Here is a 72,089-nt window from a genome sequence, read left to right as displayed (position 1 = left end):
AACTCTGACCTAATTTGGAGTAGCCTTTCAAATGTGACAAGACTTTCTGGTCCATTATGACAGATTTGATCAAGAAATGCTGAGTTCAGTTGGTCCAGCTAATGTTGCAAGTACGGCCTTCACCATTACCATGAGGCACTTCACAGGTCACTAGTGATAGTCACAAAAAAACAAACAAAAACACAGGTTATCATAAAAGTTCAAGGTCTACCTAGGTTATGTTTGTTTTTTCCAGTTTTACAGCCCTACAATTTCACCCTGCGCAGATCACAACTTTGACTCTGCCCTGTGGACCTACTAGTGTTGATACCTCTATATTGATGCATGGACTGACAATCACACATATACACTATTAGCATTAACACAGAGACATAATCCTTCTATCACTGCACAGACTCACACTTAAGTGAGCTGCTGCTCCGATGTAAATTTCTTTGCAACATCATGTTGACATGATGGAGTTACTGAGTTTATATATTACTTCCTGACATACATACTCCCACTGGATTCACAGTGTAGAAGTGTAGAAAAGTATCTTGCTTCAGTAGCTGCTTTCCCTTCATTTTTTTCCCTTCAGCGATTAATAGAAAAGAAAAAAAACAAATAAAAAAAGAATACAGAATACTGGCATACCAATACAGGCTCAAAAACACATGCACACACACCTCGAGTTAAACTATCTTTGTCCTTCAGTGCCTCTTAAAGAACAGCCTTGGGTTGTTCTTCAACATGACGAGTAAACAATTAACTGAAAGATTATTGAGCGACCACGTGTGAAAGCAGAGCCTGGTATGTCTGATGCTTTTAGGAGTTATCATTAGTCACAAGACACTGCCTCTGGATTTAGGTCCTCCTTTCTTCAGTGTTTTACTTCCAAATATAGGATTTGTCTTGAGGTTGATTAAACGTGTAGTCAGAAGGCTGTTTGTGATTCTTGGCTTGTCTCTACTTGAGACTGGGTGACTGTGAGATGAGGTGATTGATGGATATCGACCAAAATAGGGAGAGTACACAGCAGTAAGTAAACTACAGTGCAGTGTGAGAAAATAAGACCACCTAAGGCAGAGGCATGTGTGATAATTTGGCCACAGATTCAATCCTTCAGAATAATGTCCTCCAACAACTATATGGCCATTAATGAGACTCACCTGCTCAGTCACTAATTCTTACATTGGTCTAGTCTTCACCAGCATCTAACATTGTCTCACCTTGCAGCCCTCGCAGGCGTGGACTCCATAGTGATAGCCCGAGGCGCGGTCAGCACAAACTCGACACTCCAGGCTGAGCAATGAGGAGGAAGATGAGAAGTCGTCTTGGCCTGCTGCCACACCATAAACAACTGACGACGGGCTGGATGCTGGTGTTAGGGCATCTACAAAACCCAAGAACGTGGGTGATTAAACATTTCCCCAGACTAATACACATACATCTTGGTCTACAAATACCATGAAAAGACCAAAACCAGTAATTAATTGATCCTACTAACAAATATCTTCTGTGTAGCCAAAGCCTGATAAAGCGTATTCCACTGTTCCATAGACACTAATGTTCAAAAACTATTAAAAACACAAACAAAATAAGCCACAGTGATATGCACTATTTACTCATTTAATCAATTTAAAATATTGCCAGCCTTTTCTTTTAAATGATCCACTTCTGTGCACCAGGCAGATTCAATGGAGAACAGACTTTCTGAACTAGTTTGGTGTTCATAGTGTTGACACCAAGTGTTGACACCTTTGAGGAGAGACTGTCTGAAAGCGTACCCTCTTTTCCTCATTTGTACAATTCATCAAGTCTCGCCCCTCTCTATGATAACAGAACAGCTATAAACTCTTTTGCCTTCAGATATGAATGGACTACACTTTGTATGAACTAGTTAATTCCAAACATTCCCCCGCCTTAATTCCCACTTCTGGTGAAGCTTAGTAAATGTTTTGCTGTGTTGAATTTCATTCATCAGACAATGTAATAGTTACACAAAGGTATAAATAAATAAAACCATATAATGCCTTGTTATAGCCTGCAGTACATAGGATACAAGTTGAACAATTCAAATTAAGCCATTATCTTGAGTCTCATCTCCCTGCGGCAAAGAACTGGTGAAGTGCAGTTTGACCTCTTTGCCCTGTTTGTTGCCTGTCACAAGCATCACAGCACTGGAGTAGTATTACTGATCTTCGTCATGGATTCTTTCCACCTTGTAAAGGGAACATGGTTGGTAGAACTTTCTTGGTATACAAATAGCAAAATAGTGGCACTAAATCAAGCCACATGAGTTGGTCGACAGACGCCAGAACGGGGATAAGCAGCATTTGGCAGTGGACCTGGAGCTGTGTTCCTGCTTGTGCAAGTGCACACATTTCAGTGGAGTGTAGACAAGAAAAGCATGTCAGTGTTTCTTCTGCTCCTGTCTCTTACTGCACTCCCAAACATGAATAAATCCTAAGCACCCTCTCACTGACTTTTCCATGACATCATCAATTCTTTCTGAGATGCCTTATCCCTATTCCTTCCACTCTTTTCTGCTTTCCTTCCTTCTCCTTCATTTACATCCACTATTCTTTCATTAAACGCTCTTCTTCTTCTTCCTGAACCATTCATTGATTCTTCACTTGCTGCATAATTTGGTAGTAGCATAAATTTCCCAGATGTCCATGTGACATTTATTCAGGAGGAAACACAGCAGCAAAATGAATGTTTCCTAAGAGGTGGTGCATAGTGGCTGAGGAATGTGCAAATTCCTCATTGGATATGGTGTGAAGAGAAGGGCTAGAGGAGGACAGAGAGGTAAAACAAGGAAATACAGAAAATAAGTAGATAAGGCAAGAAAAAAGAAGAAATAAGGAGGACACATGGAAGCAATTGATGGGAAATGGGGCAAGAAAATGCATCAAGGCTCTCACAATTCACTGATTTACACAGTAAATCAGAGAAAAGGACAAACCAATTAAGATCAAGGATTATTGGCCAAAGAGGTGTGTGAATCAGACAATATGAGTAAAGAAAGGGGTGCTAAAGGATTGTAGAGCAGCTTTGTTGTGGGTTAAGTCAAGTATTTCTATGTATGTGAGTATGTCCTCTCTGAACATTCAGTTGGATAAAATTAAAATAATAAATTGGTGGGCTAAACTGAGAGGACCTTTGCTCTTGAAAATAACAACAACACTGGCAAGGCAATTACACTGAGCTGCTGGGGACACTTGGAAACTGGGGATTGGGAGCAAACCCCACATTGCTATCTTCTCATATTGTTAATTAAATGAAAATGAGACTTCACCTAGAACAGTGGAACCTTCAGAACCATTACTAGAGGACTGATATTCGGGGACATCAAAGGAGCTGAGGGCGCTGCTGTTGATGGACTGGGAAATGTCCTGGAGCTCCTCCATGCTGCCTATGAAGTCGTCATCGGCGCACAGGGGGCTGCCCATCACAGAGTCCTCCAGGGGCGAAGGGGGATGGTAGTGGCTCTCCATATCGACCATTGCGGTGGAGAAGCGGGCTGCTGGCACTCTCACACATCAGACTGGAGTTAGAAGGGAGTTACAGGGGAAAAAGACAAAGAGGTCAAAGAGGTGATATGAAAAGAAAGACAGAGCTGCTAGCATGGATGTAGACTTATAAGACAAGTCTACATCCATGCTAGCAGCTCTGTCAGGCTTAGATACAGCAGTGCTTGCTAACATGCTCACAATGACAATGCTAACATGCTGATATTTATTATGCATAAAATTGACCATGGTCAACTCCATAATTTAGCGTGTTACCATGCTAACATTTGCTAGATAGCGATAAACAAAAAGTACACGTCATTCAGCTTGCAGGTATTCGGTCATAAACCAAAGTTTATGACAAAGTTTAAGGTATCGGACGGATGAAAACCTTGACATGATGATGCCACACAATGCAAACTCAGGGGATCTTTATTCATCCCGAGGAGGACGTGAACGTCTGTACAAAATGTCACTGCAAGCCATCCAATAGTTGTTCAGACATTTCAGTGAAAACCACAAATAACATCGTGATATCAAAGGAAAAGTAAAGGGATCTACACAATCAATAAGATTCGTCTTGTTTTGCTCATGAATAAAAGGTAGGCGATCACCAAAGTGGTTAGGATCCATCCTCTAGGCACCATGAATGTACACAATTTTCATTATCAATTTTAGTGCACATGATTTAACACAGCAATGGCTAAATACATTTAGGCCTAATGAGTATTGCTGATGCGACAAGTAGCCATTCACACCAACAGGTGCTGCACGTTGCTGTAGTGGGTCAGCAGGCAGTAAGGGAATGACACGGAGTATCTAATGACACAACACTGGCCCCTCCTCTCCACTGAGCTATTCACTCCAAATACAGCACAGTATCCTTACAAACCTCATACTGCTGCAGAAAGAGAAAGACAGGGGACAGAGTGTGAGGCACAGAGACATGTCGAGGGATGTAGGTCATTGCTCTGGTTTAGGCTTTGTTGTGACAAGGCGACTAGGTCTGGGGCGAGGGCGAAGAGACATGACAGACTGGCTTGTAGAGTAGGTGGGTGAGATTATGCTGAATTGCACAGTGGGAACTGGGAGGAGCTTTGCGATGCACATAAAAGTACACTAAGAAGTGGGCTTGTCTCGTTGGCTAAGCTTAAGACTGGCAGAGGGAATGGACCTTATATTGCATATTAGATCGTCATACATCTGCATGTAAACTAGGTCGATCTTAAGTAAGCTGTTTCCATCAGACCCCGCTAAGAACATCAAAGAGGGGGGGAGGTGGGCAGTGGTGGTCAGGGTGGCTATACAGCTATAGGACACCAGCTGCTGATTGTTCTCTGCCAAGTTTATTATTAATATTATCATTATTATTACTACTACTACTACTACTACTACTACTACTACTACACACCTTTACACATGACCGCCTTTAGTTTAACCTTAACTGGTCCCGTACTGTGTAATGTATGGTAGGCTGTTTGAGAAGAGAGACTGACTACATGCTCAAAATGTTTTACCCTTAGTGCTCCCTGTGAGTCTATTAATAAGATCTAATGACAGAAATGAAAGGTATGCCATTGAAGCAGCTACTGAGAGTATAGATTTTTTGGATATTTCGCCTTGAGTGCACAGGGCAAATAAAATAGATTAATTTAAACGTCATTCAATGTGTTATGTGACTGTTAATGATAAAATTAATGTTTCTTTGCATTTAACCCTTCAAGATGAAGAAAGAAAGTAGGAAGAAAATAATGGAAGAAACTTGGGAAGGTCCCTACTACATCCAGGGCTGGTGACTAGCTGGCAACATGGCCAAAAGCAGATCAGTGATATAATGGAAACTAACTACTAACTGAAAAAGTTTTTAATAACAACAACAGTAAGACAAAAAGACCTGGCCCAAAGTCCACAACAACACGGTTGGATAGATGTGGCTGTGGATGAGTAGTGAGCCCTCTTAAAATTATGGAGCACATTGGCTAATACAACTCTGTGTTGTTAAGAGGCAAAATGCTGAGTTAGTGTTACACACAAATCACTTGTTTGTCGCTCAGTTTAGAGCTACCTTGATTGCTTATGGCATCATCAGCCTAGCTGTTCCTGCACTGAAAGTAAATATCTCAGCACACTTCAGCTTTTGCAAACATATTTAAAAGGGAAACCCGATGGTAACTTGGTAATTACATTCTGCCACATGGAAGTTGGGAATTTTGGAAATATGAAATCCTAATAGCAAATGGATGAATATGATTATAAATATTTTAGGGCCAGAGTCATTGGGAAAGACAGCACGGCATGGCAGCATTTTAGTGAACTTTCTTCATGCATTTTTTGGATTAATCCAGGGTCAAGAAGCAAAGAAAAATAAATAAAATCAAGAATCACAGCCTTGAAGAACTCAACTTAATTTAATAGTAAAGACCCTGAATATTTCCACCCATTAAAAACACTACTCTAAATGAAAAGAAGCCAAGGATGTGAGGTGGACCACTTCACAGAGCTACTCTCTACAATATACTAGCAATTCTGAATGGAGGCAGTGTTAGCTCTGCTAGGATAAAGCAAACCTCTTTAGCATTCTGCCTCCTCTAGCTCCTGGCCCTCAGTTCTTCCTTTAGAACACATCCTGTTTCATACACTCACTTCACTCAGCACTGTCTCATTATAATACTGCTTCAAGGGGAAAAATAAAAAAGCTTCTTGGCTACAGCTTGACTAACATCCATGGTGTCTGTTTAGATAACCCTCCAGTAACCCGGGCAAGTTATTATATAATGGTAAAATGAGACATGTTTGGGACTATTAAAAATCTATTTTCAGTATAAACTAAACTGAGTTTATAGATATTCGTTGACAGAGTCCACAAACAGGTCAATATATAGTGGACTATATATTGAGTCTGTGTCAACACACGCACACTGCATGTATGCCTTTCCATTTAAATAACACACCTGCACAAGTCCTTTTCTGAACTTATGACCCCCCTACCAGCAGCTATGAAGTGGTGGACCAAGCTAACCTTGTGTTGCCACCAACATACAACATGAGAATATAAACAGACAGAGCAGCTTAGTTGCAGATAGCAGAGGTCTCGTGGATTGAGACAGAAAAAGACGCAAAGAATCATGGAGAGTGGAGAGGAGTGTCCACTACGTATAAAGCCCAATATCACAAACCATAATTTGCTTAATGGGGCTTTACACTCTGTACAGCATACAACATCCTCTGTCCTTAGACCCTCGGGTTAAGCTACATTACAGGGTCTTTATCAGCAATGTGTGAGAGAGAGTGAGCAAGTGAGACACACAGAGAGAAAAAAAAACAGTAGTTCCTATAGAAATAGCAAGCCTTTGTCCTTTAGGTCAAGACCTCTCTTGTGCTCACTCAACCAAGCCCACTGAGGGCACTGTGCACACTGAGAGGAAGATGAGCAAGGTCATTCGTGTTTGTGTGGGTTAGGGATGGGATTGGGTCCAAAAGGGGAGGACAGGGGGGTTACACTGACAAAAGACGAGGAGAGCCACCGAGGTCGCCATGACGATGCCATGGCAATGCCGTCAAATGGATCACGCTTTGAAATCAGCGGCAGAGAGCGGGCAGCAGGAATGTGAAAACAGCTACAACCTCCTACCAGTGGAATTCAGTCTCTAATTAAAATCAATAAATCCCATTACAGACTTGTGCAATTCTGTGCCAGATGTAGCAGGGCCGGATGTAGCCTACTGCAGCATACAGAATCCATACAGACCGATGGATTTCTCACAGTCTCTTAGTATGTTCACCCAGCCCCCCATGTTATGCTCATACATCGCAGTCCCACATTAGACAGACAGGCCATGAAGCGGTTAGAAAGCTCTGGCTGAGGCAGTAAAACATGCTCAGAACATGACCAAGGCAAGGACACAGCCTTAGTCTCCCAACAGGAAAGAACATAGAACAGCATGATGTTAGTTTACAGGGCTGTCTGAGATCTTTAGGAAAATGATCTACAAATCACCTGCTCTGTTGAGATTGACAGTGTCAGTAGTGGTATCCATCACTCAACAAGTAGTGTAGGCTACTTAAAGGGAATCATGTTATCTGATCCTGTGCCATGTTTACATCCACATAGATCCACACAGTCTTCAGCTGGAAACTACAGTCTCTGGGGCATTCAATAAAGCTCTACGCTTCTCAAAACCATCAAACATGAGGACAAGAACTGGAAAGAGTAGCCTATGAAAACCCAGATTATGCTTAAATGAATATCATTTTCAAATAGGATATTGTCTCCCAAGGATTATGAAAACAAGCTATATTAATATTATTTATTTTTATTATAAATTTTAATCCATAAATCACAGCCACGGCCTGCACAGGCTACTATACACTATTTTTTATATATATATATATATACATATACATACATACACACACACACACACACATACACACACACACACACACACACATACATACACACACACACACACACACACGTAATGTAGCGTAAGAAGTTGCTTTCACCTGACACAGGTCTGTCTGTCCTCGACTCCGCTCCGTGTGTGCTTAATAATGTTGGATAATGATGTCTTATGTAATGGGCTAAAAAACCCTCGAGGCATTTGAATGGGCTACTGATTTGGACGTCAATTACAATGGAAACGGTAGATGCTTTGAAGCATGTGGATCAGTCCTTTAACTCATGTGGAATACTCATGATCTCAATATTGTCCAAATAGTGATTATGATTTTTGCCATAATAGAGCAGCCCTAGATAACGCTGGCAGCAGGCCAAGACATTAGAGGTATGTATGGGCCTGTCTCGCCCAGGCATGAAAAAAAACTATAGTCCTTCCAAGTACAGGAGAACATACCTTGGCAATGAGAAGAGATAAAGGAGAATGCTCCTGTAGCCTACTTGTCTGTTGTGTTAGAATAAAACAAGTATAGGCTATTGCTGTACAACAATTGTTTTGTCAAAGAGTGTTGGTAAGTTAGGTATAGCCTATTTATAGAACATAAAAAAACAATAATTTGTCAACAAAACAACATCTTCCTACCTTCCTCATTCAAAAACTTGAAATCTTCCATGCGAATTTGGTCCCTGACAACATTACATCCACCTCTCTCCAAGAATTTGTATGATCATTCAGTGTGTGTGGGTTTCTGTTTGTGTGTGTGACCGAGAGCTGACCACAGGTTAATGTTTAATCCACCCATCATGTGGTGTGAGTGCTGACAGACATGTAAGAAGAAGAGCCCCAGGGGGCATAAAGGTGGTCTTGGAGCAGGAATATGGGCTGATGGGGCTGTCCCACCAGCTCCGCCTGTCAGTTTGTTTTAAGAGTTCACTCTATGAGCTCAGCCTGGACCGTGCCCACAGTGTAAACACTCAAGTGAACCCTTATCACCCAGGGCTGATATGCTGGCCGGCGCCCTCTTATCGTTATGGAGACTGACCAAAGTACAGGTCGGGAAGTGATTGACATTGGACTTTATCTGTAGTCTGTGACAGATGAGCCATATGACAGCTAACAGTTCAATCATCCTTTTATCAGGTTGCTTACCTTGTCGATTCAGGGTCATTGACAGTTAATTGTACAGTAGAGAGCACATTTTGTCTGCTGTGTGTACACTTGAAGGTCCAAACTGCTGTCTTTGCAAATTTAAGCTCCTCAATTATAAATTATGTATACTTGAGCTTTACTATATATACTTTATACTATACATTTTTAGAAATAATTTAAAATGCATGCTATAAAGGCTTATATTTTCAGGTGTATTATGCTCTCATTTCCAGACATGCTTTAGTTTCCATTCATTTTTGTACAATATGAAAATCTATTAGCAAACTTGCTCGAGTTGCTTAATTCATCATCATGAACATTAAGCCTGCATTAGGCTCTGGCAACATTACATTATTGTTATGAGGTAATGCAGTTTAAGTGGCGATTATATCATATGATCTTCATCAGCAGATGATTGAGCAACAAGATAAGCAGATGTCAATTAATTGTAGATGCTTAAATGTCCATTTTTTTTCTTTTAAGAACTATTCATCCATGTTGCCATACAAGATGAGGTTTAGTTACATACTTGGACAATATAAATATATTTTGTACCATCCTGTTTTTTATTATATTTTTGTATCCCCATGAGTGTATAACAGTTCCTATAGAAAACATGACTAATAAAATAAATCTTACAAGTATTTTTGCTCACTCAACTAAACCATTGGGACACCCCTGCAGGAGCTACTTCACTGAATACTTCACTGAATATATGTAGTTTTCCACTACTGGAGTTATCTATTCCACTCATTGAGGAAACTTGCATGTTTCTCAAATATTCCATTTCTAAATGCACAGGACTTTCTATGAAGACAAATGTTACTCAAGATGAGCTCTTGCTTTGGCTGTTGGCTTGTTAAACAACCACTGCTGCATTGAGTTTAGACATAAAACTGTGGATTAGATAAACCCCAGTGGACTCTCTGTATTGACAGCATGTTCAGTGTCTAAAATAATAATTAAATATTCACACTCAATCACAAGACAGAGCCAATACAATTTGACCATAAAACACTACAGAAGGTGCAATCTGACAGTGTAACATGTTACCTCAAAAGGGCTACGGAAACCTATCCCTCCACACTGGCTGTTTATGGCACATTATTACATGGCGGAAAGTGTGCCTGCATGTGTGTATGTGTTGTGGAGCCATAAGTACATGAAATTGTATGGGTACATTCTCCATATAAATAAAAACCTTGGTAAATGATAGCAATCATTACCTGTAATTGTCAGTTTTGGAGAAACAGAAAATCTGAATCTGAAATCTGAATTCAGACACATGGATTTGGGTGTGGTTACTGCCATGACATACTGATTTACTGTTGTCCTGTTGACCTTTGATAAAGCTATTGGTGGTAATGTTTAGTTTGAGCAAATTTAGTTTATACCTGCCATTATCCCCTAATGATTTGTTTCTCATAAAGCTGTGAGGGGAGGGATGAAGCTAGGCTGAAACATTTACCAATTTACATCATAAGTATTAGATACATATTAGTTTCCAATAACCTGTTAAACACTGAAGGGCAATAAGATTGTATGCTAAAGCATTGAGCAATGCATTTATGGTGCAATTCTGTTTAAAGATATATGATATATAATAATAAACCTGATTGCATGGGACATCTTTTTCTGGCTCAGAAGAATATAACAAAGAGAGTAAAAGATGGTGAATTTGGGCAAGTGGTCATGATATACTGCCAGTTATTAATAAGGCTTTAATCTGACATGTCAGCATCAGGTCATATGGAGAAATGACACAGCTGCTGTGTAACCTTGACCTGCAGTATAGCCACAGTTTGTCCCCAGTGTGTTAGATGTATTTGCAGCAGAACGATTGGCAGGCTTAATTCTCGCTGTTCCCAAAATCATCATCGCTAATGACACTGTCCTTAAGCAACACCTCCATTCTGTGCCAAATGCTGGCTCCTGGCTGCCACTTTGTGCTTATTTCCAAATCAGTTACAAGGATCAAGCAGGCCAGCCATTACAAAACCTCCCTGCAGTACATTCAAACTGTAAATCTCAGAGTAAGGAAACTCCTGCAATCTTTTCCAGCTGTTTTTATCACTAGACAGATGCAGGGCTGGGGTAACAAGACAGCAAGACGCACATGCATATATTAAACTGGGTCAACATCACCAAGTGCCTGAGTCTGTTTTTCCTGTCCGAGTTTTGCACTTTTTTGTTTATTCAATTGAACTGGTTTTCCTTTCATTACATACTCATATACTGATATACAGCAACTGTGCTGGACGGCAGAACTGTACAGCATTGTACAAAAATATCAAAAATATTGCAGTATTTAGCTTTTTCTTCTGAACATGAAATGCAATAAATGTGGGCATGGCTTTGTTGCCATATGTGCTTGTAAACAAATTTGAAGTGGAGGAAATCAAATTCTATTGCTCAGAAATTTCTAGGCTTGAAAACAGAGACAGGCAAGTTTGAACACTATGTACAAGTACGCTCTACAAGTAAGTACATACTCATATTTATGAAGTGCTCTAGGCCACATTCCCCTCCAAAAATAAAAATATTACACATGTGATTAGCACAATGTACATATCATGGCAAGTGCCAAAAGAAGGGAATGTTCAAGTGAGTCTGTACTGTGAGTTGCTCTGTTTCCCCTGAGGCTCTGCCAAGATACAATACACTGATCCCCTGGCAGCACAGCACAGGGACACCAAGACAGCAGAGAAAGCTCACAGTCTGTAGACCTGTGAACTTTGACTGACCACCTGCCAAGAAATATACAGTGTAACATTTTACATGCTGTGGCTTGATTAACAACATTACAGGTGGAACTTAAATTCTTAGTATTATGTTAGATGTGCAGGAATCACTCTTGGAGAAATCGTGTGCAATAGTTAAGGGCTGAAATGAATTCATCAATCAATTAATCAATCAATGGATCAGCAAAATATTAACAAAAAAAAAGAAAATAACAACTTGAATAGCTTTGGGTTTAGGACTTAATTTTGAAATCTGGCAACTTGTGATGGGAGTTTCCTTTATAGAATAAACAATTGACCATAACAATAATCTACAGATTAATCAACAATGAAAATAATCAGTAGTTGCATCTCCACTTTAATAAGGCAACAGAAAGGGCGGTCTTGAACCCTCTCTCATTCTATGCCCAAAACTATCTTTTCTCTGAGGTATGCTCAAAAACATTCCAAAATTGTTTAAGGGAGTTTCTGCATTACTGAAAAACAATAGAGTGGGGACTGCCAGACTGCAGAAATCACCAAAACTGAGATGAGAACAAGATTTCTTTCTGCTCAGACAGCTGTGTGTATCTCATTACATTTTCCAGCATGACACTGGAGTCCTGAGTTCCCCCATTCTAGCTGCCAAACCAGCCTACATGTTTGTGAGTAAGCATGCAGCACTCTGGTGACAGAACAACACTAATTTGCTACTGTATTGGGATCGCTGAGTAAGGCAAAAACACAAAATGTTGTTTTGGCTTCCTACATGCAGCAAGTAAGCAGTAAGTTGCAGTAAGTTGCAATCAGCAAATCTTGAAAAGAATGTTTGTTCATTGATTTCGTATATGCACACACTCCACTATCGCCTTATAAATTATAGTCAATATTTTACCAATGTAAGGTACACAGCTGACACACAGTATCTTATTATCGATCTTAATCCAAAACAATCGTTGCCCTGCCTCAAACTTTGGCATGGTCACCTGTCATGTTATTAAACACTGTCAATTTCCATGCTAGTGTCAAAGATTTCTGTTACACCGAAACAAGCATAACTAGCATCTGATGAATACAGTAGAGGCCTTGTTCCTTGTTCTACCACTAAATGGTAGTAAAATGAGGTTAAAACCGATGAAGATATTTTTGTCTGAGCGGATCAGTGGAGGTGAAAGAGAGCGGGATACATCAGTAACAGAATTAGAGTGAGAGATAGGTCATTGGTTTCTAAAGGCCTTTGCTCACATGGATATGGGGATCAGACCCCAATGCCTCAACAAACAGACAAACAGGGTGACAAACAGGATGTTAAAGAGAGATGTGACTCTCACATAAGCAGACCAGAAAGACAGGACTGGGAGAGACAAAGAATTTGTGGTGAGAAAGACATTTCTTTCGAGAGACCTGTCAAATCCTCCTTCCAAGTCCCCTCATTGTTCAACATACAAATAGCTTAGGCTACATACAGCATCCTTCCCCAATCATTAGCACAGCCAATCTCCTGTCCAGAGCTGCTTAGTGTTAAGTCTGGTTGGAGGGCCTCAATCCTTTTCAACCCGGAGGGACTTTACCATAAGGAAGGCTCAAAGGGGAATAGACCTGGCTCAGATGAAGGTCAAACCTTCAGGATAGAGGACACAAGTTGCAAAACAAATAGAGCATAGAACTGGCTAAAAAAAAACCCAGAGAGACCACGCTTGGAATAAAAATAGCACTGTGTAAAGGAAAACTGTGTGGGTGTGTTACTACAGTCAAGTCATCTACGAATATGTGTTGTATCTGTATCTGAGTGACAACTATGCCAGATGTTATTGCATTGCATTGTGACTAGAGCTGCAATGATTAATTGATTGGTTATCAACTATTAAATTAATTGATCGGTTTGAATATCTTTGGATTGTCGACGAAACAAGACATTTCAGAACGTCATCTTGGGCTTTGTTAACACTGTGTCATTTCTCCCCATTTCCTGACATTTTATAGACCAAAAAATTTGTAGATTATGGAACAATGAAAATAATTGCTAGATGCAGCCCTATGTAGCATAAGTTGAGCAAAGTTTAACTCTGTTAGCCCTCTAAGAACCCCTGTTGTGACAAATCAATGGCCTCAATGACATGACTAAGAAAGTGGCATTTTGTGAGTGCTACTGTCAGTGTGAATGCAGCCTCGGACCCTTCAACAGTGTCTGAAACTCACACTATGCACACCTTTGCCAATGTCTGAATTTTTGCCACTTTTCTGGTTTTAAGATGAGTGCAATTTCTTTGAGGGGAGAGTGCCTGGAAGTGTACCCCATTATTCCCATTTGAATGATTACTGCCTCTTAGTACTGTATGTTGGCAAGTTTAGAAGTACGTCTTTGAGTGTAGCCATCTGGAACAGCTGTATGTTTGCCTTTAAATGTGGTTGGAAGACACTTGGCATGAACTATTTTGTTTAAAGCATACCCCAGCCTACAGTTCTCAACACAAGACCCACTACCTGCAGACGCTAATTTCTTTGGGTTTGCTCACACAGGTAAGAAATAGCAGAAGCACCCTCAAACCTGAAGAATGGATAACAAGCCAGTGGTACCATTTATCCTTGCCAGTGAGTGTCTATAAGAGCTAGAAGAGCTTTCTGGAATTACTACCTGGAACTAATCTAAGACAGTAACTAATCTTAGCTATCTTAACTATCCCCAATGCTAACATTTTCCCACTGCTCCCCTGCATGTATCAGTGATACAGCAACATGAAAAATAGGTCAGTGGAACTAGGTTCTTGTTGCAAAACATCCTTACAATGCATCTCTTTATGAACCCACAACAGAGACAAATGATAAACTCTTGGGACTGTGCAGTTGAGAACAGAACCAGAAAGTCCTGTTTGAGGAGTAGAGAGGAGAAATCTCAGCCTTTCACCTTTCACTGTTTTTGTTGCTGCGTCAGAGAGTCTGTCACTACAGGTTGTGAATGCAACCAGGCAGAAGCTGATTACAGGTCTCAGGTTCCTGGAGAAAAAACTGTCAGCACAGCTGGACAGAAACTAGCTATGATAAAAGGATGGCATGGCAAGTTCCCTTAAGGATGATTCAAAGAAGCACAAACAATTGCTTGAGTATGGACAGAGTTCAGACACTTGCAAAAAGTTCTAAGTGAGATCCTCCTGATCCACAGTGTCTAGTGAAATCTGCATGGAATAAAGAAGGTGTTTCTTTAATATGTTTGAGTACCCCAGGAACAATATTTTTAATTTACATTTTTTAAATAACTGTAACCCCACCCACTTGCTACTCACCAGTAAGTTAAAAAAAAGTTTTTTGCAATTACTATTTGATCAGGGTTTGGTATATTTAGATATTATCTCTTGGAACATTTTTGGCCTAAGCAGTGACCGAGACCGGTCTTAAGACCACTTTTTGATGGTCTTGGTCTCGTCTCGTCCTCGACCGCTTTTGTACTCGGTCTTGTCTTGGTCTCAGACATTAAGACTCTGGATTTTATTTCAAGACCATAACTTTGGGAATATCAATAAATGTATTTATTAACATCCTAACTTTGATTGGATGTAAAACATATTGCTTCAAATGCAGCCAATAACCCTAATTAAAAATGTGTTGTTACTGTTAACAACTATCATCCCTCCCCGCGATGGTAAGCATGGAAAAGGAGTGCTGAATAAAGATGCTTATGTTGATTTCAGCTTTTAGTATTTGTATGTGGGTGTTTTAATGGGAATGTGGATTTTCTAGATCAATTTGAGCAGTACCTATGATCTCGTTCCACATTTCTTGTGTGTCATGTGATGTAGGGAACTAATTATGGTCTCGACTTGGTCTTATCCCCTAAAAGTCTTAGTCTTGTTTCGGTCTCGATAAACTCTGGTCTTGGTCTTGATTTGGACGGTCTTGACTACAACACTACTTTACTCCATCAACACAAATAAAAGACACTTCTTAATCATTGCATAATTATTAGTGGACTTTAACCACATTACCAGAAAGTTAAGGTGCATAAAAATAGTTCTGAGTGAAGACCTTTGATCCCAAGGTAAAGGCCACGTAAATGTAGAGACTTGCTTAAAGAGTTAGCAAAGGGGGGATTATGTAAAAGCCTGGTACACAGAGGACTGAGTTGTGTATTTAATATGTATTTAGAACTGGGCAGCAGAATGGAGCATCTGTCTTCAGATCACCTTTAAGAAACATGTCAGCAAAGAGCTACACCTCCAGATGCAACTTTTCAATAACTAACTAAAAATGTACGTCCCTTCTAATCATGTGCATTTAAATAAATCAAAAATAAAACCTGATTTAAACAAAGGGAGAAGTTAGATTTTGGTGTTTGAACAACAGTAAACGAGCAAAAAAAAAACGCACTGTCAAGAGCTTTAACTTTGGGACCCTTCTATTGCAGGCATTTTTGATCTAAAGAGTTAACAACTGGAATTACACATTGGACTCTGCTACTTGTCGATAAATAAAAGATGCATTCCTAAACTGCTTAGGATGGGACAGGTACAACAGCAGGATTTGGGTCAAATTTCACTTTCACAGAAGAGAGTCTTATTAAGAAATGAGCGCATGAGAGGTGGCCAATTTTCTAAAGAAAGACTGAGTCATTAGTTGAGGTGCAGAATGTCATGCTCATTGAAGTCACACCATCACTCAAATCATGTTTGCTAATCTAAATATGGAGACCTGTTTATGAATTTATTCCTATACTACAGTGTAGAGGTAAATAACCTGATAACGGTGATAAACAACTACAGTTACATTTTTGTGAGGCATTCATTAAAAACAATGAATGATGTAACTGGATATTTGTAACACTATGAGCTATGCATTTCAGAAGCCACTGAGACGGAGAGAGAGATTCCCCAAGGTTATCTAAACATTGACTTCACAGCACCTGCAGCTACACATTAACCACTGTTTCACACTGATCACAGCCATTGATCAGTCACTTCAACACTGTGAAGGTGTGTGCTAAGTACTGAACACCAATCCAAAGTAATAATAAAAATGGAAAATGATTTCCAGGCAATATGTCAAGCATCCCAGGTTCAAGTCCAGCCAGGGACCTTTGTTGCATGCCATCATCCCCTGTCTGTCTCCCCTCATTTCCTGTCACATTTCTGCAGTGCTCAAAAAGACAGTTTAAACTGGAAAAAAAGCTCCTTGCAAGAATACCAAACTCCATCTCTAATATTTAGGCTCTTTGCGTTGCTTCTTGCAATTACAGCACCATGTCTGGAGTGCTTAAGCCCTGACTAAAACAGTATTTGCATCAAGTCTAGACTTTTGCTGTGCTTAATTTAACTCATAGCATTGACCTTTTGACATTGTCACTGTCACCCTGCATCAAATATGCTGACCAGAGGCCTTCATAACAAACAATATTAATAAGCAAGTCACAGCTTCTTCATAACCGCTAAAATAGGGCGTACCAACGAGGAAATATAAATAAATCACATCTGTGTTGAACGCATTGCTTACTAATGGATACAGAAATATTGCCTGTTGATGAGCACGCGCCACTTCAGCGGCAAAGGCGTCCAAACTGAAAGCAGATTTGCCTGCCTCCAATAACAATGGACCTGTGGAAGAATTTATTAATGTGTCCAAGTTGCCTGTAAACAAAAGGTTTTGGTCTGAAAACTGGATAAATTCAAAACTGGAGAACATGCACTATTTCAAGGCTGTAACCATCTCTGTGCATTCAACTAAATTCCCTTACATATTTCTCTTAGCCGCTGCAGGAGGGGTCATGGGTGAGAGGCTAAATTAATATATCTACCTTTCAATAGCCAGCCCAATCCGAAGCCGCCATATCCTCGGAAATCTCGCTGGGTTGAGAAGAGGTCGGTACAAGTTCGACAGAGCCTCGAGGAGGGAAAAAATAGTCCTCGACCCCAACCACGTCCTTGTTTGTTTCCCAACAGCGCTGCCGCTGTCAAAAATCCCCCACCATCCATACAAAGCAGATTCATGAGCTCACACCCGCCGGAAGTGACCTCATGACTGACAGCTGGCGGAGAGAAAGCGCACACCCCCTGACACACCTATAGTTTTAGCGAATAGAAACAGCGCAGCCGTTTCCCTTGAGACGGTCGCCCCCTAACCACGGTGACAGCAGAAACTGGAAAAAGACCCTTTCCTGCAGTGCGATGCTAAAACCAATACAAAACAAAGAAAGCATTGAGGCCCTAACTTCTTAAATGGAGGATTAGAACTGCTAATCGACTACAGTGTGATAATGCAACATAATGATGCTGACCTGAATGAATACAGGCTGGCAAAATTTGCATATCCAGGGCACTGTCCCCACATGACCTTCCCAGGGTCATCCAATGTTTCCTCCTCTCCTGCTCACATTTTTAGTTCAATGAAGCTTCAATGGCACAAAGTTCCGATTACACAACATGTTGCCAAAATACATAGACACAGAAAACTTAGAATTAGAAAAACCTGATTTAAATATGTTTTGCTTAAAGAAAAGCAGTTATTTAATCATACATGTAATTGGCCAAGTAGCTTCTAAGGAATCTGACTCCAGATTCCAGTAGCTCTAATTCACATGTACAGGGAGATACACATATGGACAAAAAGCTCCACAAAGACAACAAAAGATAAGCAAAGATAAACAACTTGTAATTTTTAAGAACAGGTGAGTGGGTACAGTACTGGAGAGGTACATATTCAGATACTTTACTTAGTAGCTAGCAGTACCACACTATAAAAATATTGCATTACAAGTAAAAGTCCTGCATTCAGAATTACCAGAAGTATTATCATAAGTACTGCAGAATGCCCCTTATCAGTATTACATTATTAGATCATTATTATTTATTCAATAACATGTAAGCACATATATTAATGTACATTAATATTACATCATATATTGGTGGGTAGTTTTATTAACAACAATGCATCATATTTTTTTACTAATTATATGCATATAATCTGATTATATGTATAATTATATTATATAATCTTCTCCTGAAAAGTAAATAATAACTACAGCTGTAAAATGAATGTAGTAAAAGTATTCCCCGTGATATGTTGTGGTGTAGTATGATGTAACATAAGGTGGAAAGTACAAGAACCCTATTTTGTTCTTAAGTATAGAGTATTTGAGTAAATGTACTTAGTTACTTTCCACCACAGACAGTGTCTATTTAGTATTCAAATTGTCACTGTAAACTGGCTTTGCAGGGTTGTCCATGGTAGTGCAAATAATTGATAAGTTTAATACGGTACTCTTTGAGGTTATCGATGGACAGAAATCCAGTCTACTTCAACTAACTGTCAAAAAATATGTTATGTGCAATAATATATATTATCCAGCCAGTTTCTCCACAACAAGAGGAGGGTTTGAAAAGCACTTCACTTTGAAAAGTAGAAAAGAGTAAATTTAAATTCTAGTTTGTTCATATTTTGTCCAGAAATTGGCTGCTGTCTCATCACAAACCTGCTTTTGCTGATGATCCATCACAACATTTTTATTTAAATTAAAGATGCCCTCACACATATTTTAAGACATATAAAAATATTTGCTTTGAAGAACAATTTGAGTCTGATATGTTTTTCCACAAACTGTTTAAATTCAGTACATCTCTCTCATTGAAAAATACAAGTGCCTTTCTTTTGTTGCAGAATTTTAACGTCTGGACAAAAGATGTCTCCACCTTCACTGACTCAGTATATGTATACTGGAGGCTTCAAGTTTCCACATCACACTTCTGTCAGTTGCATTTAGGACCAAGATTCCAAACTGGTGGTGACGTCACAAAGTCATGCTTGTATGTTTACTTAAAATGAGATTTAAAGTGAGCACAGAGAAGCTTCACCTTCAGCAGATTGTGAAAACAGCCTTATAGTGTCAAACTCTGCACCGGATGTTGATCAGTGCAAGGTCCCGCTAACTGTGCACAAGAAAACCTCTGCAACTTTCAGCAGAATCACATGGCAGCTGGAGAAAACATTGTCTTGCACACTGACACCAGGCCAAGTTGTGAGTGTTTCCAGACAAGCTGTTGCAAAAAAACAGCCCATTAATGGAGCAGATCTGTTTTCCCAACTCACGCCAGATGCTGAGTGTGTGACCCTGTTTGCCAATTTCATCTCTCTGCTCTCTTGTTTCCTCATCCTGTTGTCCAACAGCTCCCCATCACATTTTTTCCCCGTCTTTAGCAAAGCAATGTGGGCGTCACTCTACAGCTTGGCTCAAGGCCTGGAAGCAGATACTGGCTGTTCTGTATGAGTTCTAGGATCACAAGACCTCAAGACCTCCATGCATACTCAGCACTTACATACAGTGGTTGAAGAAGGATTCAGATCCTCAACTTAAGTGGAAGAAATACTACTCTTTTGAAATGTTACCTATGCCTTATCTGATGCCTTATTATGTAAGCAGCACTTTTAGTTGGTTGAGGTGAAGCTAATTTAACCAATTTACTGTATAACATGTGCAAAATATGCATATTTTATAAACTCATCCTCTGTTTTGCATAGAAAGTGAAATATTTCTCTCTAAACAGTAAATTAGAAGTTAAAAATATTAAATTACACAACAAAAACACATCAGATTAAATGTTTTATTAAACTGTACTTAAGTACAGTACGTCAGTAAATGTACGTACTGCATGAAGACGACTCTCTTCAGATGTACTGCAAAGAGAGAATAAAAAAGGTCTGCTACCCTGCTAAAGTGCCCTTAAACCTCACACTTAGTTAAGCTCTGTATGGAATTAGAGTTAGGCAAAAAGAGAATGTACCTACCCTATCAGTAGTACATCCTCTTGACTCAGAGTGAGGATCTTAATGTTAAATCCTGGTGATTGAAATTAGTATACTGCAGTGCAATGTGTTTCAAACATCACAAAGTATACATCTTAGATTCACTTCACTGAGCCCCTGAGTGGTCTACAGTCTGATCTCTAACAATTTCACCATGTGACATGAACATGAAGAAACATTAGACTAAATATATACAGTAGTGTAGTGGAGGATCCGTAAAAGTAGCAAGACCACATTACAGAAATACTCCAAGAATTTAAGCAGGAATACTCATTATATAGAACAAACAACCTGTGAGTGTTACAATATTGCTTGTTTATTACTGATGCGTTAGTGTGAGAGCAGCATTTTAAGGTTGTAGTTGGTCAAGGCGGTTTTATGTACTAAACCAGAAGGTTCATTCTTGACCTTGGAAACAGTAGCTTGACAAAACAATCCAAAGTCAAGATAGACTTACTTGCCTTCTGTGGAACTTTCTACCATATTCCATGATTTTCATTAGTGGATGAAGATTGCTTTGTTGTCATGGAGAGGGATCTGTACAGTATTTAATAATAACAACAACAACATTAATAACAATAATAATAATAACAACAACAATAATAATACATTTTAAAGCTAATCTAAAGAGGAAGGTTTTGATAATTGATCTACATGTGTCCAGGTCAGTACAGTCACGGATGTGTATGGGAGAGGGGCTGCGATGCTATAAACTTTGTCACCCCAGGTACGGTGCTGAGTCCCTGAGTGGTGTCGGAAGAGCAGAGGTTTCAGGGGGGATTGTGGTGGCGAAGCAGGTCTATGAAGTAGGAAGGGGCCTGGTTATGGAGGGCTTTGTGGATGAGGAGGAGGTTTTTGTACTGAATGCCTTGGGGAACAGGGAGCCAGTGGAGATTCTGGAGGAATTTGGGATGATGTGGTCATGGGTGTGGGTGAGGAGGCGGATGGCAGAGTTTTGGATGGATATTTGTGTAAATGTACTTAGTTATATTACACTACTGTAGTAGAGCTACGCGTAACTGCTACCAGAGAATCAGGGAGAAACACAGTACACCTCTACAGTAAATATAAATCAGGCAATACAAATTCTTTTTGAAAGAGATGAATCTGAAACATAAGCAAACACAGATGTCAGCTTCAAAACTTCTCCATGGCCACTTGTGATTTCTCCATGTGAGGAGGACATGGAGAAACATTAGAATCAGAAGCTACAGCTCGTTGCAACATGACTCAAGAGAGCAGACAAAGTCTGCACAGTCCGCAGCCTATGGTCAAGACATTCTGTCTGGACAACAGCTGGTTTCCCAATTAAGGGGAGACAGATTTCCACATCTAGATATTATAATGACAGCTGCCCCATTTGCTTTCAACATGTCTGTCCCTGAACTGAACCTAGCTGTAATAAAACAGACTATGAAGAAGCAAAAAGAAATGTATGGTTATTGAATGGCACTAATCCTTAGAAATGAATATTAGGGGAAGACTTAGTGCTGCTCCACTGTCCTGCCAAACTTCATGGATTTGTTCTGTTTTAGAAATTGATTCTTCAAATTGAATAATACAGTAACATAGACCTATATATATTTTTGGTTGATATGAAATGAACAAGAATTACACTAGTGTTTATAGTTATTTTGTGTGCTACTGCTATCCACTGGTAACAGTATGAATGTAAATGTGTAGTGTACTATTCAGCCAAAAGGGGTAAAATCAAACATTTAAACTGCATGGCCTTGATTTTCTATTTTCAACAAAAGTAATTGTCTATGTTTTCAGTAACATATAAAGTTGTAGCTTTTTAAAGAGTATGTTTGAGGTGTGTTTTAGCATGATCTTGGTTTGTCAAGGGTTAATATGATGACCCACTGTCGTACAGTAAATGGGTTAATGTTGAGTTTTGACAGCAGCGAGACCTCTGCTGCCACCTGCTGCTGAGAAACTGCAGATGGTGACTTCAGAGTTTTGATCCAGTTTTTAAGCACACTGTAACTTCATGATTCATGATCTATCTATCTATCTATCTATCTATCTATCTATCTATCTATGTAAATATATATTTTCTCTCTCTATATATATATATAAATGGTACATATAGAGTTGCAATGACTAGTCAACTACACAATTAGTCAATTAATTACAAACAGAAAATAATTGCCAACTATTTTGATTATCGATTAATTGTTTTGTAAAAAAATCACTTTTTAAGCAGACATGCCATACTTCAGTCACTTCCAGGTTCTCAGATGTAAGAATTTGCTACTCCCATGTTCTTAAATTATAGCAAATTGAATATCTTTGGATTTTCGACTGTTGGTGGAATAAACAAGACATTTGATGACATCACTTTGGTTTTCAGGTAATTTTGATGGACATTTTTTACTGTTTTATAGAACAAAGAAAAAGAAAGAAAGAAAATGATCGATACTGAAAATAATCCTTTGTGGCAGCCCTAGTATAAGCATGGAGACGAAGAGTGCAGTGGAGAATAATAAATAAGGGGCAAATATGCTGTACATGAAGAATATTAACGACCATCCACTAGGTGGAGCCTTTGTCACATCTATAGGTGAGCGAGGCCTTGTAACGCCTGTTATTGCATTTATATTGGTGATTCATTATGTCACAAAGAAATTCTATGCGCAGAGAATCTAAATATGAATATGCTTCAGACACAAATTATTACATTTCCTTGTCCTACATTTCAGACTGAATATTACATTTCATAATCACCATGGCACAGATTAATGTGGCTGAATCTATTTACATACAGGCTTAGCTTTTCTTCATTTAAGTAAATGCACTGTGCTCAATGGTTTGTTTAAGGGGCCTACCCACACAGAGCCTTCAATTCTATCCACTTACATTCGATCAATAACACTATTCCATTTATACAGCCATGACATCATATGAAGGCTTAGAAACGCAGTGCTGTGCGTTGTTCTTCTTCAAATTCCTGGCAACTTTGTATATTATTGAATTCTGACTCATATGTTTCTGACTCAGAGTCTCAAAAGCTTTTCATTAGTTCCTTATTGCATGGGAAAAGAATATCCCTGGGTATATCTCAAAGCCTTTTGCAATGTTTTTGGGGAAGCAATGGGGCAGGAGGATACGAAGGATGGAAGATGGCCTTTTGAGATGCAACCCCAGAGACATGATGCACACAGAGCCATTGTCTCATTAGGCTTAGTATTCAGCTCACTTTGCTCTACCACCATGGCCAAGGCTCAAATCAATTCAATATGGTGGCTGGCGGGGGACAGCTACACAGTGGGTGTAGCCCAAATACAAATACATCCCACACTGGTCTAGATACATGGGATACAGTACCGTGGTGGATTTTTTCCCACGCTGCAATGTTACCACTGTGTGCTGTGCTACTCCAGTAATGTACAGTCACATAATCCTTCTCATTGTGTCATTGTGTGTGACATTTAGTGAAAGTGTCAGCACATTTGGTATGACTGAAATGTGTGAAACCATGACATGCAAAGTTAAGTACAAAACCAAGGCAGGGAATGTGTGTACAGTATAATTATGTGTCTGTACAGACATACTTATAATAAAATACATTTGAATAAGAAGTTACCTCGGACACAAAGATGACCACTGGTTATGTGACCGTTGACTGAAGAAACAGGAGTGAGTGGGGGCTCTTACTGCGAATGACAACCCCAACACTGACATTGATATGAGATACAGGGCTGCAGTCTCAGACAGTGAGGCATGTCTGTGTACAAGTTGGCCTGATACCGGTTGACACTCTCCTCATTATCTGTGTGTTTATGTGTGTGTGTGTTTATGTGTGCTGTTTGCCAGAGAGGGAGAATACTGTAACCATCATCTGTTGTCATATGAATCATGTCGTAGGCCAGGAGGTGATTGTGCCGTGGCTCTTCTCTCCATATGTTCGATACAGCAACACAGGCTAGTAGACAAGATAAACTGATCAGAACCAACCAAAGATTTATTAGAATTTGTTAGTGATGAGTAGTCTGTTGTTTGGGTAGCTTATGTTAAGTTTTGGCTTTCACCAGAAGGGAGAAAGCACTACTGAAATATATACCGTATGTAAACGTCATCACAGGTATGACAAAGATTTGGAAAACATTTGGCACCAATGCAGTCATTCAGCTGCAAATAGCCTCAGAGTCTGAAACATTTAAATTGACACTTACTTACTGGATGTGAGAATAAATAAAAGAACAAAAAAATGCCAAAGACAAACTGATTCATCATCTTATTTTTTTTATTAATGTTAAAAGCAGATAAACAAATTAAAGACAAATCCCATAGTGAACAGACTTTACCTGCAGGTCCTCTCTGCTGATATGATTGGCTGGGACCACCTATGTTCCTGTTGTCTGTATGGTGAAGTATTGCTGCCCTTCAGGGAAGGCAGTAGGTTGTATAGTTATCTCCTGATTGGGCAAAATCACTACCCCGAAACCACACAACCTACTACCTCACCCCGTTCGAACATCAGAAAAGCCCCACAGGTTGACACGTTTTGTTGTAACTTGTACTGGAGAACATTATGGTTGAGAAACACTGCAGATTTTCTTACAGTAAATAAAAACATTTCCATACATTTCCACATTTTGAACATGAACCCCCCTCATATATAAAGCAACTTACAAGTAATATGACAATGGCAGATGTCAAGTTTTAATTTTTAAAGTCATAACTAATCAAATTTAGTGTAAGAGCCATGGAACTTTTACAAAAATCCTATAATCCCGTGATGATCAAATAAGAAAAAATATGTTTAAAAAGACAGAAATAAGAGCTATGGAAAGAGGATAGCAATTGGATGAGAGCAAGTTTGTGTAAAGGCTTACACAATATACAGTGTCTGATGAGATATGAGGAAAATTGTTTTGTTGTTGTTTGTTTGGTACAAAGACAGCCAGTAAAAGATAACACTAATGATAAAATTAGTGTTCAAAATGTTTTATTGACCATGAAGTCTTAAAGTGCAACCATGAAAATTACAAGATGGAAAAGTACTTCAGCAGCTACAATCCTAAATGACCTACCTCTAACAAATGCTGCAAACAAGTTGTGCTCTTAGCAGTCAGTGGGCACATTCCAGTGTTGATCCAGATCCAAAAGCTCCAACAATGGTGTCTGATGACATTACAGCCACTTCAGGAAAGACAGTAAGTTGTATAGTTATCTGACAGGAAGGGTATAACCCTAAAACTATACAACCTACTACCTCACCCCAAAGGACAGTCTTTAAAAACAAGTCGTTTCAGGTCCCCATTCATGCAGGTTATCCGCTTTGACACACCTCAATGAATGCAAAACAGAGGTTATGATTTACAGAAACATAAATACACATGCCACTTCCCTCTGGGACACCTCACCGGTGTGACCAGAGTCTGTGTGTTCAGGACACAATGTGACGACTGGGTCATCAGGTTCACGGCTCGAGCTGAGAGGGAATTCAAATGATCCAACAAAGTGCACATATCCCAAACAAATTGTATAGCTAAGATATTTCTTTATTCAAATGTGACCAGTAAATAACTTAAAGGCTACGGTAACATGCTTTATGAGGAAATTACATTTCTCCCTGTTATCTCTAATCTTTGCTTTTTAATGGTAAATTCCTTTAAAGTTTTACCTCTTCAGACATCTGAAAATGATTCAAATTAAACAACATGTGATCCCTCTCTGGTTAAACTGCTTGCAACTCATAGAAAATGTACAACTCACATGCAACTTGTGACATGGGGTTGAAACTGCATTACTTTAAAAGAGTACCTAAGCTAAAAAGAGTGGGAACCATTGCAAAGCTAAGCAATACTGTTCAAAGCATATATATAAATTTAAAAAAGAAACATTTTATAATAATCTATGCTTATTTCACTGTGTCTCTTTTTTCTCAGTACAGTTTTGTGCTTCAGAGAGGAGAGTGTTAACGTTAGTGACCAGTGTTGACAGTGGGTGAGCTCAAGCTAGCTCATATCCTGGCCCACATGTGTGGAGCAGAGGGCTGCAGCTGCTGCCGCTGGTAATGTGTCTCACCTGCTCTGTAACACGCAGCGAGGAGGAGGTGGGTGGGGTGGGGCACTGGCCTATCGCTTCCTCCTTCCATCAGCAGCTTGTCAGGTAGCTTTCCTTTGAATATTTGATACTTCTGCAACAAAGGAAATGGATGAAAAATACTTCACAACACAACAAAATGAATATGATTTGACTTCTGTGAGATCAACAGCAAACACCCCAGTAGCTGATAGTCTTTACAGGAGTGTTTTTGATCCAAGGGTAAGAACATATTGCCAGGGTTTGCTTGCAATTTGTGAACGTAGTTATTTACAGCATGCTTTTATGAAATTCTGTATGCCACATACTTGTGTGTTCTGTGAGAAAACCACAGTATCATACATTTTAACTGCCACACTATATGCTGAAACAAAGTCTTATCAGGATAATCAGCACATACCTCTACAGTAATATTATTCTGTCTGTGAAGGCACTAATGTACAGCACAGCACAGCACAGCACAGCGCAATACAGAACGGTATGTCTTGAGCTGAGAGGCCCCATTGTGTCTGCTCAGTGGTGAGTCTGAGGCTTTTTGCATTATTCAACACTTACACCATAGCACTGGATGAGTGGATTGTAAGTATGCACAAGCACACACCCTTACAGGGTAACAGACTCACACAAGGAGCACACAGACACTTTGCAGACAAAGCTAGCTGACAGAAGGAAAAATTGCAACCCACAGTATGCACACACATACAGTAAAGACAGAAAGAAATGAACTAACAGCATCACACAGAGAGGATATTGACATGGACTTAATTCCCTTATAAAAGATTTCATTTGAAGCTAATTATGTTAAATAGAAAAACATAGAAACAAATGAACTGTTTACGTTTTGAAATCAAAATGGGCAGGAAGCATTAGATTACTGTTTTGCAGGAAACCTTAACCACAAATTAAATTGCACATCACATTTTTGCAACATATTTTGCAACATATTTAGTATATCTTGATTTAACTACATATAGAAAACTGTCTGCTCTGCGTAAAGCATACAGCCATTCACATCACAGTCTATTCTCATTGTGTAGCCCTGCAAAACTCTCAGCAATGTGGGGTCCAGATTTCATAAGGTAAGGTCAAGGCACACTGTCCTCTCAGTGTGCTGACTGGACATACTTCAATCTAATATAGTAGATTGCTCTGGGGTCCTGACCAACATAGTGCATGTCCAGGAAAGCTATTGCTTTCAAGTGAAGCCAGTTGCTATCATCCAGTGACAGGGAAATATTCACACTTGCACCCACACACACTTACTGCAGAGGACCAATATGCAATGCAAGCACACACACACACACACACACACACACACACGTGCACACTTGTTTAAGGCTCTTTATACAGTTATGCAATACAATCTTAAAACGACTAATTTAGGAGGTTGTCCACTGGAAAATTCAACCTTCTTAAAATTATGCAAACTCAGCATGCACTCCTTCACAGCGTCTGTAACTGATACACTGCCTCAGCCTTGCACCTCCATTAGCTGTGTAGAAGGGCTGGGGTGCAAAGTCTTGCTTTCTACACCTCATCGTCTCTTAATGTCACAGACACAGATTCACACTGTGGGACATGGACAAATGAACGCATAAACAAATACATGCACGCGCACAAGGACACAGTTTCAAACACATGCGCATGTGCACAGCCATTCACACAAAATGGAAAAATACCATTCAGAGGGAAATGGCAAAACGTGATATTAATTTACCTCATTACATTTTCACACAGCGTTCACGGTTGAAGGCACACACTGTTAAACAATTAAAGCCACTTTTAACTCAATCATACTTACAGTTTAAGTGCTATAACGCCTATCAATCAATACTGAATCTGAGTTTCACTGCAGTGATAGTAAGATGGAAAGGAGTGCTGTTAACTTGTAACCTGATCTTTAGGGTCATTCAGTGCAGGAGGTAATTCGGAAGATGAAGCTGGACATTTACACAATATGTATTCCCAGTCTTCAATATTTTCTGTAAATTTCTACTCATCCACCACACTATGATTAAATCATTTGTTTAGTGTATGCTGTCCCACTAGTCTAGGTTCTAGATTCTTGACCTGTGTTTTAGGGTTGTGGGCTTGAACACATTTAACATTTTCTTAATTCAATCTTTATTTTACAAGGATGGATCCAGATCTTTCTTTTTCGAGAGAGTCCTGGCCAAAGTGGCACCACAGTTAAATAAAGGCACCATGCACATCCACTGACCTTCTAGCAGAATCCATAAATAGGGCATTGTATCAAACTTTAATACTTTTTAGGTAGATAGGAGAACTGCAAAATTGTGCAGAAAGTTGGCATTAAATGTCTACTTGGATTCATAGTTTTGTAGAAAAACTTGTTTGTATTCCTGAAGGTACTGTAAGGTATTGATACAAAAACCCAGGTTTTACATTGACACTAATATAGAAAAAATTCAAATGATATCCAGTGTCGAAAGTCTAATCACTGTAGCTCACTCTCCATCTTTATTTGAGAACTTGTTGAGGTTCAAGAAATGGCACTCTTCTTCAAATTTAGGCTGTATTCCTTTTACAGAGTATGACTTAATGTGTACTTTACAGAGAGAAAGAGCAAGAGAGGGGTAGAGAGAGAGAGCAGAGGTGGTTGAGCGAGCTAGAGAGGGAATGAAGAGAGGGAGCAGGGGTAGTAAGAAAGGTGGTGAATCAGAGAAACAAAATGCTATTTTCTGATTGTTTCACATGGGTATGGTTCTAAGCACATCTACCGCACACCATTGCACAACCCTGTGCTAATCAATGCCTGATTTGGTATGAATCCAGCCATACCCTTCTCCTGAGCCTAGCCTTTGTTGATGCCTTTTGATGCCACAACTTTCAATGAGTGCTTATGGTTGAGTTGCAAATATGTCTATGCACGGTATATGTACTCATTAGTCCTTATGTTTATACATGTGTGGCTTCCGTTATATCAGGGATGTGGTCAGGACGTTTGGTTGCATGCATTTCTTACTTGTCTGTATACATCTACATGAGTGCCCTGCTACAAGTTAAGTGGTGCTTGGGTGCAGACAGGAAGAATTCAGATAGACACGGTGGAGCATTTATAAAAGGAAGCATGGCTTCTGTGCTCCCCCACACAGCCCCCTCTGGGTAACACAGCAGGCATGACCCATCTATTTATACCAGGGCCAGGGGGGAGGCAGCAGAAGGAGGGGGAGGACAGGAGCGGGGGAAGAGGAGGCTGCATGGGCAGGTCCTGTTACACATGCCAGGGGGGATGGCTGGGGCAAGCCACAGGGGGATTCTGCTCAAAGTCAGACAGGCTGACCTCCCCGTCACCTCTGCATGAAGCAGATATTGAGCTTGCAAACCTTGTGTGAGTGCATGTCAGAAGAGTGAACGAAGACGGAGTTTATGTGTGTATTAGAAGGTGTTTGGTACTGTGTGCACATGTGTATGTGAGGTGTTTGTGTATGTGGATCAACATATGTATACATGTGTGATGGAGTGTGTATGTACTCACACATATGTGCATAATATGTGTGTCTGCCTGTCAGGCGGTGAGATGAACCGGCCCCAGTGACTTACCCCACCTCCATTCCTCCACCCCCCAGCAGAGCCATAAACATGCCAGGTGAGGAGGGCTGGATTAGGCAAAGTTAGTTGATCCCAGTGCGGCCCCCTGGCCCCATCTTTAGAGGTAAAAAATGACCCCAATCATTGTAATGACAGGGCACGCAGCAGGGGTCGACCAGACCATTCAGCCCAACCTTGCCAGCTGCTTCTCATCTCTCACAGTATACAGTCATACAGTATATAGTCACATGTACATAGAGAAACATACACACACTTGCCTGCACGTGTGTGTACATCTACATCTACAAGTAAACATGCAGGATGTATACCAGGGCTCGTGGGGGGTGATAAAAGGTGTTATGCCGAATCTTGCCAAAGGGAGTCCATTAAGAGCCACAAAAAAGAACGATATAAGGCCGTTTTTGTGGGCCTTGTAGTCAGTTTCATTAACGATAGAAAACTCCCTCACACACAGAGATGAGGTGGGAAGATATGTTTATATGAGATTGCATAGCCACGCTCCCATGGTGATGACAGAACAGTATGCATGCCGGTATCTTTATTAACGTGAATTAGTGATGAATCACCCCCATGCATACATCAATAATAGCTTAATTTTACGCACAATCCATGACGATGAAGATACAAAAAAAATTTCAATGCATGGCAAAAATAGCATATTGTCAGTATTTTAGAGACCCACCAAAAATGTCTCAAATCATGTTTTTAGGGGAGCTCATGTGATATTAAGAGAAGCCAAGGCCCCCTGGCTCCCCTGTAGTTCACACCAGGCAAAAAAAACAACAAATCTGTCTTTTGATCAAATGTTATAGTTATAGTTATAAGGTTAAAACTAGCCTTGAATAAGGTTGTGATGAGCAGGGGCGTCGTTCTCTAACGTCAATAATCTCTTCCGAGAACACTTCCTCTTATAACACCTCTAACTCCTAACATGCACTTCCTGTGCTCTTCTTCTTCTGTCCCCTTACAATTATCTTGTATTGATCGCACTTTTTGCTAACTCTTACTTCCTTCCCTAGGTATTTACCCCATTGATGCAATATGTGCCAATAGCGCTTACTAGTATTTATTGCTGCTTTTACTAAGCAGACTGCTCAGTGTATTGTCAGTTGAAGATCTCGTACTGTATTTGATGCTCTGTTGATGCTTGTATGTTGTTCCTCAAATGTAAGTTGCTTTGGATAAAAGCATCTGCCAAATGAATAAATGTAAATGATTTGAATGAATTGTAGTCACGTACCAAAGGACATCAAGCTAGAGTACAAATTCCAGAGTGCAGTCCATTTGAAGATGATGTTATTATCCACAAAGTTCAACAAATTTTTATCTTTTTTGTCAATGCACTATGTCAATATACATCTCGTAGAAATACATTAAATATTGTTTATTTTTACTTATAAAAAGATTCACAGGCTCATTCTTTGTGTTGCCATGCTAATGGAAGCTTGTGAAATGTGCATTGCCATGTGGCTGCTGGTGACCTGTAGGGCTCCTGTCTATTAGGAGAAGTCTATAGTCCTGACACGTCTGCATGCCCAGTTCTGCTCTGGCCTGCCTGCAGGGCCCCTTTCAGCTTGGGCAGTGCCCCATCGAGCTGCATCTGTCGCCAGATATATTTAGAGGGTGGGACAAATACCTTTCTCCCTGGATATGAACTTCAGCTGACAGACAGAGTAGGCAAACAGGGATCTGTGCACGTTGTAACCTTGAAGAGCTTGTTACTCCCAGGCTACAGCTGGCTGTAGACTCACTACAGTGGTTAGCAGTTATAGCTGAAAGCTAAGGCTGTAAATAAAGCACAGTTAACTACAGTTAGCAGTGAAAAGCTTGATTTGGCAGCAGTTACTAGCACCAGTGCCTATAGTTCCAGGATTGCTGCCAGCATGAAGTAGAATATACAGTAATGTACTCTGATAAAGAGATTTAAAATTTTTCCCTCTGTGAGTTATAAAATAATAATGAATGCATTTCTGTGGATTTGAATCCCCTTCAAATACGCCTGCATTTCTGCCTATAAGCATTTGTGTGGGTGGCAGTGCCAGTGAGGCAGCCAGTGTGTAATATGTGACCATGTTGCATGGCCATCTGCTCTATATAACCATAAACAAACGCAGGCAGGCCAGCTTTACAGTATCATTTCCAAGAGGTCCAGGGCGGGTAAATGTATTCATGCTTTGGTCTCTGGGTAGATGCTGTAGAGATATGCCCTAGAAACAGGCTACGGTTATGCAACAACATTCATAATTCATTCCACAAACACAATATGGAGGCCACTCTGTCCCATATGCAAACACATGGTCAGATTAAGGAGTTGGGAGCCAAAGGGGACAGAGTGCATTCTAAACTGTTGGCAAAGCCAATGACTGTCTGTCTGTCTCAATGAGAGCTTGTCTGTGACTAAATAGGCCAGGTCTTGCTGCTGGAGGGACCTCTGCTATATTTTGCACCCAGAGTCTAAATCCGTTACATGCCAGCAGAGATACACACTGATACAGTAACGGAGTTTTTTTCTGTCTATGCTGTTATGTTTTGCCCCAGGTTCTGCTTCTACTACGTTGAGTGACAGTGAGAAAGAAAGTTAGCAGCTCTCCATAAAGATAATTTCAACATATGATGGAAGAAATTCACTGTGCAACAGATGGATATTGGGTTATTAAACTGAAATAGTTCCAATAGTAAATTGGGCTACATGTATATTGAGTAAATGTTATTTTTCTGTAACTGTAGCTCAATTGATAAAAACAATTCCTGAAATGTTAGTTCTCTTTCCATTAATCTTCCACAATCACTCAACATAGCATGCTGAAATACTTGCTAATTCTGTGTGACTTTGTCATGTAAGTTTAGCAATGGACTGATCAAGAGAAAAGCGGCAGCAGACAACTACTGAAAGCTCTATTTAGTATATGTGGTCTTGGGGTCAGACGAGAGAAGGGTTTTAATAACATCTGCACATGTAATCAAATGCCTGGCACATTCAGAATTCCAGAGCCGCAGGCAGCTAGCTACTGTAGCTAGAGGTTGTAGGGTGGGGCCTGGGGTTACTAAGTGTATATGATATGGCCACGGTCGGGGTTGAAGCTACAGCTAACAGTGTGTTGTGGTTAGGGTGGAGACAGGTACATGAGCAGAAGTTAAAGCTTTACCCAGGCTCTAGAGTACTATAAGTGGGCAGGTTGTGTTACTATGGGGGCCAGACTGCTGAGGAGTGGTGTGGAGGATAGAGAGGGTGGAGGGTGGAAGGGGGTCATGCAGCTGTGAGCCCTGCCAGCTCCTTTGCCCCAATGGAAAAGAACCGTTTATGGCGTCCACCCAAGGTCAGCTCTTTGAGAAGAAGAAATGGGAAGGGTCCAGAGGGGAGGCAGGTTGTTTGTATGCAGTCAGTCGGCAACAATTAAAAGCATCTCATCAGAAAAAGACATATTATGTATTCTATCACTGTACATTAGAGCACCTTTTTTTCTCCAATTCCTACCACTTCTCGCTGTTTATTTTAATTTATTCCTTAACCCAGCATCCAGATGCACCCGCTTTTTCTCACCCACTTTACTCCCTCTCTCTCATCCTGCTACCTGACTACTTTGGCAGCGATACACAAAATGGCGGTGGGGAGCTGAGAGCTGGAAGGCAGAGAGTGGAAGCCATTTTCTAACAGACCCAGGCCCCGGCACGGAGAGAGTCAAGACCTCCTATGCCTAGTGGACAATTAAGATTACACCCTGACTGTTTTCTGTGCATATGGACTAAAGATGATGTTTGTTTTTTTTTATAAAATCTACTGCACTAGCCATTGGGACCACTTGGCCTTTTAAATGGGGTAAAGAAACAATGTACAGCCATTATGATTTAATCTAATGCAGGCTCATATTATAAGTGTCAGAAAGACAAGAAAATAGATGTAGACAGAGCAGTTACATGCCATGAATATAACAAATGAAACATATACAGCATCTAATTAGAGACTTCATCTCATTAAATGAAATGCAAGACAATACAACCCCATCACAATGCACCATTAAATAACAACATATTAAATTTACAATACATTATGGTACTTACAATCCTGCTGCAATCGCCAGTCTGACTGTCCGTGATTTTACTTGTTGGCCAAATTGTTTGTGCCTGTGGTTGAAGTCAAAACCCATTTTACTGCCTACAAGAGAGAGAGAGAGAGAGAGAGAGAGAGAGAGAGAGAGAGAGAGAGAGAGAGAGAGAATTGGAGAGTCGAAGGGAGAGACAATTTACTCCAACAGAAATGAAAAGGAAGAGAAAACAATAGAGAGAAGCACAAACAGAGAGTGATCGGTTGGAGAGCCTGCAGCAGCAACAGCAGCAGCAGCAGAGGGCTGTAGGGGCTCCTCTCTGTAGCCTGTTTACTAATAAGCTCGCCCCACGGTCTTGCCTGGCCAAGGAAACTCATTAGTGGAACATGTAACACACCGCACCCTCTCTGCTGGCCTGTACACTGGCCAACTCTTACTGCCGCATGCTCACCCAACAGCCAACACACAAGCTCCACCGTGGCCTTGGCCTAGCCCAGTAGCACCCACTCGCTGCATACGTGCACACACATCGGCATGCTGTTTTACTGAAAGCCTACAGTGTGATGTGCGTGGGTGAAGCGGGCATATGCGTGCACTTGTGAGCATAATAAGTGTTTTTCTGCACATGCAGCACGGTATGTTCATGTTCACACAGGTCATGTACAGACTGCTCAGTGTTAATGTATAGCTTTTGACATGTGCCCGTGTTAGTCCGTACATACGTAGGCGTGTGATGCCAGGAAAATCATGCGGAAGTGAAAAGGGAAAAAGATCAACTGAGGTAGTTAGTCATCATTAGTCAAATCTCAGACTGCAGGAAAATAAAGAGTGGGATAGAGATAAATACAGACCTATGGGTTATCCTCTAGATAACCAGACCAAGGAGGACACTGGCAATTAAAGTCCTCCATTCAGTGCAACAACGGCTGCTGAAGGGTGATAATTCTGTACAAGGACGCTAATTGCAGTGCAGGACACAGCCTTGCCGGGTAAGGGTCTTTTATATATTGTTTCTAACGTTTGTAATTACAGTGCAGTGCCGTGGACAGCCGCCAGAAAATGTTTGTGGGCTCATGAGTAACAGAAGTCCCCCAACCCGTGGAGAGAGATTCATGAGATACATGTCCGAGCTGTGCGCTCACTGTGTGTTGTTTGTGTGGATAGTCTACAGTATATTAGTATATACCACATGGAGGGCTGCATATATATATATATTTATATGAATTGCAGTCAAATCAGTAAAATAAAATGTAGGTAATGACATATCAAAGCCCATAGTGTATTCAACATTAGGGCTGAACAATTAATCAGAATTTTATCGAATCACAACACGGACAGGCAATATTTGTTAAAAGTGCAATGTGTGTAAAAATATTGTTGTGCTGCAGAGATGTCCTGGCCTACACATCATATTCTACAGACTTAAGAAAACATCTTTGTTTGGTATAAATCCCCTCAAAAATCACACATCAACAATTTTAATGTTTTTCAATGAAAATGAGAGTAATAATGTAAAAATTATCATTCTGTCCAATATCGCAAGTCATATCGCAATTGCAATATCAGTCATAATAACCACAATTAAATATGTTTTCAAAATCGTTCAGCCCCCTTCAATATAATTTTTTTTGTGCCGAAATGAATAACACAAAGGTAGCTCAAGCCAGTGTACTTGTTTTTATCACTAAACGTAGCTAACATAATTCAGCTCAGCACTGATGAACAGTAAGAAAGTGATGAAGTGGAGGTGAGGTGAGGCAAGGGATTTACAGTATTTTGATAGTCAGAGAGTTGTAGGCGAGGCCTTTCAACACTTCCAACTCTACCTCCAAGTGGAACAATTTTGCAGATTCTGCAGTTTTTTTCTGACTAAATTGCCTTGGCAACAGCGGAGGCCAAAAGCTGAAGAAATATATGAGTGTTGGAAAAGAAAAGTTGAGTGGGCGCAGCCTAGCGTTATCTGGAATATCGCTTTGCCTGGCAGGTACATAAAACAAGTATCTATCCTGACGATGTGTGCTGAGAGACACTAACACGTGATGCTGTAGACCACAGACTAAAGAGTCTCCAAAACATATATTGAATACATTGAGTGGTCATAGGCAAAGAAACCATTAAGTTTTATTTAAATGATTCTAAAAATCTATCTGGTTGGGTGAAAGAAACCACTCTGCCTGTCAAACGTCTGACAAATTCCGTAAAAAAGATGTTTAAATGCTTAGTTGTTTAAATGCACAGTAAGACTCTGTAAGAAAATTGTCCTTGGGTAAATAAACTCGAGAAAAAAAACACCTTGATCTCTGCCAAAGGGCCTATGATGTAAAGCAACCAGGTGAAAGTTGCACAGGTCTCATTTCAGAACGTCTGGAAGAAAAGAGAGGGATGTACAGGGGAGGAAAATCGACATCATCTGTCACCCCCGAAAACTTTCCCTCAGTCCAATATTATGTCATTATGACTGTGCTCACCGTCTCTGTGGAGTTGCTGTGGTTTTGTGGATAAATTACATGTGACACTCCCAGCTGACATCCTGATTAACACAGGGGGAATAAAATGGCCCCCAATCCTCAGTAGTCAACTGGGTAATGGACTAATGGCTTCCATGTATGGCGAGAAAAGTGAGGAAAAGCAGGTTTAGAGACTTTGGTGTGTATGTGCATAAGTGTGGTATGTGTGACTGCATTGGCATATATGTCTGTAATTATTTTGTTTATTGAGCCTTGGAATTTGTGCTTTTGTGCAATAATTTTGGCACTTGCATACAATACACCAGCCCCAAATATACAGTTTATGTGTGTGTATACGTATTGGGAACTCTTTGTCCAGCCTCGCTCCTCTGGCCTGGCCTACTTCCTACTGTACTGTAGTGCTGATCCTGTACGAGTGTACCACAGCCTGTAGTGGCCACTGTAGATCCACTCTTCTGCTCTCCCTCATTCAAAGTACAGGAGGGCAACAGGGAGCCAGGCCAGCTTCTACCACAGAGACCCGATCTGACTAGACTGTCCTTTATATTGAAGAGATTTGAACAAGGTTTTCCACTGACAACTGCTAAATAAAAGCCTGAAGCAAATGTTACTATGATAGTACGGTTAAATATAAGCAATTTTCTTACACGCATTTGCAGAATGCACTGTGACCTTTAGATGTGCTAGCTGCCAAAGTGGGAAAATTAAATCCATCTCCATTTCCACAAGCAGTGACCTGCCTGTGCTAACTTGCTGCATAGTGTTACTTACTTTGCACCACTGCTTATAGTGTTTCAGTGAGAATACTGGACCTAACTCTAAGTTGACACTGCCAAGTCGTTATTTTGATAACCTATATAAACATATTTTCAACATGCATAATATCATTTCCGATTTTTCCACCATGACCTTCATTTCATACATGTGAATTCACTTACTTGAACTTAAAAAATGAAGAATTGGAAAATGTGGCTACTTCTGAGAATGTGTCGGTGAGAGAGTTCCACATTAAATGCCTACATTTATGGCCTACAAAAATCAATTTCACTCTATAACTTGTTATGTTGTGACAATAAACCTACCTACCTATCGGTTTATAGCAATAATACATCCAGTGATCAAAAAAAGCACATTTCTTTAAAATGACTTAAAAATCAAATAATAATGAAATATCAAATGTATTAATCTCATTTTAAAATACCACATTGTTGACAATAAATGCATATTATATAATTCTCTCCTGGTTAGATATATAGAATATAAAATGAATGAACTGATGAAAATCCTCTTACAGGACTAGATACATACAGTTTATGTACAGGCAGCCTAAGCAGTACTGTATGTCAATCAAGCCTCACAGCCCTCCAGAGAGCTCAGACACACAATATAACTTTCATTTTGCCGGGTTTCTCAGGTTTATTGTACTTAAAACAGTACACTGAACCCATTTTAGCAGGAGAAATAAAAGAGCCTTCATTATTATGGCTGAAAAATATATTTACAGTGAGTGCTCACTTGGCTACCATTCACCACTCCAATCTGGATTTCATATTAGCCAGGAGGAAATTGGATGGAATTCACAACATCACAGCAAGCTCATAAATGAAACAAAATCACATAATCTTAAATACCAATTTATCCACTTAACAAATGAAGCAGTGTATTGGTGGCTTATTGTTGTGTTGTACTGGTGAATGACTAATTTTCACTGTGTTTCACTAGTAAGAATACACTGAGTACTGGCACGTGACTTAAACCACATACTCAACACTTCAAAAGTATCTGGCAGAAATACTCAGATCTGGAGACACCACACATGGCCATTAAAATCTACAACAGGAAACATGTTATTCAAGATCAAAATAATCTTGCATCTCTATTTGGATTACACAACTAAAAAATAATATTACACCCCTGAATTGTATTGTTCTTATCTGTTAATTAATAATTTTGTGTGAAATACGTAAGAAGAGGTTGCTCAATCTTCTTATCTACACGAGTCTTCTTTTTACTCTTATCATTATTGAGAATAACAAATAACACAATTTTTGGAGAAATTGGGATCCTCATGATCATCAAATCATTTAAAGAGTCCTGGGTATACTTTTTTTTTCCTCGACACTAGTCTAAGATAACTAGATAAGAATTAGGACAAACTAAATGTTGTAAATGAGAATTGTTTGAAATAAACAAATAAATAACTTAAAATGTTTCATGAAAATTAATGAAACACTTAATATATTTGTGGATTGGCTATCAAAAATGAACAAAACAGGCAATATTACAAAAACCTCATTATTGTAAAAAAAATTCACAACAATTTACAAAAATCACCTGCAAGTGATCCAGTAAACAAGGAGAACACACATGAGTGCACGCATGCATGCATTCTCTCTCTCTCTCTTTCTCTCTCTCTCACACACACACACGCACACACACACACACACACACACACACACACCAAAATATTCTGATGCTGTGTATTCGTGAACCATTATTGTATTTTCTACGCTAAAAGCAATGCTGTGAAAACATACATTTATCTTATCATATACACTTATTTTGGTATGTCTATATTGTTGTCTATATAGACAAAGTATTCTCGTTTTGGTTCTTCAGACAGAACCTGAGCTTGAACTTGAAAAATGTATTGTTTAAAAAAAAATAAGGGAGCACCCTATATTTCTCTCTATATACTACATTTTTAATGATACTATTTTAAAATGAAATGCAAACATGTTTAAATTAAATACAAATTAAACAAAGCACATTAAGGGTAAACCATAAATAATTCAAGTTTAAAAAAAAAAGCTGGAATTAAATATATTAATGATTACTTACAATTATTGTGAACACTGTAATAATAATTCATTAAATAATGTATTATTTATTTCTACAGTTCCAGTTTTGGTATTTTTCGGTTCATACCTTTGAGCATTAAAAGGTTTTTAGGTGTTGTCGTAACTTTTGCATCTTCAGAAAAAACATATAAAAATGCTGGTTTCTTATACAATTCATTAAAACACAGAATGTCTCATTCAAGTTCAAGTTTTTGGAACTTGTTGTTCTAGCTTCCCTGCAGTTTCCTTTAGCTCTGCCTTTGAAGCATATTCATGAAACACTGCTACCCATGTATTTAAAATAAAAAAAATAAAAAATCATTCGATAATTGATAATATCTATTTAAATGGCATTTTCAATGTTACAGGTTTTACAGAATTAACACTTTGAACATACCATTTCATCAAACTCACACTCACAAAGAACACACCGAAAGGGCAAAAACAGCCAAGAATATAAAATTATGTTCAATATTGTTGTAAAAGTATTAAGATCTGACATCCTGCACAAAGTTTGGTCTTGTACTTGTTTTTGCAAGTGTGTGTGTCCCATTATTGGCTTTGCTGTATTAGCTGTGTAGCTGCAGTAAAGCTGAAGTTTGCTTCAGTGCACAGAATGCTTCATTGTGGGCTGTATGAGGCCGTTGGATTGGTCACGTATACGTTTACAGAGAGAGAAAATACTGCAAATCTTCACCCCCCCTGCCATCTGCCTCTCAACATGCAACCTTCAACTGGACCCCTGCCATCCACTGCCAAAAAGGCCTTAGGGGTGGAGTAGTATACTCTGCCAGCCAAAACCATGCGTCCACTGCTAGTTAAGTAGAACTTATATTCATATGAATGAACATAATCACCATCATCATGTATCGAAAAGCTGAACCTAAATCTTGAATCACCTGAAAGCTTTGTGTATCAGGTTGGCTAAGGTTGGCCTTTTTGTATAAACCCTGACAGGCAGTTTAACATCTGAGCAGACATTAGAACAAAAAAGTCAATAGCTAATATGTCAGGTTTAATAAATGATATACAAAACTGTGATACTATATATTTGATTCCTCTTACAGGCAACACTACAAATTAAATGTTATACATAGGTAAATTACTATATAAATGTCTCAATCACTAATGCAACCTGAATTTTCCATTAATTTGGTAAAGTTAACTATCGAGTACCTGACAAACAGCCTAATGAGCCAAAGAAAATTAAAGTTTTATCCAAAGTAACTTGTGTAAAGTCAAACTTCATCATTTCACAACACACTGCTTTATGACTGGTTAAACAACACAAAATGTTCCTATGCAAAACACAAAGCCTGTGAAATCCCATGTTCAAAGTAGTATGGTAAAGATCCATAATAAAAAATGAGGAAATAAGTTGATCATCAATAAAATCAGATGTATATAGGTAAGTGGCAGAGTGGTGATGGGCTATTTTATAAGCTTTTGAGAACATTAAACACATCAAAGCTATCAGTACACCACGTACTTCTTCATACAGTGCATACTAAACCTGGACCACATCACTCATATGAAATACCTCCACAACCGTGGATTTCCACTCATCTTCTGATTACCTCAAAGTAGGATTATCCTGGCAGCAATCAAAGTGCTATTAATAACTTTTGGTTTTGCATTACTAAATTACAAATAGGTTTTGTGGAGGGCTGAGAAAAGTTATAGGAATCATTTTTAAAGTTATTAGCTCTGTCACTGTCATATTTGCTATAATATAAGTTCCTAAACTACATGAGCATGTATTGTTTTATATTCAGAGGTATAATTGCGCACTCATGTAAAAAGAAACTTTGTGTAAGAACCTCAAGTGTATCAAATGTTTATTTGTACAGGGTGCATGTTAAACATTGAAAGCATAAGGAGTAAACACACAGATAAACCACGTAAGAGTACACATATTAAAACAGATTTTACTCACCGATTTTTTAAAGCAAAGATGGTGAATATCTAGTCGGGATGTGGACATCGACAGATCTTCCCGCTTTGATCCACATCTCTGTCACGAAGTGGAGACAGCCATAAGCTCCCGTTTAGTGGGTCTTGCAAGACCCAGTGATTTCCCTCGGACTGTCCCCTTCACAGCCATGCCTCAGCCCCAGCTCCAGCCTGAGCCTCAGTCTCACTCCCTCTTCCAGCTACAGTCTGAGCCCCAAGCTCAGGGGTGCACGGCTCGCCTGCCACCGGCTGGATCCAGGTCTGGTGAGGCCTGAAACAATAGGAGGCCATGAGGCTGTCTGTAAGGCTCCAGCTAAGCCCCTCTGCTAGTTAACACGTCTTTGAATGAGGAATGTTAGCAAACAGACAACACCATGTCTGATGCATGCAAATAGCACAGCCAGTCCAGTCACAGCCTTGGCTGGGCACATGAATAATTCAGCAGTCTATATGCTGCTCTCCCACATTACTCCCTCCATCTTCCCAAATGAAATGCCGACACTAGAATAAGTGTGCAAAGTATTCAAACGTCTGCTTTACAACCGTCTTGGTTGTAAAAATCACTTTAATACTTACATGATTAGAGCGACAAACATGATTAGAACGACAAACATGCAATAATAGCACAAAGTGGCCATGTAGAGATACAACATGCAGGGCTACTTCTGACATTCTGCCGCAACAATTTTAAATTTCGCAATTACTCATTTTTTCTCTTATTGCCTTTTAATGTCTTTTGTTTGCAGTTGGCACCTGTCCCAGAAAGAGCTCGGGCTCAGCACACCACTCATTCTCCTTAGGAAAGCGAGTCGGTGTGAAAGAGAGAGAACAAGGGAGAGCGAGACACAGAGACAGAGAGTAGAGCCGAAGGAGGTACTTCACGCCAGTTGCCAGCACTGATGAAGGATGAATGTCTTTAAAACACAGATGTGTACCACGCTCAGGTCCTGTTCTGCAGGTCATCCATAGTGGTCATCGAGACCACAAACCCACCACAAGCAGGTGACCCGTAACAAATGGCACCCAGCACTCCAGGTGGAACAAGGCCCATTACATGGCGAAACACCACCTTGACGAATTTCCATCCAAAAAGAGAGAAACTAAATGAATACTACTAGAAGCACATCAGCAGAGAAAAAAACAGGAAAACGCAGTATATTTTTAGAAAACAAAATACAGAAGAATAGAAGAAACAGCGCCAAAATCCAAAGTGATGTAAAAATCAATGCGCTGAAAGTACAAAAAGGCCCCCAAAAAAGCAACTTGTTGCCAGGTTTTGCAGAGCTGCTGTAGCTAGTTGGAGGCAGAGGGTTAAAATCCAGCTAGTAGTGAGTGAAAAAAAAGCTCCATCTATGGAAGGGCGGGCTGTGGGGAGGCCCTGACTGTAGAAATAGCAGCAGACTTTTTTTTTTCTTTTTTTCCCCCTCGCAGAGCTTAAGTCTCCCCCTTGCGTGTGGCTGGAGCAGAAAGAGGAGAGCAAGCGAAACAGAGAGAGAAAAAGAAGAGAGGGAGAAAGAGAGGAGGAGACAGCGGATGCACAGTGAATGGGAAAAATGCTCTGCTGATGATGAAATAGGAGGTGCGGTGGAGCGCGCAAACCAGTCACTTTTTCATCACATGTCCAACACAGCAAGGAAATGTATTTGCACTGGAGACAGGGGAGGAGGAGGGAGGGAGCATAAGATGGGTGGGAGATGGAGACACAGAAGGACAGAGAGAGAGAGGGGGGGGGGGGGGGGGGGGAGGTAAGCACTAAATGTGGGAGGGGTGGAGAAGGAAGAATGACACAGAAATCCACTCCTCCAGTAGTGCGCAGACGCAGTCCACACACTTACACGCCATACTGGGATACACTATACAGCACCTCAGCTACTATATCAACTAGTGAAAAGCAAAGCGAGGAAAAAGAGAATACATTCTGAATGGACTGCCTGACTTAAGCATCTTTAAAATATGCAACACTTTTGAGAGATGGTTGAATTATTAACCTTATCTATTACTGTAGTGGGGCTGTTGTCGCTGCAACAGTCTTGGGAGCACACTCTGAAAGGAGCACATACTCTTGGAGTGCATTAACTCTTTAGCCTGCCAGAGTGAATAGAATGAATGCACAGAATAGACCAGATGCACACACACACACACACACACACACACACACACACTCAGAAAAAAGATAAGCTTCCACAGTATTTATTTCAGTAACATGTAGCAAAGAACGCACAGCAAGGACCCTCCTCCTTGCTTCGGCTCTGTCACAAAGCAAGCTGAACGCTGCAGCTGAACCCTTGCAGCTATTTTGGCACCAAGTCAAAAGACTGATAAGCATTTTTGGGTGAGATTTCACTGCTTTTCCTCGAGGAAAAACAGCTGCCACTTGCCCGGTAAAGCTCATTCAACAGTTCAGAGAAAATTTCTAGAAACCCCCTCCCAGAGATGCTGATTCGTCCTGTTGAAAATAGGAGGGATATAAAGAAAATCAGATTGCCTAAACAATTTGTCCTAACCAAATCCATGTACTGATTTACATAAACAATATGCAAGCCAGAGAGTTAGAGAGTTAACCAGAGGGAGAGACCTAAACAGCATGGCTGTTTCCACCATCTTAGATTGTATTGATTATTCTTGCTGTAACGTCTGTCTCTCTTACACACACTAGCTCGCTTTCTCTCCCTTTCTGTCCCTCCCTCCCTCTTTCTGCCTCTGTTCTGCCACCTTCTCTACTCGACGATCACCATTTGGCTTTTTCCATTTGTGGCAGATTACTGTAACGCTATTGTACAACAACTTCCTGCCTCTTTTGGCTCTGGTTCTAAAAACTGCAAAGGCAGCTCGTGGCTCCAACTTTTTCCCCTCAGCCTTGAACTACAGGAGCTCTATAAGGAAAGAAAAGGAGGAAGGAGATATGTAAAGTGGGTCTTTTACTGAGGAACTATTTTGATTGCATTTCTGCTTTATAAACTGCTGACAATTAAAGAGGGCAAGAGGGGACTACATGCCTAGCAGAGACAATGAAAGAAAAAAAGGTGGGGGTTAAACTTTTATTACATTTACTCTGTGAAAACTTTCTGTTGGTTTTGGAGAGCATTGCGTTATTAGTGGGGTTGAAGCTCACGCAGATTTGTACATGGCTGCAACTGCTTCAGGCTGCACAGTTTGTGAGGGCTGCTTTCATAGCACGGCCACCACCCCGTTCCTCTCCGGCTCTCTCCGTCACTACAGTAGCACAGAGACTGGATTCTCCCAAAAAAATATTTTCCCCTCTATTCTCTTTGCTCCACAGGTTTCAATAAAAACACAGGTGGCCAAACACAGACAATTTGCAGACAACCAGAGGAAAATACCAGCATAATTTTAACAATTTATTTGTTCTCTGTCCTTCTTCCCTAAAGAGATACAAGCTTGGTTCAGGCATCTACACTGGCATAAGCTATAGAATCCTATTAGAAGGAGTGCAGCTGTACGTCACATCTCGCCATGCATTTTAACCAATTGAGAAACCCATAACTTCATTATGGCTTTGATGCATAAAGCTGTAATGTGTATATGTTAAGAGACCTTATTTGGGAATAACTTGGATCATAAAACAGAAGGAGTTCCACACATTAAATGTAGCTTTCGTAGAGAGTATTGTATTGAGTATTGCAGTATGCTTGGTGTACATACTGCACTGCATGGCATAAAGTTCATTTAAGGATACGGTTTTGGTTTCGGGTCACTCTTACCACTGTGCTCCTCAACATTGTTCCTCTGTTGCATTTCCCAGTAATTGATAACGTTTTCATTTTACAGTCCAAATTTTTTTATATTTTAGTAACTAATTGAGACTTTTTAAACTGATTAAATAAATCTGTTTCAGATTAAATATATTGTTAAAAGGTGTGAACCTTTGCTATTTTTACTTCTTACTACTAATATCTTTTCAGATTAAATGATCAAATAAGATGAACATTGTTAGAGTATTAGCAATGACAGAAAATTGTAACTGTTCTTTGATTTACATACATATATACAAATAATGAAAAGCAACAGCTTTTCATCTGGAGTACATGGCTACAACATCTGTGTGATTCAGAATCAGTCAGTAAAGCCAAGTGATAACACAATGTGCAAGAAAATGGCGGACGGCGCCATGTTATGGACTCTGCCCGACATCATTTGAGTATAATTTTTTTAGAAACAAAATACTTCTAATGCAAATCTGTCAGAAGACTATTGGTATTTAACATTTTTAAGTTTTGGATCTTCTAAAAAGCACCCAAAGCACATTACATTTTATATTTCAATATTCTACAGTGGAATAAATACCTAAATGATTAAAAGATCTACATTGAATAGCAATATAGATTTTGTGTGTATGTATCCAACCTCTGTAAAATAATAATTAGATTTAATATCACAAAATTATCATATGGATATGAGGACCTTAAATAATCTTTTAGTCACACTGATTAAGAGTAGCCGATCTGCATTCACGAAAACACACATATTTAAGTGTCAGAAATTGGCAAACACTCTGTATTACAGTATTGGGGACGTATTATATAGACAATGCTTTCTATAGCTTTGTTTTTACAGCTACAGGAAACAGTGAGGAGAGCTTGACGAATATGAAATTGTAGTGGGCAGAAGATCTGCAAAGACAAACAATATTTGGACTCAGTCATTTGCAAATATCCATCAGGCATTAGGAGGTGGGGGATGGGGTTGGGGGGTGCGGCAGAGAGGGCTGGTTCTGTGCTTGGTCAGCAACCACCACTATATCAACATACTAGACATGATATGTAGCACATAAAAACATATATATTCTAATGGACTCATTCAAAAGGTTAAAAACTAACCACAAAAAAGTATCCCTAGACTATGAGGGAAGACTTACTTCTCTCCAGGAGCAGGAGCAGAGTCTATGAGGTGGTCTTGCTTAAGCCCCGCACGTGTCTAAACAACTTCTCTATTACACCCGAGACCTTTGAGGGCACTCCCCATCGAGCAGGGAACAAAGGCCATGACCCCTAGGTCAAAAGCGTTACATGGTAGGCCAAGCGGGCCCATTGAATACTCCTCTGCTGTTTGCTTTAAGAAGGTAAAGATTACTAACACATTAACTAACGTCGATTAGGGGGTTATCCCTCATGGGACTGAGGTCCCAGGGCAGCACATCACATCTTATTAACACAACCTGGCCTTTGACCCCACCAGTCACCTCAGGCAATAGACTGTGACCACCACTTTCTGCTCTCTGTGTGACACCCCCCCCCCCCCCCCCACACACACACACAAACACAAACACGAAAATTAAGTTTCATAGTTTTCATAGCAAGGTGTAGCACATCTCGAAATAACAATTGTTGGACAATCATGAACAAATAATACAATATTATCACTGCACAGTATTTGCACTATTTATCCTAAAAATTAAGGATGTTTGACTTGCATTAGCAAGCTGTGCATAATCTATGTTTCTGAAAATAATCAGAGAAATATTTCCAATAAGTATAACTTCCTAATTACTTTCCTAATTAAAATGATCAATGTTTCAAATAAACTGTTTTCAAGGCATCCGATTTTAAAGAATAGAAACCGAAGTTCGTGAAATGGGAGCATGTGCAATAAAGTTTTCATCACAAAATGGTGGACACAAGACATTATTGTATTATTGGCAGTATTGATGTTCCAGATGATGAATAGTAAGAAAGGGACACACTCTTTCTGCCATGCTATTCAAACATTACTTTTGCATCAGTAGAGAGGTAAAAGTAATATGTCGTGCTGATTTACTTAACCCATACATATCCAGAAACAGCAAGCCAATACCTGATAACGAGACATAATTCATGTATACCATCTTCAAAATTGCTGCTCATGATCATTTGTAGTCTCTCCTAAAATAAAATACAATGGAAATATCAATTCATATTAATCAGAATTGGAGAAATTTTCAACAAGTGCAAACAAGTAAAACTTGTAGATATTACAACTGAGCACTTATTTAAAAATAAGACTATGTATTAGTTGAATGCATTGTGGTCATTTGAAAACCAAACTATGCATTTCAAAATGAATAGAAATAGTTTATTTTATAATATACATGAATTTGCTATTTTGTTAAAAAGCTGTTTAACACAACAAACTGCTGTCTGTTTGCTTTCTGAAAAAGTGCCATCCTCGTATATAATAAAAAAAATCTGAATAAAGTTAATGCTAAAAATAATTTATAATAATATATAATGGAAAGAAATTTATACATAAATGTGAAATATTTTGTTGAATTAATAACTGTAAAATATATAGCTATTTTTATCTTTATGTTATCTTAATTGTATAAGAGGTATAAGAAGGAAACTATTATCCAAAAAGACAAAAATGTTAAAGACGCTGATTTTGTCAATGCAAATATTTAACAATGTCTCAATGTATACAACTCATCAAATTTTCACTTATTTGATTTTGTTTTTGCACAAAGATAGATAATTACACCGTAGCGCATATACAGCCAATACACATAGTCTCCCTGCAAAACAATTGTCTAAAAGGTTATATTTTTTCCCTGGCCAGGGATACACATAGTGGAAAACTGTGCTTCAGAAAAGGGTGTTTATTTGACTTCAAAAGTTTTGAATTGAATTATAAACCTCTGAGTAAATTACAGGTTTGCATCTGTAATATAACCTATAAGCATTCTGATTTGGATTTAAATTAATACAGTTATGATGATTATAAATCTTATAATTGATGGCAATACTATACTATGTAATAACTATAATATCTGATCACTCGGTGACACATTTTAAAACATCTTATATTTAAAAATCACATAATTGTTTGTAAATGCATGGATTATCGTGTTGTATTTGGTTTCATTTTATTGGAATTTAGTTCAAATGACTTCAAACGTTTTAAAAATTGTCCTGCTAAACTCCTCTAATCTCAAAGTGGAAAACAGAGCACGGATTTTTTACATGTGCCAGTTAGCTTTTGATTTTCTGCCTTCAAATTTAACAAATCAAAAAATACAACATCTGAAGAAATCTTAAGTCACAGTATGCACTGTGTTGTAAATCATTTTAGACATATTCTAAAGAAACAACATTTGTAGAAAAGTCATCTACACAGGATCAATTCATCTTAACAAGAAAAAATACCTTTTTTAAAAGCAGGGATTAACTCACCTTGCTGTTTCTCACAGGATTCTGAAGGAACAAGAGGAGGAAAAGAGACACAGAGACAAAACGAGCAAGGGAGAGTTTCTCCTGGGAACAAGCTGGAAATTATGGACCTATTCGATATCAGACCTCAGAGTGGACAACCTATCCAAAGAGGGACGCGCCCTAACTGTAACTAACAACTACCTCTGGCAGCCCTTCAACAGCCTAACATATTGTCCTGGACCAGGGCAGCATCAAACTAGGGCAGCTTAGGCATTAAATCCCCATCAAACTACAGTATCAATAATGCTATCAACATGTTGATAACAATGCATTAAAGTAATTGAATGTGTTTCATGAGTTTATAAGTTTTATGAGTAATAGATTGAGTTGTAAATTACTAATACCTTAAGCAAGCTGAGAAAGAAAGGGGAACAATCCTGACAGTCAGTGCAAATGTTTTATTTTATTAAATATTATGGATTACATAAACACGTTTTTTAAAGTGCTGCGATACTACAAGAACAAAATTAAACCTTAATACAACATGGTATACTCATTCCGTCAATCAATCCGTTAATCTAAGAAATATATTAAAGTTGAAGTAAGCATAAAATGTTGTACATTAATGTGAAATTAGATAAATTATATTGTGGAATCATTTGATATTTAGAATAAATGTTTTCTTCATATAACTAAAGAACTCCTTTAAACAGATCAACAATTTAGGAATTGTAATTCCAATAGTATTATGGTAAGCACCAGAGATGTTTCAATGTAGTAAAAACGTTAATAATTTCTACAACATAGATCATAGTAATTAAGTGATCTTACCTAAACTGCACTGTAAAAATACTGATCTAAGGCACTAAGTTAACTGATGTACATGGACAAATGATCAAAAGTCAATTACGCATAATAATAAAAACGGAAATTCTCCTTTTTTGTCCACTTGACTAGCCTGTACTCAGCTTCTACATACCTGAACTCTCCCTTTTCAGTTCTCCCTGAGGGCTGCTAATACCTACTTTAAAACAGCCTTGCCCATTTAGTTTTATTCTCCCTCGACACTCACCAGAAGTGCACAGGCCTGGCATTTTAGGGGCCACGTCACAACGCCCGTGTCGGCGCCACAGGGCCACAAGGAGTCCATCAGTCGAGCCATACACATTCAGAAATTCTCAACCAACACGTCATGCATGCTGTTTTGTTATTTTACACATTCTCTCTTGCATCCTTACTCTACTGAGAACAGTAAAACATGCACCTAATAAGCTTTATCCATTTCATAAACATGCACTCCTCCTCATGCCTTCTCCAACACAGACCCACTGAGTCTTCAGCCCCCTGAATCACTTCACAACACTTTCTTTCTTCTGATTACCACAGTAAAGTAAGCTCAGTCTCAGAATAGATACAGATACTATAGATCTATATACTATAGATACAATTTCCAATTTAGCAATGCCATTTAATGATGATAACCATTTCTAACTTTAAGCACAGGAAAAAAATATCCGTGGCTTCCTTTAAAAGGGGACACAGTACTGGTATTGATTTAAAAGTGACAAGGAGAAAAACACTGATTAGGTCAATACCACTTGGGCTGAAAGACTGTAATTGATGTGCATAATGTTATGTATTTATCTATGTGGAAGAAAAGCAGATCTTCATAGGAGCTGGCGGTTTTAATCCTTTGTTTTCTGTAAATTTAGTCAAAAATGTTCATTTCCAGTAAAATATTATTTTTAAGATGAGCAAAAGACTTTTTATTCTATGTATTACTTCTACCCTGTCTTTTGCTTTGTGTGGTTGCCCATATTTAGAGTATGTAGGCATTGCTTGTCTATTTAAAATATGTCCTCATATTTTATGTGTCATAGACTGTAAATGTTACTCTTTATAGTAAAGAAATGACGTTGTTACCTGCCTTTGAGATAATAGCTGGACAGTGTTTTAAAGTAGACAAATTAGTGTGCACACATACAGTAGTTCTATTATTTTGTATTATGTTTGGGTCCATCAGAGAGGCAAGTCAAGACACTGAATAGCTTGGTTATCTGAGGACATAAACATTCTACAAAGGGTTGTTTCCATTAATCTGAATCTTTAGGGTGCACAGGCATTTTGCGTATTTCTGTGTTTTGAGAACTGGTTGCTCTGTGTGCTTCATACACACAACAGTTGTTTGCTCCTACAGGGTATACTAGATATACTATTCCTATTTTAGGTTGACTGTTCTCTTTCTTATGTAAATATGCAATATATTTTAACCTGGAAATGTTTTAGGCTGTATGTTTTTCATACAAAGCCATTTGAGTTTCATTTCATGTGAAGTGAGTGATTATGTTTATTATTATCATTACCATTATAATTATCGTGATGATTATTTCTCATGTAATTATAATACGTTGGTGGGAACATGCAGTCTTGTTCCTCATGATTATGGCCACAGATACATAGAAGAGCTTGCAGTAAACACTACAGTTTATTGGTGCTAAATTATTACTTAGTCCCTGTGTGTAAATTATATGCACTATGCATGTTAACCAGGCTGACTAGATGGTATGTAATAATTCTTTGTTCTGCCCATCATCATCATCATCATCATCATCATCAGGCTAAAGGTGTGAATAGCACATGGGAAACTGTGATATGACAGCTCCTGACCTCTCATACCAGCTTACAGAGGCAGAGGGTCATGCAGAGGACATGGCAGTGGAGGGAGAAGTCAGTCTTAAGCCTCTGGTCAGCTAGAGCCTTGTGTGCAGCGACAGTAAGATGAGCTAGAGGGCTTTCCAAAATCTACACTCATCTGGCTGGGAGCAAGGCATCAGGGCGGTGTGTATTTCAAATGAATCGCTGAGGAAAGCGTTTTTTGAGGTAGCACCCATGCACTTGACAGTGTGTGTTAGCCTGTGCCTGTGTCTTTGCTCTGTCCCCACCCTCAACACCAATATCAGTCCTCTGTAGCAGCCAAAATGGCATGCAGCCCATGTGTCTCACAACGGTGGAGAAATCTACTTTGTCTCATCTTGATATGGTGCTCATCTCACCTGTACAGACAATTTATGCCATTATCTCTACACATTACAAATACCTCCAGCTCTGCTAAGCTGCATAGGGCCGAGGGGTTAAAAGGCAGGAGAAAGGTACCAAAATGAGAGGGAGAGAAAAGCATCAGCTCTCGGACTGTTGTCAATTGAGCCTGTGCCTCTGTAATGGTGGGGGTAAGGGATAACCTGGCACAGAACCAACCACTAATGCCCCTTAAATGTCAGAGACTGCAGAAAGGAAGGGAGACAGCAAAAATGAGAACACATTCATATTTCAGTATGGCAGATGCTGTAATGCGTCTGATGCTTCACACTGAGTGCACACAAGGACACCAGGAGAGAGAGAAAAAGAGAAGGTGGACATGAAAAACAAGAAATGCAAAAGCAAAAACAGTGATGGAACCAGCCCCATGTGATGGTTGTCTCTATTAGACAAAGTTCAGAGTGGAACTGTCTCACTCACTCACTCACTCACTCCCGCTCCCTCTCTCTATTTCTCTCTGCAGACGAAAATCTGGCAGGGGGTGTCGGGAGACAGGGTTGAGTCTGGTGTTGGGGGTGGGGTTGGACTGCTAGAGAGAGTGATCTTTTTTTCCAGCGGGGTGAAAGGCGGACGGTCATGTGTGCAGAGCTCATGACAAAAGGCCCTTTTATGTGCAGCGTATGCAGATAGACGAGGCTCCTTTGTGCACAGATGGAGATCCCATGCCTGGGTCTGCCTGCGGCAGAGAGGGAAGGGAGGGAGGAGAGGGGAGAAGAGTGTTGGTGAAGGGAAAGGAGGGGAAGGAGGGGTGTCTCTGGCACTGAGTGCCATCACTGTGTCTGGTGGGGGGAGGGGGCATGCAAAAGGAGAACCAAGCCGTCCTGGTCCTGCCAGGTTCATACATTTGGGAGGAGGGGCCACAAGGCTTGCTAAGAAGATACCGAGGCTGGTAACCCCATAGTGGGATCACAAGGGGGCAAGTGGACCTGGGTCAAATATTATTTGCAAATAATCTGTATTGTTTGTTTTAACCAGCTTGGGAAAACATGGTTTGCCACATGTTGTGCCAGAGGGCTTAGAAAAGTACAGGAAAGCAAATAAAACTGATACTAACAAAGTATTATTGGGTTAGAAAGGCTTAACCTACTTTTTAATGCTCATGCTCCACATGCTCCTAACAGGCTAAACAATCAAGCAGTAGCATCACTTAACCACCTTTTTGACAAGCTAAAAAGAGGCCAAATAATCATGTGAATGATCAAGGTGACAAATTAACATCAAACGTCCAGTTCAGCTTCAAATGTGTTTGCTCATAGAGGACTCTGTTACATTATTATCATCTCTGTGCTGTTGCTTTAGCCCTTACACAGTCTCTATTATACCGGTAATCAATCAATCTCTGCATAAGACCGTCAGCTAAATGTCTCTCTGAGGGATGAGGTGACTCCCACTGACATCCCGTCTGCTGAGAAGACGTCACATCCTTTATGTGGCCTCCTCCCACTGACCAGGACATCTTAACACTACAGCCAGACAGATTCCTATCCTGCCAGAGCACCGAGTGATATGGCCCTTTTCACCAGTGGACAGATGGACAACACCCCCCACACTGACAGTCACATTAACCCCTTCACATAAGGCTGAAGCTGCTGATACACTGAGCTGAGAGTTGTTAACATTCAGATGTAGGAAAATGGAAGACATTAGAAGTGCAGATTTTGCTTACAGAGATCTGTCTGGGGATGCATTAACTAGCATGCTTGATAGCTAATAAGTTAATTTAAGCTAGCTAGAGAGCTTATCATCTCACTATAGTAAGCTCACTATAAGGGAGGGAACATGAACAGTTTTCCCCACTATAATGTAATTTCATTGCCTTCAAATGAAACTTGTGAGTTTGTGATTTTTGACATTGGTGTTCAAGTACAAGGTATTTAGGTTAAGGTTAAACCTATGGGATCACTGCTGAGAGACAACTGAAAAGAAAAATAATTACCACAAGTGTGTACCTGAATTCTTGTCTGAAAAGTTGTAAACTACTTGTATTCCCATGTTGGGTCAAGGAAAACAAAGAGTAATGGACAAATGACTTACCAACTCCAGCAAGTTAAAATAATGTCAGTGTGTGCTTGAGTCTTGAAATTAACTTTTTGGGATCAAAGTGGCTACTTAACAGTTGTCTGTTGATTATGAGCTATTGCATCCATTTACACATAGTGTGAATAAATACATTTTTAAGAGCGCATTTCTTTAAGCTGCAACTCACTTGCACAGATATCAACAAATCTATGTACAAAACAATGGGGGAGCGAAAACCATGAAATGGTTCCTCTAATTATATTTTTAAGATTAGTACACCATGTTTCCAGGGGCGCTGTGCAGTGAACTTATTTTAGCATAGAAAATCAGAGCTGCACTTCATGTGACACCTTTAGGGCCAGAGAGAGTTTCATGTTTCATTTAAACTATAAAGACAACTCACTGAACAGCACAAAAATGAAAAAACAACTCTTTGTCTTATTACATTTTGAACGATACATCTATTATATATTTTAAGCCAATATCAGCTATATTGAGTGCTTTCTCTGTCATTAACTTTTTTTCATTGTATGCTCAGTGTTTAATATAACCTGGGAAATCTGGCAGTAACTACTGATTTATTCTTGGAAAAACAAACAAAATAAGTGACTCACTATTTCTCATTTCCACACCCCCTGGAAAACAAACCCCCTGTCCTCTTCATGGGGCCCCAGTCAAATATCTCTACAAAATGTACTTGGCTCACAGTCTAACGTTCAGAAATCTAGAATTTGATTAAGCACATTTGATTCAAACCTCCAGTGGGGCAGTTTTAAAGGGATTGTCAATTAGCTTGCCTTCTAGCTAACCTAATATAAGATTTTGTTTCTCATCTATCTAAGGTGAAATATTAAAATTTGTTGCTATTGTTGATAATGGTTGTTTATTTCAACTGTTAACAAAGTTTGTCAAGAGTAACATAGCTAGCTAGCTAGCCAGTCAGCTAGCTGGCAGTATCAAAGTAAACAAGGGTCCTAGAAATGCAATTCCGGGCCTAGGATTGCGGTCCTGAAACTGCAGCCTCCGGTACTGCAGCTACATACTACTTACTATTTTAGCGAAATTCTCATTGCTGGGAGTTTGTTTTGAGGTCTTTCTGCCCCTTGGTGGTGAAAATTAGTCAATATATCCTTGAAAGCTCAGTTCAAACCACAATCGTTACAATTTTATTTAGCAAGGTTTTATGATCGTATCTGTTATCCTTGATGATGTTTCCATATTCATCTACAGACCATTTATAATGTAGACCATTAAAAATGTAACTGTTTTAAAGTATTCGTTTTTTTATGTTTGTTGGTGTTTTTTTTTTTTTTACATTAGTAGTATTTTTTTAAGTTATGACAAAGTTGGATCCTATATATCCTCATGTACTACTTAATAGGATACACACATACACACACACACACACACACACACACACACAAACACACGCAAGCAAACCTGATGGCAAGACCAACAAGGTAGGCTTAGGCTAATTAAAGTGATTACATGTTTTTATCTAAATAGTGTCTTGGTTTGCAGGCTCTGGCCTAAACCATCATCAAATGAAAGGCTGGCACTTACCTGTCTCTCCTCTATCTGATCCCCTGTTGCTACCCTAGATGCCAACAAGGTTTTTCTTCCCCTCATCAACAGACAGGGAGAAGGATAGAGCTATGGAAGCATGCTTGTCTGTCATTAATCTACATCATATCTTAATAAGTGAAAGTGATACTTACTTTACATAAAATATCATCTCCTGGATCTATTTGATCAGACTATTTCGCACATAAAGCAGATAGATGGTCCTAACATATTGCTCTTTGGGAAAGGAAATTTGGGAAAATAGAATCAGAGACTGGCTAAAATAAACAAGGACGAGAAGATGATGAAGATGATTATGAAAAGGAAACTCTTTTTGGCATGTTCAATATTCGCTTGTCTCAATTGACCTGTAAAATCTTTGAGACTGGAACAAATGCAAATAGCGCTGACTTGCTTGCACCAAAAAATCCTGGGGGCTTTTCAAATGAACTCACTCTAACAACGGTGGTGTGACCATAACAGGGTGAATATACAGTCTGGGCTCTGAATGGCACAATGTGTGAGAGCCAAACAGGGAGCTGCGAAGTGAAGGCTCAGGACCCTCCAGGCTGTCTTCCACTGTTCAGCTGAGCATTGGCTGCTTCCACAGCACAAAGCTGACCACCACCTCTACAGTCCTCTGCTTGGCAATGCCTGACACTGCACTACAAACCTGAGCTCAAAACGAAAACCGGAATCAAAATAAATCAGAAATTACTAATATTAACATTAAACGCTTGCGGGGCCATGAGCAAGGCACACAACACCACTAGAATTTGAAAACACTAAATATAGACTGTATTGTATAAGTGAGCTCTTAATGTTAAACATGGCAGCACTGTAAACGAGTAATCAATCTCTGCTAGGTCTATAAACTATAAAGGTTTAGTTGCCACCTCCTTGCATGTTTTTCCTGTGGTTTCACAGCAAATCTGACAGTTAAAAGGTTTGATTCCTGCAATATCAATAATCAGCCATTTTGAAGTGGCCTTTCTGCGCGCTCATTTTTGGATATACTAAATAAAAACAGGAAATTCTAATATTACAAAGCTTCTTTTACTTTTTACATAAAATTTAATAAACTTAAAGATTGATTCTTTTCTCCCTCTTTCATCAACAGTGCACCTGTCACCATTGCACTGTGAAATCAGGTTTTCTGTTATTGTTACCATAGTATTTTTTGCTACAGTAGAACACAATTATCGTTTCATCGCATAATCTTGATAGTAATTATGCATCCAGTAATACACTATTGTATTTTATAGTGTTATTTACTTCAGCCATTATATATCTAACTCTAATTCAAGTCAGTTACTACAGCAAATTGATATTAGTATTTTCTTTATAATAACAGCCGAGCAAACAAACTTATCTAATGTAACGTTCTTCTTAAACAATTGTCTCTTGTTTTGCTTTTATTTTGAATATTACAGCATATTAACATTTTTAAAAACTATGTAATTGATACTACAGAAGTGAGTAAAATTAGTCCACACCAACATTTTAAAATTTATATCTAGCCACAACCTTGTTGATGTATAGTACATTTAAACAGCACTTCACTATGTAGCCCCATTTATATGTACATGACTTTGGAATGTTTTGGTAATATCTCTTTAAGAGAAGGCTGAGCCTACTTTGCTGCTCCTCTTACTTCTATTTTCAAACTTCATTTTCAGCCCTTGCAAAGATTTTCAGAGCCGCTCTCTGGACGTTGGCAGGCACTTTTACCAAACTTCCCAGCATGCCTTGTGGCGGGGCTGGCTTTGTTCGCAAAGTTAACTGTGAAGTTGCTCTGCTCGGCATGCACACCCTGCTTCACTCTTACTCTCAGGTTCACATGCGTACTGTATCTACAGGTCTTTCACTATACCAATATTGAGTATTCTTTCAAGAACAACTTTTGATGCATGACTATAATTTGAAGGCTGTGAATGAAACCCCCCACTAACTCACAAACAGTAAGTTATAATAATAATAGTAATAATATGTCAGTTATAAAACTGACATATTATAATATTTAATATCAAATGTCTTCTTTCATTATCTCTTCAAGTGCTTAAATTAAACCAATGTAATTAAAAGACAAATCTTCAATTACACTACTCTCAGTCCACTTTCTAACAGATGCATCATCAAAGCTAGTTAATAGCCCAAAATGAGACCTATTTTCTATGATGCACAACTAAATTACATTTAATCCTAACACCATGGAAACAGTTCCAAGTCTTTGCTCCAAAGTGGATATTACATCTCCACTGCATGACATGCAAGGGACAGTACAGGCTGCCTGCAGCATCTGGTGGACACCTGTAAGACTGCAAGTCACTAGAGTGAATAAGAGAGGCCTTTGTGATTCTGCTAAGTCACCAAAAATCTTTCCAAAATTCAGATTATACTGACCCTCAGTGCTCCATCCAATTCCGAAGCCTTCAGCATGGCAGCCATGTGGGGTATTTAACGTGAGCGTTCGATTACTAAATCAAAGGCAACATAAATAACAACGAACCTCTGGCCAATGGCAATAAAAACATCACTAATCTGGTCAGACAGACAGGGCCAGGTTCTTGTTCTTGGCAACAAATCAAGTTCTGCCCACATTTTCAGTTGTTTCCAAGGTCACTGACACAGAACGTACAAGACAGAATGACCTGTGCACCTGTGACCTGTGATTTTATCATTTCCAAGTAGTTACAGTGAGATATGCAACTTGCTGGAATAAAGTACAACAGCAGACTCAGAACTGCTTCTGTATGTTACTCAGGTTGTTGCAAATATTTGCAGTCAACTATCTCTCACATGCATTAGAGACATGTTACACAGCAGATCTGTAACACAGAACATTTATAAACAGTGGACACAATTAGGTGCTTCTTTTGTTTTATCCACAGTGTGAACAATCTGTAATCATCATCTCATTAAATGATCTAACACGCCACCAAAGACATGAAACAAACGGCTCTCTGACACACTCGTACGTTTCAAAACTGGTATGGTGTTGAGGTTACTGGGTTCACCTTCTATAAATATAAAGTACTCACAGTGATTGTTTGAGTCTTGTATTTCTTCATTCATTGATCTGTTGAGTAAACAGAAAACGCTGTCAGTGTGTGGAAAATCTTAAAATTGTGTCTGGTGACAAAATCGTAAGCTCTCAAAGACAAAGATAAATGGTTCAACATGTGTTTTAACTCAAGCACCTCAGACCTGTATCCAGTGCGTGGCATTAGGTTTTTCATTTATGAGAGCTAATCACTACAAGTGAACCAGATCACAAAGGGACAGTCACTGAAACCAGAGCAATTACGCTGTATAGATCTAATCCCTTACACAGCACTTAGGACAGTTTTAAAGGCCACCAGGGCACACTGCTGAGCTCCCCTAACTGTTAGGGTGCAGTTTGGCCCATTTTACAGCCACTGGGGCACAGGCCTGATTGTTAAGACCAGGGAAAGTAATCCCTGGAGTCATGCCACTAAACCTGCTATGTCCCTGTAACCATGGCAGCAGACAGGTAGTGTCTGGGTCACAGGGCAAACATGGCCTGGCTTTAGCACTGGCCGCTGGTTAATAAAGTCTAACCTGGTGTGAACACACACACACACATAAGGGCATTCACATAAAAGCAAATTTGAATGTACATGCATGCACGTAAACACATAAACGCTTACAAAAACACACACATCTCACACACACATGGATTCAGGTGAAAGTTGGCAGCTGACCTGAGAAGTGATACAACCACAGAGCGGTACTTTCAGTTAATCAACAGTGGCACTGAATATTCAAGATGGCACCATCACCACAAAACATAATGAGTTGCTGTGACCGGTTAATGTTAAGAGCGCGCAGACATTTTTTAAATTGGTAAATTTTAAACCAGCAATATGTTTGGAAAATAGTTATTTTACATTTAGTCTCAGACATGTAAAAATTAAGTCTAGGCACTCTTAAAATCCATATTTTAAGTAATAGAAACATTTCAGAGAACACATGCTGTTATCCCAGGCCCAAAATGCTGTCATTTGAAATAAAAGAAATAAATAATGATGCACTGGGTACAAGTAGAATTGTCCAGTTGGATTTCTACTCTTCACAAAATGCCCAAACGATGGTCTGGTTTGTCTTGCCTTTTGAAAGAAACACATGATCTCCCCTGCCCTTTTCTCCATTTACCAGCTCTCCCTCTCTCTTTTCAGTTGCTATGAGACACTCCAGCTGAAGCCAAGGCTTCCACAATTCATTACTGGAGGAACAAAAGCCAAAGCACTGGACAAAGCAGGGCAGACCAACTCAAACCAGCTCCCACTTAACACACACATCACACCTCTGAGTGCTCTGCTGACATACAAACGGCCAATTCAGTGCTTCTCCTTTTGCCTTTTTTTATCTAATTTTCACAATGCCAGTAGGATAGTCGAAGGAATGCGCAAGAACACAGAAAGAAGTCAACAGGTTGAAGATTTACTACATTTAGAGATCAGTTTCTATATTCTTCACGAGATATCAAAAAAGTTTTGAATTTACTTCAGACTAGTATTCCTATACAATAGCAAAAATAATGTTTTAATATTCCTTTGGTGTAACATACAGCTTCAAAGCTATCAGTGCAACATCACCTGTCTCTGGCTTTCCACCAGCTCTGCCTTGCCAAATCATGAAACATCTCTTTTCTCTCCAGCCAGTCAGATCTCAATCTATGGCTGTTCTCATGCAAAGAAAGGGGGGGGGGCAATGAGAAATGGCCCTCCTCCTTCTCCTCATAGCCTACACTCACGACAATCACCGTCTGAGAAATGCCAACGGACGGGCAATCAGTCATTGTAATTAGGCTGGCTGCCATTCCTGAGCCTTCATAATTCAGGCTGGAGCTGGAGGACATAGGTAGTGAGAGCCCAGCTGCCGGCTGCCACAGCCCACCCTTGGTTCACCCAAACCTCAACACAGGCCACTCCCTCTTCCCTCTCGAAGAGGGAGCAGAATTATGGGCTGGGGGCGGGGGGGGGGGGCTGACTACAAAATTAAAAACTCCCCCTCATCTCCCTCCCTTCTTTCTTGTCCACATCCCAAAACCGCTCCCACTCACACTTTCTTTTCACTGCACTGCAGAGTTTTGTTCCACAAACTGCACAAGTGCGAAAGCAGATACCTTGTGCCGAGAAAATGGCTTTTAAAAAGAGGAAGGGTCGTAATCTAAACGTATAAAACACCCCTGTAAAAAGTGGGCAGGTGTCATTTTCCATGTAGAATTTTATTTGAAGGTGTAAAGCCTTGAGATGGCTATTGTCCATGTTGTTTCTAGAGAACTCTGGATTTACAGTACAGGCATGACTTGCTTTTTTCTCTTTGGAATTCACAGCTAAACAGGAAGCTATGGCAGTACTCTGTAGAGATTTATTTTATGTGCTTAAAGGCCGTGGTTGACTCAGAAACTGGCTTTGCCTGTTGTATAGGACCTGAAGTTTTCTTGGCAGTGAAATGAAGAACTGCAAGTTCAGCCAAAATAGACAATAAAGCAGAATGGAGAAACATGCCAAATTGTTGGGGCAATTCAGTCCAGAGGCTCATTTTTCCAAAATGATTCACACTGGAAAGAAAAGCACGTCCCTGTCCTTAGATGAACTTAGTGTGCTCTCTGTCGGCTTTACAAGGAAGCTATGGGGGAGGGAGGAAACCGTGTGCACACTCAATCACGCACTCACACACGCGCATGAGCACACACATACACATGACCACACAGCCATCACTGCAGATTCTTTGCTCACTGTGGAATTAGGTCATGCACATAAAAGCCCCAAACACAGACACACATATAAACATGCACTACTTTAAAAAGACATTTTCAAAGTCACAGGGGGAAACTGGCGTACATGGAAGCTTTACAAGAAAACACAAATATGAACAGGAACGCTGGGTAAGTGCCATTTTACATGTACTGTACTTTCTATTGTACACTAACAGCTTGTACCATAACTTCGGGACCAACAGTCTTTTTTAGCAAGTACTCAGTTTTCAGTGAAGCCGAAGCACAGTTGAGGAATAAGGGAGGACTAAAGGGCAAGTTTTGCATCAGTCAGCAGTGTCCTGAGGCTGGTTTATTGGCTTGTCTAGCTCAGATGCCTGACAGCATTCACCTGTTCCTGCTTCCCACTGCAGGATGACAGTCAACAGTTTGCTGCAGTTTGCACAGTAAGAACAAGAAGCTCAAATTCATTCATCACCCATGACTGCCTTTGAAAAGCAGACGCTATAAATGAATACACTGAAAAGAATACCTACAGCATCACAACAATAACTTTCACAAAATAATAAAAAAGCTTTTACAACCAAAAATGCAGCAGCTTAAATAAAATGCAGACTGCCTCTGTATGTCAGCATAATATGATACCTAGAGCTTGTGATGAAGGAGTGCAGCACTTTGTAAATATCCAATCATTAAGTCTCAAAGTAAAATTAGATCTTGCACTAAGCAAACATTACGCATTAGGTTACATAGAAAATATAAAAGCCTTCTGTATGGTTTTGGTGGGAGCTTTTATGCACTCATAACTATGTTGCTACTAATGACAGTAAATATTTGTGCAGCTGTTTTGTAGTGCATCAGTGATATGCAATATTAGATGAGTGAAAAATGACAAAGCGATCAAGGAAGAACACAGTGGACCCCAAATACACATTCACCACAATCTATTGCGGGGAAGGTATTATATTGTTAGTTATTTTACTGTCAGGCTAAATCATTATGCTTTCACTTTCAATGATGAGACCTTGCTTACTCATCAGACTATGCTCATAAATATTTAATAGCTGCTGTAATATTATTAATGATTCACCCAATGTTCATCCAGTGAGCACTACACAGCTATTAACTGATGAGCTCTACAAGCAATAAAGAACTGAAAAACAGAATGAAGCAACATGATAGAGATGCACACACACATCTGGACAGAGCCATGAATGTGTCTGGACGATGGTAAAGAGGTTGGAAGTGAGAATAAGCAGGCTGTGTCATATTATATAATCCCAAATGTTGCAGAACAATCCTTGATTTGCTCAAAATGTAGATAAATGCATATAATAATACTAATTTGCAGACAGAAATTCCCTCAGCATTAAGAGTTAAATGACTAATTTCAGAAACAGTGAGCATATTGATGGCAGGGGCTGCCAAAATAGTTTTTGGCAACGAGGGTTCTTTAGGACTGTAGGACAAAAAATTTAAGAGTTTTCTGAATGTTGTTCCAGACGTTGCTATTCTACAACTGTAAACAAAAAAACACTTTATTTCCTCTTTCGGAACAGCAAGAGAGATTGAAGCTAAACTGCATAGCTGTTGGAAGGTCTTTGAGAAAGACACTCAATTTGTAACCTTTGGCCACCATGGAAGTGAATAAGCTTAGAAAAATAAAGTTCATATGAGAAACAACGAGAGCTTCAGTGTTAATATTATCAGTTCTAATGTGCAGTTTTATTTAGAAATGTTTCAAAGTTTCAGTTTGGTGTCCAGTTTTGATAAGAAAATAAGACGCTGACTTTAAAATATCTGATTTAAAAGATGTTGTCATGATGAAATTAGAAATGTGATCAGAAGTGTTTCTGAATTCCACAGACACTGTAAAAGCAGTGCAGTCTGGTTATGCACAGGCGTCAGCAACAGGTCATATACATTCAGTGTCTGTGGATTTTATTTGCCTCATACAGGCTACAGCCACAAAAGATTACATGAATTAGATGCAGTTTTATTTTAGACTCCACAAGGTGTTTTGAGTCATGACGCCTTATAAATAAATAGTGTTCTTCAAATTTTATTGTACCAACCAATCCACACTAGAAATTGCATCTTGTGGTAATGCCTACACACATTAAAGTAACTTTAATGTGTACTGTGTTCTGTATTTTGACAATTATTACCATGATGTTTTACGATTTTTAATAATTTCTTATTGGGTGTGCTTCCTCTATAACTCTATCTATATTTAAATTCAATAAATTATATTTCTTTAGAGTATTTTGACCATACATCTCAGAGGGAGTTGCACCTCAAAACTACTGAAGTGAAATACTGAACTAATAACTTTCTGTTTCCTTGACACTGCAGAGTCCCTCATTATAGTATTTTTTTGTGTCACTACAAAACTGCATCTCTCTTTTCAGGTTTTTAACATCCTCTGTGCTTTAGTTTATGTTTGCACTCAAGGGCTGCCTAATTTACACTGAACCTTAATACTGTTCATTGTACACAGTTAAAACAAAGCTTTGTTTTTTTTTCTTCCCATGACAGTGAACCTGAAACCACACTGGGGCACTGTCTATAAATACAGGAACTAACTAAACTAAAAAGAGAATAACTACAACAGGAATCAACCTTACATCCCAGCCACAGTGCAAAATCTAGTTTAAAATCCTTGTACAAAATGATAAAATCCCACAAAAGTTACTGAATAAAATAATAAAACCGGTAAAAATAACTGGTTCTCAGTGCCACACGGATGACTTTCTAACACCAGATAATAACCATCATAAAGACAAAGTCAATGTTAACAAATGTGCAGAAGAGTCACTCTCACTATATTCTGAGAATATTTTAATGCTTTTCCACCGATTGCTCCTGTTAATTAATTAAAAACGTAAGTGATTTAGGCCTACATTAAAAACGATTTTCAGAATAAGCCACAAACTGTCAAACACACGTCGTAGGACAAAGAACAGTTGCAGTGAACTCACCATAATAACGCACCATGTGCGTGTTGCTTGTCAGCTGCAAGTCTCCTCCTAGTGCGTCCACAGTGCAACAGGCATGAGTAGAAACCGAGAAAAAAGCTTTTACGGTATTCTCACCAGCTCCAGTTGCTGCGTGTTGTTTTGGTGCTTTAAAAATTGTCAATAAGAGGGCAGTTTAAGAAGCATGCATGTCACCAGTTCACTTCATTTGATTCAACTAGCCTCGAAAGTGATCCTCAGCCGAGAAATAATCTGCGAGGTGGTTTGAGGATTGTCGTGAGGACAGGATTATACACATCCCAGCAAAAGCTTTTCATCTGTTTCATACGATGCGCAAGCTGTCCCCAATATCTCCGCACGGCTGCATGGCGAATCTGACTCACTCCACCGTGCGTTAAGGCTGGACTGCAACTTATTATCACAGCCAACAGGGGTAGAAACGAATAGTTATTTGGCCTCGTTAATTGTTTCTGTGGAGGATTCAGCGCCTGGTGTGCATGTGGCTTTTCTGCTGGAGAACAATGCCTGCGGTGATTGAGGTTTATTTGTGGAGTCACGATGTCCACCGTGCGAGTCATGATTTGGTCTACATTCTGGCTGCAGGACCAATAAAAGTTATTTGACGCTAGAGGACTGATCAATACCACACATCTGCTCTAGTGAATAAGACAGGAACTGAACTTAAGTGCTTCATATATATGCACCATATATATAATTTCGCTCTTAGCCTACTTAAACGTAGACTATTTCTGTAAGCAGTGAAAACTGTTTGTGAGAATGTTCATCTTGGTTGGTCAATGCATAGCTGCTTTATCTGATAAATGAATATGGCAGTGCCTTAATGCAAAATTTAGTCATTCAGTCAATGCAAAGCGTAGAAAAATGAAAGGATAATTATTGTGAAACTAATTCACTGCTTTAGATTATTATACTTTATAATTAAGGCTGCTTTTCACTAGTTGGATGCCCTATTTTCAAGATACACTGACAGCACATCAGTGTTTCTTTGATAAATCATATGTCAGAAATACTGAAACTGTCCGAGCAAAGGTTCTCTTTCTATTTATTTTCATCACATTTGGTGGGTTGGATCCCAGATGTTTCTTAAAGGCTTTTTTGAATAAACAGATCCTCATCAGCAGTCAAGCACCAAGTGTCCTCTGTGCAGTATGCACTTAAGCAGTCAAGTTACTCACTCTGCAGTATTTCAGACAGACTGAGTCGTCTTAGAGATGTTTTTATGGTGACTTGAGCTATCACTCAGAATAACTCTCAGTATATCTTAAGTTGCACCTGTTGCTTGAACTGCTCTAAAATACCAGACTTGACAGACAGTAAACACAGGCTGCACCAACTTTTCATCCTGAGCACAGCATATACAACTTTTACCCAGCAACATGTTTTGCTCTAAAGCCAGTCCACTGAGGCCTCTTGATAGCCTCTACTAATACGAAGGTCACCTCTCACATTAATGTGACTCATGTTTCTGTGAAGCCTCGCTGAAATTCATGATCATTTTGATCCCAGTTCACTCTGGTGGCACAAGCAACACAACCCTGTTGACCCCATACTGCATAGAGACAAGGGTAATGAGATTAGCCGCGCAGGAGTGTGAGTCGTTTGTGACGTGTCCTCTCCAGATTGTGCGTGCACAGCTTTCAGGCTCTGCAGTTCAAGTGACAAAATCACAGCAGTTAGAAGAGCGAGGATTACTGGGCGGGGTGATTGGGTTCACTGAGCTGCAAGCTCAGAGCAAGAGTTAGGCCCCACGAGCTTGTGCCAAAGGAAATGACATAAATGTCAGGGATTTCTGACTGTTTCCAGAAAGAACTTCCTGCCTCTTATTTGGTCCTATTTCAGTGCACTGGGACAAATAGTTCAGCTTTAACCATGGGGCAATCCCCAGTGATATTTATATTTTTTACATTGTCTTCTAACCCACATATGTTAAAGAATGTGTCTTGTCTGACCATATTAACCGCTGATTACAATGTTTTTCCTAGAATTTCCTTGAATGCCAGTATGTAAACGTGTTGCGTATCTTTGTGAAGATCTGGAATATGGGTTTATGAATATAGCCAGCAGGCCAACTTGTTATGAACAGTGGGGTGTGTCTACCACAGCAATCAATCCAGGAATATAGGAGCTTTTTAAAGCTTTGCCTCTTATACTGTATGATTGATCTGGCAGTATGTTAAAAATAGCATATTTTAAATAATTTTCAAGGTAGACAGACTTGTAATGGGGAGAATGGCATCTCTGTCATTGCCACTCCGGCCAGGGGCGCTTGGTATTGGCACTCTGTAACACTGAAATACCAGACAGGACATCTATCGTGAGAACGATGCAATGCTTTACGGCAACACGTCACACTAACACAACTCTTCAGCAAGCTAGCTATAAGAAGATGAAACAAAAAATATAGAATGTATTATGTGAGTTCTTTGGAAGAAGCTAACTTGGTATTCTCAGAATGAATATCATGGCAGAGGCTGCAAAGAGACCGAAGAAAACATTGTCAGAGGAATCAAGGAAGAGATATATGAGAGAATGACTGAGCAAGAAACAAGACAAGCGTAGGCCTAAATAACAGACAGCTGAAAGGATGCAAGACAGATGCCAAGCTGGCCTTCTTGCTGTTGGACTAGTAAGTAATGACATATTAGCTGGCTTGATGGGCTTGCTTGATGTTTGCCTGTGTTAGCAAAGTTGTCAAATCGAGCAAAATCAGCCAGAGGTTTCACAGACAGGTTTAACCAGTAGCTATAAATCTTGAGATGATGTTAGACCTGGACATCGGTAATGTTACTGTAAGCGCTCTTGCGCAGTTGCTGTCTAGCTGACATTCTGTGTACACAATTGGACTAGCAAGTAATATTGCTGTGTCTTATATTGTCACTTTCTTTATGTTTGACTGTAGCAAAGTTGTCGACTTGCTAGTTTTTGATCATAAGTAATGTAATCATAACAATTGCATGCATACAGCTGTGAATTACACTCTGAAACGGTAGGGGTGCCAAATCGCATAAAAAACAAACAAATCGTACATAATGTTGCTTAAAGAAAGAACCTCGTATTCTTTAATTCAGCAAAAATTATAAGTGTTGATTTCAGTAGTTGGGAACTCAGTATCGTCATGACAGAAACTGAAATGAGTAGTTGGATTCATTAATTAATTGATCAACAGAAAATTAATCAGCAACTATTTTGATTTATTTATCGTTGAAGTCATTTGATTAATCGTTGAAATCATTTAAAGATAAGATTAACCTAATTTATTCAAAAGCCTAAATCTTGATCTTGTTAGGTGGTCAGGCCTAATGGTGGTATTCAGAGCAGTGGGGGCTAGAGTACATGTATGGACCACGGACACTGGCTCTACACGGAAAGTCTCTGGAAGCACAAGGTTTTGCCCTCAACACCCACCCATCTGGCTGCTCCAGACACGAACGCTAGGACAAAGACATAACTATAATTCTGCTTGTCAAGTCAAATCACTTTTGTCGACTTGATGTTAAGCTGTTCAGAGAGACTTCTGCTCAGCCTGGATACTTAATAAATTAAACGTTGACCACTGCATCAGTCGTACCAAATTCAGACGTGTTTAGCTTTGTTTCATCATTGGTTTCATCACTGAATTTTAGTGTTGTGCACTTCATACTGCCTCATAAGGACATTTCCTAAGCAAGAATAAGAAGAAAAAAGGTTTATGACGAAATGGTTTTGTGTTTGCACAAGAAAGACCTCATGCCCATGTTGTGATCTATTTGAGTGCTCAAGGAATGCACACTTCTTTTTGGTTATGTCATGTCCTCATTTCCATCACTTGCACAAATAAGTTAGCAAAATGTGCTACATTTTGTGTTGCATTGTACATTTAAAACATTTTGAAAGTGATCTAACATATATTGAAAGTTTCTTCCAGTTGCTATTAAATATGTACCCTGTGAGAACAATACATATATTGTTCTCACAATATCATGCTGCATACACAAATCAATACTGACTTAAATAATGGAATATTTGTTTTTCTCCCCAGGGCAGCTGCTCTTGGTCTCCACCCACTCCAGCACCACACAAGTTAAAAGCTAAATTTTGTTTTTGATTCAGTCAATCCAACAGTTGTGCGACAGACCCTGAATGCACACATCCTTACCCTGCTTCTATACTTTGCTTCAGACAATGAATCTCTTATGCTGCTTGAACAGAAGTCCAGACACAACATACTTGCCAATGCAAAACCACTTGATATTTAGATTAAGGATTACGACTTACTTGTCTCATTTCTTCTGCTAGAATTCAATGGAGTTTGCCATCATCCATAAGCATGTGAATTCCAGCTTCGGGGTAAAGTGATGAGGTCGCCTGCACTGTGCTGAGATGTTTTGCTTGAACGCTCCTTGACCTCAGGCTGTCTGGAGGCTCTTTGCACACTAAGCTGTGCTTATTTGTAAACAGAATGGATTGCTGAAGTTCTCCATGGTCACTCTTCACCCCTGAATATGGCCACTTTGCACAAAGAGACCATTCTTGCTAGTGTTTGGATCCCATTTCTGCTCTCAATATTTTATATTCTTAGTAGGGGCCGCCATTTGCTTTGGATTGAGAAAATTGGACTATATTCTTGCATAAAGCATTCATGTATCACTAACTTGAGCATTGGTAAAGAATTACATGAAGGTAATGCTTGATCAGACCACCAACCTCACTGACAATACAACCCCTAAAATGTTGCATGAAATCAAACAAGATTGTAAACCAAAACTGGCACCAGAAACTCTTGGCTGTCGCTAACTTTCTCACATTCTTCCTTGTGCTAGTCTGTTAACTTTCAGAGCTACCTCCTTAGGAAAACATGTTCATTAAATTCCCAGCAGGAGTCCCTACGTGGGCTTCACCCTGTCATTGACAGATGCATGAATGACTCAATATGTGCCTGGATTTGTAACCTGCGAGGGCTTAAGAAAAAGCCTGGGAGACAATGGCAACTGAGGCAAAGCTGCAAAGCCTTGAATCTAAACAAAATCTCATTGTTCCTGTTTTCCACAGTTAGGGGGTTAGGCATACCCTTGCCCACCCCCACCTCATAAGACTCCCAGAACCTCAATCCACTGTCCCCCAGTCTCAGAGTGCTGTTAGTGGGGCAAGTAATTAAACAGGGCTGCCTCTCAGTTTCTGCAGCTCCATGGGGGGAGACCCTCCATGAAATGCACTCCTCATTCTGAGTCCAGACGGCAGCTGATGAGGGATTATCTACTGGCAGAGGCATGGCATACTCCCCACCATAATCTTCAATTAGTCCACTTCACGGTGATGTGTTGGGTGGACCTGCCACTACCTTTCCCACGGCTTCTTCATAAACACCACACAAACGTATTGAATAATGCTCTATTTCACTTTGGTTCTAAAAAGACTGTCAGATTGGTGGGAGAAGTTAGCTTGAAACAGCATCATTTTGTTTTGGCAAATACAGGTAATAAGACCCACACTTCCATAATCTTGTAGGTAATAACAAATTGTATTTGTTGTTAGAAATAAAATTTCTTATACAAGATAATACAAATTACACTTCCATTCAAGTTCTCTCAACCACCAAAGATAATGTTTTCTTTTTTGAAGTTCTTTGGATGCAAAGTATCAATATTTACAAAAAAAAAAAAACACTAGAAATTTTTTTATCCTGTTCTCTACAGTAGGCAAATTATTCTGATGTCATTGCACTACTTTCCCCCCCAATTTATCTTAAAATTTCTGTTTCCTGTTTTCCTGGCATATTTGTTGTTGAATACATGACCTGCATGCTGTTCTTATTGTCCGATATCAACTCCTACCATTCTCAATCTCAATCGTGTCACTTTTTACTGCTAATAAATACTGGTCTTACTATGTATTTATAAGATTGGCCAGGATGGAGTTCATGGAGTTTATGTATCCATTTGTCACAAGGAAAAGGTACTCAAGAACTTCCACCCATGTTACATGGACCAAAACGTAGATGGACATCTTCTGAGCTGTACCACGATGTGACAAGTTAGGGTGGAAATAATTTTTTAAATAATATATATATATATATTTTTTATGCCTATTGCCTTTGACAGAGACAAAACAAAACAGAGGGGTAAGACAGGATAAAGAACCCTAACTAGATATAACTAATCAAGAACAAAAAAGCACATGGAAAAAGCATAACCAGCCTACCAATTAGCTATATGGGTCAAGTTACTTTGCAGACTCTCTGAGGTAAAGCCTTATAACAGGTATGCTTTACATTCTTTAGCACTCTGTTCCCTTAAGTCTCGGTTCATTTACAGTTTGAGCAATTGAGAATTCAGAAGGTGTGTTTCAAATTGCAAAAAGGAAAACCTGTTAATTACTTTGGCTGAAAGATGTTTCCAAAAGATCAGGTTGGAGTTTTAAAAAACAGTTCAGTGAATTGATGAAATACAATACTAACGCACATACATAGTTCATAGTTCATCATTAGCTGTTTCAATACACTATTAACAAATTATATTTTAAGAACATGCAGATACAGTATCACTTATAATGTACCCCTTTCAGCAGCAAATTATGAATTATATTTGAGATGCAAATCTATAATTATAGTTCTCTTTCCCAACTTAATCAGCTAGCAGAATTATTAGACATTAAAGTTATCAACCTAAGCTAATGTAAGTGTTCTGCAGTACCCAAAACTCCCAAAACATTTCCATTTAAATAATGTATCTTTCATCAGGCCTCTCAAGTTCTGGGGGCTTGCTTGTTAAAGTGAAGCTGATTCTGTATTAAATGAACAGCAGTGTTTGGAGAGGAACGCAATATTTTGTTGATTCAGTTCTTACTGCTTTAACATTGCCTGAGCTTATGTTGGAAAGTATTGGCTTTGGTACTGTGTGTCACTCATAACGGTCTAATGCCAAGAGACTGTGGGGAAATATATTTTTTTTGGTACATAAAAATAATATGATAGGGATCTATAACGCCATCTTGTCAGTGTGGAGGTTATCTGATCCACCCATCAAACGGGCAAGTGACAGCCAGAAAAGTCGGACCAGGAGATTGTGAAATGAACCCCTCAGCCACTTCTCCCACTCTTTTTGACCAGCTTGTTTTCCATGGGATTTCCATGGTCCAACCAACAAAATGTCTGAGCAAAAAAAAATGTCTAACACTTAGAACATATAAGGATGATTTCCACTGCATTGATGGGTAGTAACGGAACAGTGGATAAGACACATGCCTTTGGTGTGAGAGACTTTTGTATAATTTTACTCTGCATTACATCTCTACCTGCCGGACTTCAGGTTGCATATGTGTAAGCATTTCAATGGAACCAAAACTTCAATTTAATATTTGGTAGTCAGAACTGCACTCACAGCAGCAACATCTCTTTTGTTCTGCAGCAGCCCAGATGGTTGATAATATAAATGTTGGGTGTAGTTAATAACATCAGCACCAAATGAGGTACTCTTATATTTTTAATACTACTATAGTGTGGACTAGTGTTCAGAGTAGTAAACAATATGTAAGGGGTGACCTTAGAGTATCCCCACCTCATGTCTCCTGATTTTAGATGATTACTTAGAATGTTTTTATCTTTATTCATGAGGGTGGGATTTGGTTAATAAATTTGTGATCATTTCACTGAATGTGGGGTCCTTGTCTGAATTGATTCACTCTCTTCTTCTCTATCCTCACTTGCAGAGGCAAATACTCTCCAAAAAATTTATGAGAAATCACTCTTATACACAAGAAAGCATATCATATCATATTCATATCCTAGTTTCCATATTCTCACCATACCAATGGAGATAACAGCTTGTAAAGTGTTACCACATAAAGGAGTAGTTTTAAATTAAATTTGAACTTCTTTTCTTTAACAAAAATGACTCTAATATCTAAGGCAAAGATCCCATAAGCAGGGTAAATCTTTTCTCATGACAACTTAAAAACTGATAACCATCTTTCCATCAAGCTCCAGTGCAAACGCTCGTGGTTTAGTCTAAGGTGCACAGCAGGTCACGTTACATTTTTATAGGAGGCGTAAAAACCGCAGTAACGCCTGTA

General features: G+C 39.4%; 1 protein-coding gene and 4 long non-coding RNA genes across 9 annotated transcripts in view; 2 read left to right on the top strand and 3 right to left on the bottom strand.

The window, feature by feature from the left end:
• Positions 1-17,725, bottom strand: part of pparab (peroxisome proliferator-activated receptor alpha b) — a 35,507-nt gene extending 17,782 nt beyond the window's left edge. For 2 of the 5 annotated variants that reach the window (XR_005442800.1, XM_038705494.1), the window contains exons 1-2: positions 3,281-3,488; positions 1,209-1,372 (exon numbers count right to left, since the gene is read on the bottom strand). Coding sequence is in view for 4 of the 5 variants with exons in the window: in XM_038705494.1 (XP_038561422.1) it covers positions 1,209-1,372; positions 3,281-3,488 (372 nt within the window). In the remaining variant the exon portion in view is untranslated. Of the gene's footprint in view, positions 1-1,208; positions 1,373-3,280; positions 3,530-8,000; positions 8,130-8,536; positions 8,685-17,545 lie in introns of those variants that run through there. The other 3 variants (XM_038705496.1, XM_038705495.1, XM_038705497.1) reach the window with 3 other exon arrangements.
• Positions 17,726-24,778: 7,053 nt separating this feature from the next.
• On the bottom strand, positions 24,779-37,832 carry LOC119893419. Its single transcript, XR_005442805.1, has 2 exons — positions 34,234-37,832; positions 24,779-26,695 (listed from the first exon to the last, which is right to left on the bottom strand). It is a non-coding gene; the product is annotated as an uncharacterized LOC119893419 (long non-coding RNA).
• Positions 37,833-38,800: 968 nt separating this feature from the next.
• LOC119893418 lies at positions 38,801-64,276 on the bottom strand. The gene is made up of 3 exons (XR_005442804.1): positions 64,026-64,276; positions 58,343-58,380; positions 38,801-41,749 (listed from the first exon to the last, which is right to left on the bottom strand). It is a non-coding gene; the product is annotated as an uncharacterized LOC119893418 (long non-coding RNA).
• Positions 44,111-50,950, top strand: LOC119893416. Its single transcript, XR_005442802.1, has 2 exons — positions 44,111-44,501; positions 48,662-50,950. It is a non-coding gene; the product is annotated as an uncharacterized LOC119893416 (long non-coding RNA).
• On the top strand, positions 61,015-71,671 carry LOC119893417. Its single transcript, XR_005442803.1, has 2 exons — positions 61,015-61,215; positions 68,062-71,671. It is a non-coding gene; the product is annotated as an uncharacterized LOC119893417 (long non-coding RNA).
• The last annotated feature ends 418 nt before the right edge of the window (positions 71,672-72,089 follow it).

The sequence above is a fragment of the Micropterus salmoides genome, unplaced genomic scaffold (genome assembly GCF_014851395.1).
Source record: "Micropterus salmoides isolate LMB-PRFRI ecotype aquatic unplaced genomic scaffold, ASM1485139v1 Ms_hic_scaffold_8, whole genome shotgun sequence".
NCBI classification, from domain to species: Eukaryota; Metazoa; Chordata; class Actinopteri; order Centrarchiformes; family Centrarchidae; genus Micropterus; species Micropterus salmoides.
The sequence above is the reverse complement of the archived record's forward strand: the minus strand, read 5'-3'. Positions and strand labels throughout refer to the sequence as shown.